Source organism: Lactuca sativa, chromosome 5 (assembly GCF_002870075.4).
Source record: "Lactuca sativa cultivar Salinas chromosome 5, Lsat_Salinas_v11, whole genome shotgun sequence".
Classification (NCBI taxonomy): Eukaryota; Viridiplantae; Streptophyta; class Magnoliopsida; order Asterales; family Asteraceae; genus Lactuca; species Lactuca sativa.
Window position 1 is genome coordinate 186720121 of NC_056627.2, and position 72089 is coordinate 186792209.

The 72089-nt window shown below is 35.6% G+C and overlaps 2 protein-coding genes across 6 annotated transcripts; one reads left to right on the forward strand and one right to left on the reverse strand.

Moving 5' to 3' along the window:
- The first annotated feature begins 21583 nt into the window (after positions 1-21583).
- Positions 21584-52213, forward strand: LOC111897285 (COP1-interacting protein 7). 3 transcript variants are annotated; one of them, XM_023893249.3, is made up of 12 exons: positions 21584-21930; positions 22289-22468; positions 22597-22708; positions 22791-22889; positions 22980-23029; positions 23150-23302; positions 23392-23603; positions 23687-24915; positions 25013-25870; positions 25959-26286; positions 26386-26442; positions 52027-52213. In XM_023893249.3, the coding sequence occupies exons 1-12, from the start codon at positions 21872-21874 to the stop codon at positions 52083-52085; spliced, it is 3396 nt and encodes a 1131-aa protein (XP_023749017.1). In that variant the 5' UTR covers positions 21584-21871; the 3' UTR covers positions 52086-52213. The 3 variants fall into 3 exon arrangements, with proteins under 3 accessions (XP_023749017.1, XP_023749018.1, XP_023749015.1); XM_023893250.3 differs by lacking the exon at positions 52027-52213 and adding an exon at positions 26775-26961 and having other exon boundaries at positions 23711-24915; XM_023893247.3 differs by lacking the exon at positions 52027-52213 and adding an exon at positions 26775-26961 and having other exon boundaries at positions 21585-21930.
- Positions 52214-59714: 7501 nt separating this feature from the next.
- Positions 59715-63819, reverse strand: LOC111897279 (uncharacterized). 3 transcript variants are annotated; one of them, XM_052764396.1, is made up of 11 exons: positions 63600-63783; positions 63212-63273; positions 63010-63075; positions 62753-62854; positions 62562-62638; positions 62343-62466; positions 62177-62241; positions 61987-62056; positions 61780-61855; positions 61605-61701; positions 59715-60089 (listed from the first exon to the last, which is right to left on the reverse strand). In XM_052764396.1, the coding sequence occupies exons 2-11, from the start codon at positions 63261-63263 to the stop codon at positions 59973-59975; spliced, it is 846 nt and encodes a 281-aa protein (XP_052620356.1). In that variant the 5' UTR covers positions 63264-63273; positions 63600-63783; the 3' UTR covers positions 59715-59972. The 3 variants fall into 3 exon arrangements, with proteins under 3 accessions (XP_052620356.1, XP_023749010.1, XP_023749011.1); XM_023893242.3 differs by lacking the exon at positions 59715-60089 and adding an exon at positions 61142-61481 and having other exon boundaries at positions 63600-63819; XM_023893243.3 differs by lacking the exon at positions 59715-60089 and adding an exon at positions 61142-61481 and having other exon boundaries at positions 63212-63279; positions 63600-63780.
- Positions 63820-72089: the final 8270 nt, after the last annotated feature.

Here is a 72089-nt window from a genome sequence, read left to right on the forward strand (position 1 = left end):
CAATACCATTAATACTGAAACATATCCACATACTTTATTTTTATCTAGTACATGATGGGTATTTAACAAAATACCACTAACACCTAACCATACATATAAACTTGTTCATAAGATTATAATACATATAATCATACTATTTATATATTTATTTTTAGAATTACGGAGTCCGAGATGCGCGAGCAGTACCTAGAGTTATTTCTGGAGCATGACTTCGAGGGCGAAGTCTGATTCTAGTGGGGCATCAACTCGTCGAGTAGAGATAGATTTGACCACGTGGGTTTTACTACCCACTCTACAAGTTGGAGAGACTGACTCGGCGAGTTGGCAATGTGTGAGGAAACCCTAATTCTCCATGGTTTGTGTCCTATTTAAAGTACCTTAAGCCCTCATTTCTACCTCACCACCCACCCAACTCCCCTATGTGAAACCCTAATCGATCATATTGATTTGGGAGAGAGAGAGAGAGAGAGGTTAAATTTAGTGGTTTTGTGCATCTTTGGAAGGAGATTTGGAGAGCTTGGTGTGTTTGATCAAGGAGGGGCGATAGATCCAGAGTTCTTCAGTGATTAGCTTCATTGAAAAGGTAAAAAGCTTCTACCTTGACCTTTCCTTTGTGAGATCTTAGTTTAGGGAGGTTTTTAGGGTTTTCTCCCATCCATCTTTTGACAATGAGTTGTTTGAGCATATCATGAGGTTGAAACCTTAGATATGGACTGTAGGAGGATTTAGGAGCCCAAAGATTCGAGCTTTATTGAGCTAGAGACAAGCTCTTATGCATCTAACCCTTGTTGGAGTTTGTATTGGCATTACCAGCCTAATATGCCATGCATGAACGTAGAAGTTTACAACTTTACGTGACATTCGAGCCTTGGGAGGCTAGATCTAGAGTTTAGAGTGGTAGATCTACCTTAAAACGTCTGAATAAGAATATAGAATGAATGGACTCGCCGAGTCAATGAGCTGACTCGACGAGTTAGCTAGGTTTTTCCCCGATGAGTCTGGACATATGTAACCCGGCGAGTTAATGAGACAACTTGACAAGTTAAGTTAGATTTTCGCGACATTTCAGAGGAAACGAGGGGACTCGATGAGTCACATAGATGTACTCGGCGAGTCGAGTCAACATGGACCATTGACTCGAATGTTGACTTCTGTTGACTTTAAGGTTTGGTCAAGACAGGGAATATGGGGACCATAGAGGGTAAAATGGTCTTTTACCCATTCCAAGAATTGAGAGAGAATTAACTTAGTTTATTTAGAGTCGAGATTTAAGTGTTAATTAGAGATAATTATCCTATGTGTTAGGCGAAGGTTAGTTCGGAGATTCGTGTATGAGGCTTATTCGCTTGCTAGCTTACGAGGTGAGTCTTCTCACTATACTTACCTAGAGTGGTAATTTTTGTGTGTGACCGAAGGGTCTTATGTGCTTATATTGAGTATTGTGATATCCTGCATTATGTCTTTGTGATTTATGTTGTGTATTATACTCAGCTTACTGAGTTAGGACCAGAGGGTCCACCTGAGTTGTGGGACCGGAGGGTTCCACTGAGACACATTATTGGAGGGTCTTATTCAAGTATAGCCATGAGAGGTTAAGAATATGTGTGTGGTATTTTGGGGAACTCACTAAGCTTCGTGCTTAACGTGTTATGTGCTTTGTGCTTCAGGTACTTCTCAAGATCACGGAAAGGCGCCGACTTGATTGTACACACGAGTTGGAGATATGTTTTGGAGAATCTTGGATTGTGTTTTAAACAATTTATGAACATGTGTTTTTGATAATTCGATATTCATGGGATTTCGTGATGGTGTTAATGTAGCACCTGGTTCCTGGTATGTAAGATTTATCTGAGTATTTTGTATTATTGGCCTTGGACTCGGCGAGTTGGAGGCCCGACTCGCCGAGTAGAGACGAGACTTGGGATGCGGTTAAGTTGGCGACTCGGCGAGTCCGCGCTGTCTGATGAAACCCTAATTTCCAAGGGTTTGCATCCTATTTAAATGACCATTTGCGCCCCAACTCCGCCCCCTTCACCCTCAGAAGCTCTCCATACATTCTAGCCCTTGTTCTTGTGAGTTTGAGGCTTTTTAGTGTGTATCCTTGAAGATTTTGAGAAGGAAGAGGAGTATATCAAGAGGAAGGGAAGGAAGCCAAGCATCTTCGTGTTCTCTCAGTAATTTCTTTGAGGTATAACTCGTTTTCCCTCTGTTTCTATGCTTATTGTTCCATTAATGTCCTTCTTGAACCATGTACCAAGCTTGGTTGTGCATTGTTGGTTGATTCAAGTTGTTAGCCTTTAGATATAGACCTTATTCAGTCCCTGGAGCTTGGATCTACTGCCTTTATGGAGTCATATTGCACACAAGCCCTAGATCTACCCCTTTTGGTGCACTTTGAGCCTTAGAACCTTTATTGGTGATGATCTACACGTAAAGTTGGAAACTTTACGTGTAAACCAGGCCCTAGGAGCCCAGATCTATGAATGGCATGGACTGGATTCGAGCAAAATCACGTATATGGCTTTTGCATGAAGCAGACTCAGCGAGTCTGGTCGCGAGTCTCCGAGTTTGTCCCCTTTTCGTTGTGACGAGTTGAGTAGTGAGTCCTGGGTGGACTCTGTGAGTTGGTAGCCAAACTCACCCATGAAGGAACTCGAAGAGTCAACGCCCTGACTCGGTGAGTTCAAGGCAATCTTCTTAGATTAAGAGCAGATTCGGCGAGCTGTTCATACAACTCGACGAGTCACAGCATAAATTGTTCATCGGATGAAGATGAACTCGGCGAGTTGTTCATACAACTCGGCGAGTAGGATGAAGGACTTGGATATCAGTTTAGAAGGAGAACTCGTCGAGTCAACGCCCAACTTGACGAGTAGAGACGGGTTGCAGGACAATTGATTGGATAAGGAATCGGCGAGTTGGGGAGCCAACTAGGCGAGTCGGGTCAACTGAAAGATGACTCTGCCTTTGACTTTTAACCTGATCAATGGTAAAATGGTCAATTTACCCGAGGGTCAGTTAGTGGTTTTTGATTGAGTGTTTTGTGGGAATTATAGCCGGAGGATTTCCGGAGCAGCAGTAGCAGCAGACAGTCAATTCCCACACAGACCAGCAGCTATTTCGAGGTGAGTTTCCTTCCAGTAGGAACGGGTCTAAGGCACCAAGGCCGACCCGTGTAGACGAGATGTTAGCACTAGAGTGTGGGCCGAGCCCGTATCTCTTGGTTTAGTTAATTGTGATATATGTGTCGGTATGATAGAGTTGTCTATACTTGTTGTCTGTGTGATACTTGTATATTATGAGTTAGCGGTTGAGTGTGGGCAAAGCCCATATCTTCCCGAGAGTGGAGTGTGGGCTAGGCCCGTATCTCCCAAATAGTAGAGTGTGGGCGAGGCCCGTATCTCCCGGCTAGCGAAGTGTGGGCAGGGCCCCTATCTTCACAAGTGTGGGCGAGGCCCGTATCTCCCGGCCAGCGAAGTGTGGGCAGGGCCCGTATCTTCACGAGTGTGGGCGAGGCCCGTAACTCCTAGCTAAATGTTGTATGTTATATGCTTGCATGGTATGAGGTATTATGGGGGAACTCACTAAGCTTTGTGCTTACAGTTTACAGTTTTGGTTTCAGGTACCTCTTCATCAAAGGGGAAGGAGTTGGCACGGTAGCGGCACATCATACACACACACTGGTTTCCGCACTTACGAGATTCCTTTTGGATTTATACTCTGATATTTCGATTGGCTGTATGATTTGGCTTTTAGACATGGTTTACGTTGTGATGTGGTTTGATCAAACAATGTTTTTAATTATTAATGTTTTCTAAAGTAATGTTTTAAAAACGAAATTTTTGGTCGAGAAAATTGGGTCGTCACAAGTTGGTATCAGAGCCCTGGTTTGAGGGATTCGGACACACCTTCGGGGGTATCTGAACTCAAATCGAGGGGTCAAAAGATTCTGAAAAAGAAAATGTTTTCTAAAAGGTTAAGTAAAGTATTTTAAGAAGAAACGAAGTGTGTGATGTGTGCAACTGGCCAAGCTCAAGTAAGTATTCCCCAAAGTACCCATACAAGCTTATGTTGTGTTTATCAGTTTCAGTAGAACAACATGCTAGAATAGGAATAAGGATCTAGTAGTGATGCCTTATGTGCCTGCTTTATGTGCTTCAGTGTATGAAAATTGCATGCTAGAATCGAGTAGACAGCAGTAGGATAGCATGTTAGGTTATGCCAGATAGTATGAGTTTAGCTCTGTATGCTAGATCAGTTTCTCTCTATGAGAGCGGATTTGCTTCAGATTGTTCCCTTAGTTCGAATGTTGCTTGCTTTGTGCTTTATGGGACTCCTAGTGGTGGGAGTTAGCCATTAGGTGAATACGTCACGTCACATGTGATCAGGATTGAATAATCTTAGAGTGTTGGATTTGGCCTTATTGCGCAACTCTTGTTTGAGTCTAACCATTGTAGGGACGAGTCTGTTACTCGAAGGATTATCCGAGCCTCACCCCACGTGATGGTATTCAGGTAATGGTTAATTGGCATTACTAGAAGGCCTTCAGCAGCTGAGGACCTGGTAGGGTGGAGCCTGAGATTTCCTAGGGCAATCCTAGGATGAGTACAGCGGTAATCAGCAGTAGTGGAAGGAATCTTGTGGAGTCGAGGCAGTCCTTGAAGAAGGTATGGATAGATGTGGAAGGTAGTATGGGCCCATACTACTGAAAGTAGAGGATCCGTACCCGAACCAAGGAATGCCAAGATAAGACCAGGGAACTTGTAAGTAGTTGTGATCCCTCAAGAAGTATCAGTATCACTAATGATTGTTATTATGTATTGCAGAATGGTGGTACTACGATCGAGGCCGATAGATGGCGGTTCAGGAGAGGGGTCAGGTTCAGGATCAGGTTCCAAGCTAGTAGATGAGGGACTACGCGAGTTCATCGCGTCAGAGATCACCAGGGGTATCCTTGAGTCGACCCCCATTATCGTCGGGTCGATCAAAGAGGGGATCATCGAGTTGATGGAAGATCGCCTTCGGGCATTCAGGAGCGACATGGCATCTGGCCAGTCAGGATCTTGCACACCGTCCTTTAAGGACTTCAGGGGCAGTGGTGCGCCGGATTTCCATGGGGTGAAAGACCCCATTGCCGTCAGACGATGGATTGCAGACATCGAGTCTGCACAGTTGACTAGCTTCTACCCCGAGGGGTCGAAGGTGAGGTATGCAGCAGGGTGTTTACGAGACCGAGCTCAAGACTGGTGGGAGTCAGTGGGTGACTCGTTGGGAGCCTCAGCGATCGAGGCTATGACTTGGTCGGATTTTGTGACCAGATTCAGGGCAGAGTTTGCACCGGCTGTCGAGCTTCAGCAGCTGGCCAGGGAGTTTTTGGACATGAGGCAGACGACGAAGACTGTGGCGTAGATCACCGCCAAGTTCCAGGAGAGGGCGTTGTTGGTGCCCTAGTATGCGGGTGATGAGGATATAAGGACGACCCGTTATCATGACATGCTACGGACTGACATCCGGGAGCATGTTAGCTTTTCAGCTTGCCCTACCGTGGAGTCCAAGATTGCCAGGGAAAGGGAAAGGGAGATTGATTTAGAGCACATACGGAAGAGGAAAGCAGAGGCAGGGCAGGTGTTTGGGGCTTCAGGGAAGAAGCCCAGGGGATCAGATGGGAGGCCGAAACGCCAAGGGGGACCTGGCCGCTGCGGGAAATGCGGCAGGACGCATGAGGGAGCATGTAGGATGGGATCAGCAGGCTACTACAAGTGCGGCAAGGCAGGGCACTTTAGCAGGGATTGTACTACTCCAGTTTCGGCTATTCAGACATCGGAGTTGTTGTGTTTTCACTGCAACCAGAGGGGCCACAAGAAGGCCAATTGCCCCCAGTTGACAGCATCGGCGCCAGTAAAGGCGCCAGCTCCAGCGACCTTGCGGATCACTAATGGCCGGCAAGGCAAGGCAGAGGCTCCGGTGGTGAGGAGCCGGGCATTTCAGCTGACTACCGAGGAGGCACGCGCCGCACCCGACGTGGTGACGGGTATGATTCTTTCCCTCTACTTTATTTTATGATGTGATGATATCGATATGTGCTCTGTGTGTATATGTATGCATTAGGATCGTTCCATGTGAACGGCATCCCAGTTCAAGTGTTGTTCGACTCGGGTGCCTCCCAATCATTTGTTTCCCTTGCGCTTAGCGAGAAGTTTCCTGAGTCTTCAGGCATATTGGATTGCCCTTTAGAGGTAGAGATTGTTGATGATCGATCGGTGTGAGCATCGATGGTGTTTCGGGATTGCGTATTGCGTTTGTTTGAGGAGCGCTATTTAGTAGACTTGGTTCCCATTCCGTTGCGCGGGAACAAGGTGATTATAGGCATGGATTATTTGAGCCCTAATGGGGCGGTGATAGACTGCGCACAGCAACTAATGCGAGTCAGGACCCCAGGTGGGGGAGAGTTAGTGATTCATGGTGAGAGGCCACATTGCGGACCCACTGTATGTTCAGCAGCGAGGGCTAGACGCTATCTTCAGCAGGGATGCGTAGGATATGTCACCTATGTGATGGATACCCGAGAGGCGGGTAAGGCGACAGTGAGCGAGGTTCCGGTGGTTCGAGATTTCGCGGATGTTTACCCAGAGGAGCTTCCTGGGATACCTCCGGAGCGACAGGTGGAGTTCAGGATTAACCTCATTCCTGGTGCGGCTCTGATAGCCAAGGCACCGTATCGGTTGGCTCCTCCTGAGATGCAGGAGTTGTCTACGTAGCTGCAGGAGCTGCTAGACAAGGGATTTATTCGTCCGAGCAGTTCACCCTGGGGAGCCCCAATCCTGTTTGTGAAGAAGAAGGATGGGTCGCACCGGATGTGCGTAGACTATCGGGAGCTGAATAAGGTAACGGTGAAGAACCGTTACCCACTCCCGAGGATTGATGATCTCTTTGACCAGCTTCAGGGAGCGTCTTGGTTTTCCAAGATCGATTTGCGTTCGGGATACCATCATATGAGGGTCAGAGAGGAGGATGTGCAGAACACCACGTTTCGGACGCGCTATGGCCACTACGAGTTCGTGGTGATGCCGTTTGGGCTCACCAATGCTCCTGCCGCGTTCATGGACCTCATGAACCGCGTGTGCAGGCCGATGTTGGATCGGTCTGTGATAGTTTTCATTGACGACATCTTGGTTTATTCCAAGACATAGGAGGAGCATAAAGAGCATATGAGAGAAGTTTTGGAGACCCTGAGGAGGGAGAGCTTGTATGCCAAGTTCTCCAAGTGCGAGTTTTGGTTGTGGGAGGTGCAATTTCTTGGACACCTTGTCAACCAGAACGGGATTCTGGTCGATCCGGCCAAGGTCGAGTCCGTGATGAGATGGGAGGTTCCGAAGTCTCCATCTGAGATTCAGAGTTTCCTGGGATTAGCAGGCTATTATCGGAGATTCATTCAGGACTTCTCCAAGATAGCCATACCCCAGACACGGCTGGCGAAGAAAGCCGTAGTCTTTCGGTGGGGACCCGAGCAGCAGGCTGTGTTTGAGACGCTGAGATAGAGATTGTGCGAGGCGCCAATCTTAGCCCTGCCAGAGGGCGTAGAGGATTTTGTGGTTTACTGTGACGCGTCCATTTCAGGGTTGGGTGCGGTACTGATGCAGAGGGGGCATGTCATTGTCTACGCTTCGAGGCAGCTCAAGCCTCACGAAGTGAACTACCCGACGCATGATTTGGAGTTGGGGGCGGTGGTTTTTGCCCTCAAGATTTGGCGGCATTACCTCTACGGGGTTCGATGTACCATCTACACGGACCACAAGAGTTTGAGGTACCTCATGGATCAGCCGAATCTGAACATGAGGCAGCGTCGGTGGTTGGACGTGGTGAAGGATTATGATTGTGAGATCCTTTACCACCCAGGTAAGGCCAATGTGGTGGCCGATGCGCTTAGCCGCAAGGCGGTGCCGATCAGGGATATTTGTATGAAGATGATTGTGGTGACTCCCCTGTTGGAGCAGATCCGGGAGGCTCAACAGGAGGCTATGAAGGAGGAGCATCGGAAGAGTGAGCGAATAGTGGGTCAAGTCATCTCTTTCGATTATGATAGCCGGGGTTGTTGACACTACACCATAAGGTGTGGGTGCCATATCATGGAGGCGCGCGCCAGATCTTGATGGAAGAGGCGCACAAATCCCGATTCTTCATTCATCCAGGGGCGACGAAGATGTACCGGGATCTTCACCTAGACTATTGATGGCCCTGCATAAAGCGGGATGTGGCGTGGTACGTCGAGCGGTGCTTGACCTGCAGGAAGGTCAAGGCCGAACATCAGAGGTCGCATGGTAAGATGCAGCCGTTGGATATTCCACTGTAGAAATGGGAAGATATCACGATGGATTTTATCACGAAGCTTCCCAGGACTGGGCGTGGAGTAGATTCGATTTGGGTCTTTGTGGATCGATTGACCAAGAGCACACATTTTATTCCGATCCAGGAGAGCATCGCGGCCAAAAAGCTGGACGATATCTACATCAGGGAGATAGTAGCGCGGCACGGGGTGCCAGTGTCAGTGATATCAGATCGAGATGTGTGGTTCACTTCCAGGTTTTGGAAGAGGTTTCATGAGGAGTTGGGCACTCGTCTGCATTTTAGCACCGCCTTTCACCCGCAGATGGATGGTCAGAGCGAGCGGAGCATCCAAACTTTGGACGATATGTTGCGGGCATGCGTGCTAGATTTCGGTGGTAGTTGGGATACCTATCTTCCCTTGGCAGAGTTCTCATACAACAACAGCTACCACGCGAGTATTGACCGCCCTCCATTCGAGTTGTTGTAAGGTCGGAGGTGCAGGACCCCGATATGCTGGGGGGAGGTTGGCCAGAGGGTCATGGGGAGCACCGAGGTGGTGCTCAAGACGACCGAGAGGATCCAGCAGGTTCGGAGTAGGCTTCAGACTGCTCAGAGTCGACAGAAAAGTTACGCCGACAAGCATCAATCCGACTTGGAGTTCCAAGTCGGGGATATGGTTCTCCTGAAGGTGTCGCCTTGGAAAGGCGTCATTCGATTCAGGAAGCGGGGCAAGTTGGGCCCCAGATTCATCGGACCGTTCAGGGTTGTAGCCCGGGTGGGCAAGGTGGCTTATAGGCTGGATCTGCCAGTCGAGCTCAGCCAGATCCATAGCACTTTCCATGTTTCTCAGCTACGGAAGTGCCTAGTGGACGATTCAGCAGTTGTGCCGATAGAGGATATACAGGTTGATGACAGCCTGAATTACTTTGAGCGCCCAGTCGCAATCCTCGACAGGAAGTCGAAGGATTTGAGGAACAAGCGAGTGGAACTCGTGAAGGTGCAATGGCAGCACCGGAAGGGATTGGAGTGGACTTGGGAGCCGATGGAAGAGATCATGGAGCATTACCCCGAGCTGTTTCAGGATCGAGCAGCAGACTTCGAGGACGAAGTCTAAAATAAGTGGGGGAGATTTGTAGCACCTGGTTCCTGGTATGTAAGATTTATCTGAGTATTTTGTATTATTGGCCTTGGACTCGGCGAGTTGGAGGCCCGACTCGCCAAGTAGAGACGAGACTTGGGACGCGGTTAAGTTGGCGACTCGGCGAGTCCGCTGTTTGATGAAACCCTAATTTCCAAGGGTTTGCACCCTATTTAAACGACCCTTGGCGCCCCAACTCCGCCCCCTTCACCCTCAGAAGCTCTCCATACATTCTAGCCCTTGTTTTTGTGAGTTTGAGGCTTTTTAGTGTGTTTCCTTGAAGATTTTGAGAAGGAAGAGGAGTAGATCAAGAGGAAGGGAAGGAAGCCAAGCATCTTCGTGTTCTCTCAGTAATTTCTTTAAGGTATAACTCGTTTTCCCTCTGTTTCTATGCTTATTACTCCATTAAAGTCCTTCTTGAACCATGTCCCAAGCTTGGTTGTTCATTATTGGTTGATTCAAGTTGTTATCCTTTAGATCTAGACCCTATTCAGTCCCTGGAGCTTGGGTCTACTGCCTTTATGGAGTCATATTGCACACAAGCCCTAGATCTACCCCTTTTGGTGCACTTTGAGCCTTAGAATCTTTATTGGTGATGATCTACACGTAAAGTTGGAAACTTTACGTGTAAACCAGGCCCTAGGAGCCCAGATCTATGAATGGCATGGACTGGATTCGAGCAAAATCGCGTATATGGCTTTTGCATGAAGCAGACTCGGCGAGTCTGGTCGCGAGTCTCCGAGTTTGTCCCCTTTTCGTTGTGTCGAGTTGAGTAGTGAGTCCTGGGTGGACTCGGTGAGTTGGTAGCTGAACTCACCCATGAAGGAACTCGGCGAGTCAACGCCCTGACTCGGCGAGTTCAAGGCAATCTTCTTAGATCAAGAACAGACTCGACGAGCTGTTCATACAACTTGGCGAGTCACAGCATAAATTGTTCATCGGATGAAGATGAACTCGGCGAGTTGTTCATACAACTCGGCGAGTAGGATGAAGGACTTGGATATCAGTTTAGAAGGAGAACTCGTCGATTCAACGCCCAACTCGACGAGTAGAGATGGGTTGCAGGACAATTGATTGGATAAGGACTCGGCGAGTCGGGTCAACTGAAAGATGACTATGGCTTTGACTTTTAACCTGATCAAGGGTAAAATGGTCAATTTACCCGAGGGTCAGTTAGTGGTATTTGATTGAGTGTTTTGTGGGAATTATAGCCGGAGGATTTCCGGAGCAGCAGCAGCAGTAGACAATCAATTCCCACACAGACCAGCAGCTATTTCGAGGTGAGTTTCTTTCCAGTAGGAACGGGTCTAAGGCACCAAGGCCGACCCGTGTAGACGAGATGTTAGCACTAGAGTGTGGGCCAAGCCCGTATCTCTTGGTTTAGTTAATTATGATATATGTGTCGGTATGATAGAGTTGTCTATACTTGTTGTTTGTGTGATACTTGTATATTATGAGTTAGCGGTTGAGTGTGGGCAAGGCCCGTATCTCTCCGAGAGTGGAGTGTGGGCTAGGCCCGTTTCTCCCAAATAGTAGAGTGTGGGCGAGGCCCGTATCTCCCGGCTAGCGAAGTGTGGGCAGGGCCCGTATCTTCACGAGTGTGGGCGAGGCCCGTATCTCCCAGCTAGCGAAGTGTGGGCAGGGCCCGTATCTTCACGAATGTGGGCGAGGCCCGTAACTCCTAGCTGAATGTTGTATGTTATATGCTTGCATGGTATGAGGTATTATGGGGGAACTCACTAAGCTTTGTGCTTACAGTTTACAGTTTTGGTTTCAGGTACCTCTTCATCGAAGGGGAAGGAGCTGGCGCGGTAGCGGCACATCATACACACACATTGGTTTCCGCACTTATGAGATTCCTCTTTGATTTATACTCTGATATTTCGATTGGTTGTATGATTTGGCTTTTAGACATGGTTTACGTTGTGATGTGGTTTGATCAAACAATGTTTTTAATTATTAATGTTTTCTAAAGTAATGTTTTAAAAACGAAATTTTTGGACGAGAAAATTGGGTCGTTACAGTTACTGAGATAAATGAGATTTTTAAATGAAAATTTGCGCTGTTACACTGTATCTTCATCTATTAGTTTATAAATATTTTATGATGGGTTTAGAGCCTAGTCAAATACCAAAACAATGGGTAACAGAAATAAAAATTCTGATATAATAGACTCAAAAATAATAGATCTAACTCAACAATCTATGCAACTCATTAGGACATAATGAAGAGAAAATATTCCTAGGATTTCTTTGTGGCTTTCTTCTTTTAACAAGCCAGTTTATTGGACTAGAGAACCTAACAGAGAGTTACTCTTCGGTAATCACACCCAAGAAACCAAATAGAAGCAAATCTAAGCAATCCTCGAAATGTGACATGCAAACCAAATTGAAATCTCAATTATGCGACTGACCACGATGTGGCGATCAAGGTGCAACGTCGTGGGAACTGCACTTCGAGATTCTTTAGGATTTTGAGGGTTCCAAACTTTTGTAGTTGAAAGGTATTTTCACAAGTGTCAAAACCTTATTTGGAGCCCTCTTTATATAGGTGGTGATTTTTGTTTTGTTCGAATTTTTGTTTAAAGCCTCAGAAAAACTCAAAAAACCAAAAATATTGTGTTTTAGTTTGCTCTTAGAGGTTTTGGGAGTCAAAATTTTGAAGTCCTAACTATCGAAAATATGAAGTCTTGGGGGTCTAAACTTTGAAGACGTGATGTCAAAAGTACTATTTTTTTTATGAAGTGTCAAAACTTTAAAGCCTAGATAACAATTCATTTTTTGACACCAGATAGTGAAAGTTCATTTTCGACACCTCATGGCGAAAGTTCAGATTTTCGACACTTCATAACAAACTTTCGCTACTTAACCATTAAGGAGTTACTATTCATATTCAGCGTTCGAATGCATTCGCATTCGAATCTCCTATGGACCATTAAGAGAATCGGCACTTTCAGATCTAAGAAAACTTTGATAATGAAAGTTCAAAGATTTGTTGGTTGGTTCTACTAGAAGACCATTGAAGATTCGAAGATTTGTTGGTTGGTTCTACATTTGTCACGTTTGAGTTCTCGTTCGCTTGTTGCTCATTTTTGGAGATTGAAGTTGGGTCATCGATTCAAAGCTTTGAGGGGGAGAATCTTAGGGTGCAAAGTTGTTCATTGGATGGTGTCTTGGCTCACCCCTAGTGGTATGGGTTTTTGGATTGAGCTAGCCTGTAAATACAAGTCTTAGTATCATTATATAGGTTGAGAGAGATCTCATTGTATAGATATCTAGAGAGTGGTTCTAGAGAGAGAGAGAGAATAATGTAGTAAGCAACCACATGTTTCTATAATTTTTGTACTTTCCTGATTATCTATACAAACTATGCTTAAACTTTAAATCGGGTCTTATCGATTATGCATTGATTCTTCAATTCCGTGTTTGTCATCTATATTGGGATCCTTCTGAAACCCTAAAGATAATTATAAAATACCATAATAAATATCTATGGAATTTCAATCATTCTAGAATATTCCACATTCCTTTATTTTCTAATTAATTAATTAAACTATTAATTAATTAACAAAACAAGTCCCTCGTATAAATATCTTTTCAATTCTACTTTATTTTGTTCTTGCGTGTAACCCAAAAGGACATTGTTATTTATAGTAATATTAATGGGATTGTTATGGATATAGGCACCAATCTACATCATCTCCCACTTGCACTTAGACATCAACAATTGACCGAACTAATACTTACTAAAGACAATAGTGAGTGGCAGTCCAATGCAACTAGAATTATAACAACTTTGCTATAAACAACCCTAAGATTGATAACTTCAAATTCCTTTAATCTTCATGATATCCTAATATGAACTAGAGACATAGATATATGGTCAATCTCATGGTTTAAGATTATGTTTCTAGATACTGACTTGTGGTGACCTTCAGACTGACTATCAAATAAAATAAACTCAGTCTTAGCTTGGCCAAGCATTTGTTGTCAACACCAAATCATCGAGGGGCCCAAAGATATTCACTTCCTTATTTCAGGAAAAAGGATCAACTAAAATTTGACTACATAGGTTAGTGTTATTCCTCATGTGATATCTAGTCAAACCATGTATGGCTGCAAGTTATGGACTACGTTTGGAAAAAACCAAGACACGACAGATTGTAGAACAAAACCTCAAGTGTCTCCATTTGAAGAATAAGACATTTATTCATCATAATTTACTTATGTAATGATCCATGAAGTAATATTTAAGTGTGGTTAATCCAATACTTAAAATCTTCATTTTCAAGTACTAATCGGTATTAACCGCGGGGCTTTGCAATGTTCATCCCTATGAACTATCTACCAATACTACATGACAATCTTAATTCACTACTATCTCCCAAGAGTAGGACTGATTGTGGAAGTTTGAAGAATTAAATATTATTCAAAAAATGGTTCTAAACATGCAAAAGAAGGAACGTAGATAATATGAATAAACATAACAACTTATTATTAATAATCACCAAATAAAAAATATCTAAAATGTTTCAAATGATCAAACTACAACGTAGTATGGAAAAGGTGCTAAAACATTTTAGTATGGAAAGCTCCAAGAAAGGAGAACTGCCTATCCAAAGTAATACCAAACCGAGTAAGAATCAGAGTCTGAGTACTGGTGTAGAGATAGCAGAAATGAGTAGAGTTCCATACGCTTTTGCCGTTGGGTCTATCATGTATGTTATGTCATGTACTCGTCCTGATGTGTCCTTTGCTTTGAGCATGGCCAGTCGTTATCAGGGAAATCCATGTAAAGCTCATTGCATAGCAGTTAAGAATATTCTCAAGTATCTACAAAGGACTAAGGACTGGTTCTTAGTACTTGGTGGCAGTGATACATTGAGAGTAACTAGGTATGGTGACAACAACTTTCAAATAGAAAAAGACAACTTTCGTTCTCAATCTGGTTGGGTTTTTACCTTAAATGGAGGAGTGATTACTTAGAAGAGTTCCAATCAAGAGATAGTGGTTGATTCTACATGTGAATCGGAGTGCATATCTTCAAGCAAAGCATCAAAGGAGACAACTTGGTTAAAGAACTTCATTGGGGATCTTGGAGTTGTGCCAACCATCAAAAAGCCAATGGAAATTTTATGTGATAATGAAGGAGCGGTTGGCTTGACAAAGGAACCAATAGATCATGGAAGATCGAGACACATCGACATAAAATACCATTTTATCAGTCATAGAGCAAAAGAAGGTCGCCTCACAGTGAATAGGGTATCATCTGAAGAGAATCCTTCATATCCACTCACAAAGGGTCTGAGTAGGGAAAAACACATTCAACATGTCAGGAGCAATGGTCTGAAAGATGATATTATTCTTAGTAGTTAGATAGTTATTTTGAAACTTGTAACAAAGTAAATGTAATTGACTTTTGGTGATTAAATAATAGAGAATTATTTATGAGTTTGTTTACTACCTTTTGTCAATTGTTTGTCCTTATGTTTCATGTTTGCATGTTTTACTTCCTGAATAATTTGATTATTCAAACTCCACAGTCGTTCGCAATCTTGGAAGTAAGTAGTGAATTAAGACCATCATGAATTGATTTGTATATTGTCTAAAGAGTTTTAGACATAACGATAGTATTGCTATAATGTTCATGAGTACATAGAAATTGAGATTTAAGTATTGGATTAACGTACGCTCATAGAATACTTCATGGAGTTTATCATGAGTAATTATGAGAGGATAATATCTTATAATCTTTAAACGGAGATATATGAGTTGTGGTTTAAAAGTTAGTTATGCATTGATGATAAGTAAATGCATTAGTAACTTGATGTTATAAAAAGTATTGTTGTGTATGATTTGATGAATAAATGATGCAAGCATATAAGTCAAAGTTTATTCGTTGCTTTTTCCCTAACAGGAAAAGTGATATCTTTGGGCCCCTCGGTGATTTGGTATTGACTTATAGTGTCGGGACCGGTCAGGACTAAATTGATATGTTCGATTAGAAGTTCCATGTCATTACAAATCAACATCGGGAAACAAAGTATTGGACAATGAGATTGATTATGTTCCATGTCTCATGTGCGAATGATATCTTGCAGAATGGAGGATTATATGATCACTTATCTTAGGACACATAACTGACTAGGTCAAAGTTCGACAACGGCTTTTGGAAGCTATAATTTGCTGATCATTTTAGAAGTTATACTAACAATTATAGTTATAGACTTATCCAAGTGGGATACTAGTGGATTAGGTTTCTTAGCCCATAACTATAACTGGTATAAATTTGAATTGATAGTAGCACAATCCTTTTGGGTTTCCCTCAAACCTAACATTTTGACAGAATGGTTTTTGGAGAGAGAGAGATTGATTTATTATTTGATTAATAAATTAAAATGAATAATTTATTAATATATTATGTGAATAATATATAAATTAGAAATAGTAATATTTAATTAATAATTAATCAGATTTTAATTGAAATTAATTTTGGGATTAATGGAATTAATTAAAAGTACAAGGTCTAAAGTGAAATTGTTCAATAGTTGAGAAAAAGGCTCCAGAACCTTCCACACATGGGGTGGACGGTTTCTAGAGGCCTTTAGGGTTTCTGGAATTATCCTTAGAGGATAGTTAGGAAGCTGAAAAAATACCAATTCAAAATAATATTATTATATTGGTTTTGGGCTTATCTAGGGTTTCCAAGTTGCACTATATAAGGAACCTAACCCCTAGAAATTTTGTCCAATCATATACCTTTAGAGAGTTAGGCTGAAATTATTCCCTCCTCCCTCTTCTCTCCATAATCTCCTTCTTGCTTGTGTTGGGTGTGAACCATTAGAGGCACGATGCTTATGGTGCTTGCTTCCAAAAGATTAACAAAAGGATTTCTGGTTGTTTACTATAACAACTAAAAGTTATGTAACCCTAAACCTTATTCTTTATTAATTTTGAAAATTACCTAGGGTTCCTAAGGTTCTTATTTTGATGTTCATAGTTATAGGTTCAATAGTGAAAACATAGATATTGTTTTAGGTTGCACGTACACTTAAGAGTTTTAAGTTATTTTTGTTATGCCTAAAACCCATCAATAACTCCTCTTTTATATCTTTAATCCCAAAAGTTAGAGATCATATCAACTTGAAGGATTATAGGTCGATAAATCTTGTGGGATGTCTCTATAAAGTGATTTCTAAAGATTTGGCGAACCGGCTTAAAGGTGTGATCGACAAAATTATCAATTCAGAGCAATCTATATATGTAGGGGTCGGGATATTTTGGATGGTCCACTCTTGCTAAATGAAGTCTACACTTGGTCGAAAAAAGTGAAGAATAAAACCTTGATTTTTTAAGGTTGATTTTGACAAAGCTTTTGACTCTTTGAGTTGGGAATTTTTGGATTCTGTTATGGATCAGATGGGGTTTAGATGGAAATGGAGAAGATGGATTATGGGTGGTCTTTCTTTGGGAAGGGATTCCGTTTTGATCAATGGTTCTCCTACTATGGAGTTTGATATTAGAAGAGGTGTTAGGCAAGGTGATCCTTTGTCCCATTTTCTCTTTATAATCGTGATGGAGGGCCTTCAAGTGTCTATGGAAGCAGCTTGCGATCTTCATTACTTTCGGGGTATTATACTACCGAATGGGGGTACCTCTCTTTCTCATCTCATGTATGTGGATGATGTTACTTTCATAGGAGATTGGATTGAAATAAAATTTATTAACCTCAACAGGTTACTTCGTTGCTTCTTCCTCTCGTCCGACTTAAAGGTGAATTTACATGAAATTAAGGTGTATGGTACCGTATTGTTGTTGATAACATTGAGGTTGAAAGACTTGCTAAAATTTTAAAATGCGAACCCGCCTCCTATCCTTTTACTTATCTTTTGCTCCCGGTTGGAACCAATATGAAGCTAGCAAAAAATTAGGGTCCTATTGTTGATACATTGAAGGATAGGCTTTCTAAATGAAAAGCAAAATCCTTGTTATTTAGCGGTCGACTTACACTTGTTGATTTAGTGCTCAATAGCCTTCCCTTATATTACTTTTCACTTTTTAAAGCTCCAAAAAATGTTTTAAGTATCCTTTAAGGGATTAGAAGGAGGTTTTTTATGGGGAGACGATGAAGATAAAAATAAGATAAATTAGGTTGCGTGGGATATTGTCACTAAGCCAAAAAATGAAGGTGGTCTAGGAGTTGGTTCTCTCGACTCGGCTAATTTGGCTCTACTTGCTAGATGGTGGTGGCGCTTGAAAAAAGGGTACGATTCCTTTTAATTTTCATGTATTAAAAGCATTCACAACATCGAACTTATAGATGGTAAACCTTTGGCAAAAAATCCTTAAATGGTGTGTGGTTAAGTATATTTTAACTACATATAGATCTCGGTGATAACGGTGTTAATTTAAATGATCTTTTTAAAATAGTAGTTGGTATTGGTGACAAAACTTTCTTTTGGAAGGATACATGGTGTGGGGATGTGGCTTTGAAAGATCTTTGTCCTAATTTATATATGTTGGAGACAAATAACGATTATAAGGTTGTTGATAGAGTGAAAAGGGGGGCTAATATGGAGACTTAGTGGAATTGGAGTTGGTCGAGAATGTTAAGAAGCAAAGGGAGAGAAGCTGATCAATTGTCTGTGTTATCTAATTTGTTAAATTCTTTCGGTTCTCAATGGGATGTGATAAATGGCATTGGGCTGGTGGTGGAGGAAATTCCTTTTCGATAAAGGTTATTCGATTAGTTATTGATGCTTCGAGGGGTAGTATGGTTACGCCCGTCATTGGAGTGAACTGGATCCCGCTAAAAGTCACCTGTTTTGCTTGGAAGATGCTTAAAAATAGAATTCCCACCTTAATCAATCTTTCCAAGAGGGGGGGGTACCGTTTCTTCAACTCTCTATCATTTTATCACTCGATGGATGAAGATTTAGACCATGTTTTTTTCTCCTGTCATGCTGCATCGTAAGTTTGGAGTTGGTTGGCCAATTGGTCTTCCATACTTCTTAATATACTCCTGAATTGCTTGGAGTTGTTGGAGATGATAAACTCGACTACTGGAAGTAAAAAGATGAAAAAATTGTGGCTCTCTCTTGTTTACACTACCTTATGGACTATCTAGAAGACCTAGAATGCCATTATTTTTCGTAACAAACGGCGAACTATCATGATCATGGCGGACGACATTAGTGCTCTTACTTTTAACTGAATTAATAATATATCTGGGTTGTGTTTGACGTGCTACAACTAGCTTATTTTTCGAGCTTTTTTAAGTTGTCATGTTTGGCAAACCAAAAAGTAGTTTATAAGTTAGTTTTTTAAAAAGCTACTTAGACTAGCTTTTTAGGAGTTTTTTTATTTTAATTTCCAAATATAACCCTTAATTAGTTATAAAAATACAATTTTTTAATGTCATTTTATGTCATTTCATATTTTTCAGTTGACTTTTCAACTAGTTTTATCAGACGTTATTTTTTATCTGCTACTTTTCAGCTATCAACTAGTTTTTTATTTAACAACTAGTTTTTTAGTTAATACGTCAAAAATAAACTAATCTTTATAAAATAGATTGGGCTAGCTGGAGCATGTCTCCCATCTCAGAGTGTTTTTTTTGTAACATGGTTCGAGCTTCTCATTTAGCCGTCTTTTCTTTTTAATAATATTATTTGTCGTTCAAGGAAAAAAACTTAACTTTTCATCTTAATCGAATTCGCGTTTAATGATCAGTAAACATTTGAAATATTTATATTTGTAGGATTTTCTTTAAAGATTATAGTCAACTTTTATAATTAAAAAGAAAACAATATTTGAAAAAGGAAAAATATTGTTTTTTTGTGAGACCGAGATGCATGTAGGAATTCAATTTGACCGTTGGGTAGATTTTGTCTCGACAAATACCCCAGCTGTCATGTTTTTTTGTGGCCCAAGCACACAAAATTCGGCCCCGGCGCAGTTTAGCACCAACCGACTGACATTCATGTACTTCACATTTTTTTTATATAAATTAAGCATTATCTGATTTTATTTGCCATATTTTATTAAAAAATCACAGCAATATTCAAATATAAACTTTGTTTCGTAAAATATAAATTTAAGAAGTTCATCTAATTTGTGAAAGTATTTTTACGGGAGGAAATTCCTCCCCTTAATAATTTGACAAATTGTATAATTTGAATACATTTTAGATTATATCCAAAAAAAAAATTCCCAATTTGTTCTTTTAAAGAACATCTTATGCAAATTTATTTTCACATTTTTAATAAAATCTCTTAATTATGCTTATTAAATATAACTACAATTTATATAAATTATTCATAATACCACATTTGTTAAAAACAAGTCTCTTTGTAGCCACAACCTGGTGGGTGAGGTTGGTGCTTCATAAAAATTATGTTCATTAGCAAACCGACATTTTATTATAAAATAGTTTTTTTTTATTCACTTGTAGTACGATCAACCATTTTAGTTTTTATTAATTTATTATCAATCCGAAATAATCCAATTTTTAACAACGAATAGTTTTATGAGTTATATAATGTTAAATTCTATTTGAAGAAAACATAATCAGAAATTTGGGGTATTATTATTATTATTATTATTAATAAGATAACAAGATATCATTTTTGTTTTATTGAAAATGGTTAAAACTTACAAAAAAAAAACTAAATTTCCTATAATAATAAAATAATAATTATTAGTATCTTTGTCAGTTTTTCGTGATATACATTTTTTTTTCAAATGCTCTATAAAATAATACTTCATATTTTTCCATCATTTTTTAGTTTTTAAAATATATTGATATTGATAATAAGTTAGACAATTATTTATTTGATTTCTAATTTTTAAAAGAAATTTAAATTCGTATATAATAAGTTTCGTTTATAATTGTCGATAATTAATTATATTTCTATATTAAAAATTCAATAAAATCATGTTTAATTAATAATTTATTTAAAATAATTAATTAATAATTATAAATTTTACTACAAAATTTAATTATTTTTATAATTATAGTTTCCATGTAATATAAACTGATCATGTAATTGACCATTATTTTCTAATTTTTCTTTTGTTATATATGTACACTACGGATTACTAATGCACATAGCAGTATAGTTTTTTGTCGCATTAGAAAAAATAACATAAAATCTTTTAATGTAAAATTAGAGATTCTTATTATCATCTTTTTGTTAAAAGGATTTGTGCAGTAAAACCCAAAACTCTTCTGATATCACAACTTCCCATAAAAAAGTTTGGCGCATAATGTCAACCACGTGTCGGCTTCTGTAATTTTATATCCTGCTCCCTTTTCTTTGTTTGTTCACCACCGTTGCCCCCTTTACTTTTAGTCAAATGTCATAAAAGTCCCCCGTCCATTATAGTCAATCAATCTTTCTAGAAATCATTTTGGTTTAAAATTTAAATTAGATTTAAAAATTATCTAATTTAAACCAAATCGTTGGGCTGTTCATTTTTTTATGATGTAATAAGTTGACGTATATTATTATTATTATTCTTTTGCTAATATAATAGAAAAAGTTATGTATTGTGTTTTACAATGTATTTTTCATTTTCTTTTGAAAAAATCTTAATATTTTATTTTTATTTTTTCGATAAAACCTTCCACTTTTTATTTTTTTCTGAAAAATTCAAAACTTTTTGTTTAAAAATCCTCATATTAAACAGGCTTTTTTGAAGGAAAAAAAAACTAAAATGATCAAATAAAAAAAATTAAAAAACACAATTCTGATATTAGTCTTTTAACTTTTCTGGTAATTTATACTCTTTCCGTCCCAAATTAATTGACTATTTTTATTTTTGAAATATTTTTCTTTAACTTTGATCTTAAATATTTTTATTTGTGTTAAATAGTATTTGATGAAACTTATAACAATAAAAAAAATTTAAAATACAATTCATTCATATATTTTGCATCAAGTATTATATATCAAAAAGAAAAATATTTGAGATTAAAGTTAAAAAATAAATACTTTGAAAAGTCAAATATAGATAATTAATTTGGGAGTATTTTTTAATATTCAGTCAAATTTGATATATTGAGGGTTCTTACTGGAGAATACGCCAACATATAGGGGGGTGTAGGTATAACGTTTTGCAGGAAGCAGTCGAGAGAGAAAAAAAAAAAAGGCACTTTGGATGCTCTCCGGTCTCTCTCTCTCTTTCTTTCTCAATGCAGCAGCCATTAAAGGATCTTTTAAGTTTCTGCTTTAGCTCTGCAACAGTAGCTCGCTCATCAAACTTCAATTCGACTTTCTGCTTCTTTTTTCTTATCAGATTTGTCCAAATGTTGATTTGAATGTCTCAAAATATTGACAATTACAAGGTCCAGAAAAGATCGATGTCTACAGCTTTTCTTTCTATCTGATCGGATTTTCAAGCAAAAATGAAGTCGAAGACTCGTTTGGACTCCGCCGTATTTCAACTCACGCCAACAAGAACAAGGTAAGTTTGTACGCGTTTTTTGGTTATTGTATGTGCTAAGCTCCGAACTGCACTTTGTCCTGTGGCTGTACTTCATATATGTTAACATTTAATTCCGTGATGTTCGAGTGTTACTTCTGTTAGAACTTATTCCACAGGCATTTGACCTACTATGAATGTGGACAAATTTGTGTGATGTATGCTCGATTTATCATTGTTATTTATTTCGTCACTGTTGAAGCATTTAAAACCTAGAAAACAAATAAGCAGATACCATCATCCAATGCAATAGAAGGATAGTTTAGCATGAGTATCAAAAGGATTGAGAAATGCTCGCATTGAAATTTGAATTTAAACGTTACTCCTGCAAAACTACCAGGTGTGATTTATACATCATCGCAAATGATAAGAAAGAGAAGATCGCTTCTGGTTTGCTGAACCCTTTTATTGCGCACCTAAAGACAGCTCAGGATCAGATTGCAGAAGGTGGTTATTCAGTTTTGCTTCAACCAGAATCTGGCAGTAATGCAACATGGTTTACAAAGTGTACAGTTGAAAGGTCTGTATTATTTATTCTTGGTTCTTTAATGTTTTTTGCATTAGTCATTTTGGTAAAAACCTATTAAAACTAGTAGAGAAGATTGAAGAAAAGGAAAAAAGATAACCTAATATCTTTGTTGATTATAGTTTTGTTCGCTTTGTGAGCACCCCGGAGATTCTTGAACGTGTCTACACTATAGAATCTGAAATCCTACAGATAGAAGAAGCAATTGCCATTCAAGGAAACAATGATATTATGGTGAGCCTTATGACCATATATACATTTAACTATATCATATTTCGGAATTATTTGTTCTTAATTCAAGCTTTCATCATTGCAGATAGAAGACCAACATGTAAAGCCTCTAGCAATGTCAGTCAATGAAGGTAACAAACCTGGACATGATACTGATGAGGATAAGGCAATTGTCCTTTATAAGGTAACAAACAAATCACCAATGTACTCATTTTCTCATGTATCTTATCATTTTTTTTATTAACTACCTTTTTCCTTTTTCCCCTTTTGGCAGCCTGGTGTTCAGGAGACTAGCAGTTCCAGTGGCAAGGAGGGAAATTCAAAGTATTGGTGCTTCCTTTCTTGAATTGATTCAGTGTGAAAACCGAATACTTCCCAATTTATATATAAAAACAGGATTATATGTAAAACTACTAAATTCTTATTCACATGTATAACATTCAGAGTCCAGCTCTTAAATGTTCTTGAGACACGCAAAACAGTGCTGAAGAAAGAACAAGGCATGGCTTTTGCACGTGCTGTAGCTGCTGGATTTGAAATTGACCATGTGGCAAATTTGTTATCTTTTGCTGAATGTTTCGGTGCATCACGTCTAATGTAAGTAGATTATATTTTTAACATTTTTTTTTTAAAAAATTGACAACCTGGCAGATTCTTTTGACTTTTTTTTGGTTCATATACAATAGGAGTGCTTGTTTGAGGTACATGGATTTATGGAAGCAGAAACATGATTCAGGACAATGGGTTGAAATAGAACCAGAAGATGCAATTTCCACCAGATCAGATTATTCTGCCATAAATGCATCTGGAATTGTGCTTTCAAGTCATAATAATGAACTCAGAAGTGAGGCTACAACTCCAGAAACTAAAGAAAAAACATCCAGTGATCCAAATGCAGGTAAGGATTTATAAACCAATTGATCTTTATCATTTTGATGTTAATATTCTATACTTTTTTGTGATATGGTTGACCAAATCCAGCTGGTCAACAACAATATCATACAGGACAATTTCCCCATCCAGCTTTTCCTCCATGGTCAATGCATTCTTCCCCTGGTTATCAAGCATATCATATGCAAGGAATGCCCTACTATCAACATTATCCAGGAAATGGTCCATTTTACCCTCCACCTTACCCTCCAATGGAGGATCCCCATAGAATTGAACAAAAGAGGCAATCCATGGATAACTTTGATTCTGAAGAAAGTTCAGAACAACATAAAAATACAGGAAAAATGAAATCAGGGAAGGTGGTTATTCGTAATATTAACTTCATCAACTCAAAAAGACAAGATTCCTCAGAAGATGATGAGTCAGCTTCTGACACTGATCCCAAGAGTAATGCAATTGCAAATAAGAAAACCTTAAGATCTCCAAAGAGAAAAGGTAAAAAAGAAACCGAATCTGATAATGGCCATTGGGATGCATTTCAAAGTTTTATACTCAAAGGAGCTGCAGAAGATGGAAAGGAATCCAATGAAGATATGTTTTCCATGGAAAGGAATCGGAATCAGAATCCCCAAAAAAGACAACAAAAAACCATGTCTGGTGATGATCCATTAGTTCATGGAGGACATGCTGACAATATCCAAGGGGACAAAATTGATATGCAATCATATGAAAGAAATGGAAGAAAGATTATTTACAGGAATGGAAATGATGATGATTTCATGGTAGGTGGAAGAGCACAAGCAAATGTAAGGAATTCGTTAGATCCATTGGCTGATTCCAGGTTTCAGGATCGGAATGGAATTGACTTACGTGGGAATACCGATGAAGCATTAATGGTTTCCATCCGATCATCTTCTGGTGTAAATGACAATAGAATTACTACCATCAACATGGATTATGACCTCTCATCAAGAAGTCAAAATCCAGAAAACAAAGTCAACTATGAGCCACATGACTTAAGCTTGATGCCTGAACGAGGTGTTGAAGATAGGTCAATAGGGTATGATCCTGCTCTAGACTACGAAATGCAATTAACTGAAGATGAGAAAAGGAGAAAAGAGAGTTTGATTGATGTCAAGAAAGGATCCAAAAGTGCAGAAAAGATCCAAAGGTCAAAAGTTAATGGGGATAAGAAGCTTGTGGGACCCATAAGGAAGGGTAAACCATCAAAGGTGAATAGTACTTTAGAGGATGCAAAGGCACGTGCTGAGAAACTAAGATCTTTCAAAGCTGATCTCCAGAAAATGAAGAAAGAACAGGTATTGTTGTTGTTGATTATCTTAAAGATGATGTGGTAAATTCTGATGTCATTTTGTATAAAATTGCCATATGCTTAAATCTAGTTTCCTTTTTCAGCAAGATGCAGAACTTAAAAGACTCGAAGGTCTAAAGATAGAAAGGCAAAAGAGAATTGCTGCACGAGCCAATTCCAATTCCAATTCCAATTCCCATTCCCATTCCAATTCCAATTCCATTTCCACGAGAAAATCATTACCATCAAAACTTTCCCCTATGTCCCACAAATCATCAAAGTTCACAGATTCAGAACCCGGATCATCATCTCCTCTACAAAGATCCAAAATAAGATCAATAGGATCAACAAATTCAAAGAAACCCTCAACAAACAGCAAATTAACTGAAGGGAGTAGTAGTAACAGGATGACTAAATCCATGTCATCAATGTCTGACACAAAGAAAGAAGTCAACTCCATTGTTACTCCTGATTCAAAAGCTTCCATTACACGTATTAGAAGGCTATCAGACCCTAAAAAGATCAACAACAACAACACTCATCCTACAACTACAACTTTATTGAAGACACGGAGTGCAGAAATTGTTTCTAAAACAAAATTATCAAATGGGCCTGAAATTAAAAAGATTTCTGCTATTATGAGCCTTGATCAAAGTAAGGCAGCGAGTTTACCAGAGCTGAAGATCAAAACATCTAAAGTGTCTTCGAATTTAAGTGAAAAGTTTTCGAAAATGAATGAGGAGAAAGACAAAGTTTCTGGAGTTGCTAAAGTGAATTTGAATGAAAAATTGTTGATTGATGAGAATCCTATGATTGATAAGAGTGTTGTAATGCTTGAACATAAGCAGCCTTCTCCAGTAACTTGTAGGGTAAGTAAAAAGTTTGAGGAAGATTGTGTAGGCATTCAAAAGGTGGAAGTTGTTGATAAGGAGACCATTTCAATCCAACCGAGTTCTTGTGAGGTAAGAAAGTTGTTTTTGGGTTAAATGCATTTAGAATTTTAGATTATAAGTTGTATTTTTAGTTATATTATCTATCTTGTTTGTTTAGGTGAGGAAAAATTCAGAAATGGTGGAAAGTTCAGGGGAAAAAAGCTACCAAGCACCTGTTGCACGTGTGTCATCTTTTGAAGATCCATCAACTAGAAACTCAGAATATGCAAAAGCACCTCAGCCTCAGACAAATTTTGTGGGTGGGGGAACTGAAAAAGCATATATATCTGATTTTAACAACTTAAAATTGGAAAAGATCCCTGAAGTCCTTGAAAAGCCTCAGGTCAAAGAAGTGAAAGGATTCAGACGACTTTTGAAACTTGGAAAGAAAAGCCATACCCATTCAGATACTGCAAGTGGGAATGATGTTGCTTCTTCAGGTGGAGGTAAGTGGTAACCCCTAATTTGTATATTATTATTAGGGCTGAATGCAAAAAAAAAACACAACTTTACTTTCATCTGATGTTGATGTTTTTGTTGTGAAGTTCATACATTGAAGACCTTAATTGCTGAAGATCGAGCTCCCACTCATGGTCAAAAGTGTGAGTGTTCTTTTAGTCAACTATTCTTTCAAAAATAGTAATATGGTTTTTCTAGTGTTGGCTTTTGAGTATAATAATAATAATAATACATCTTGCAAGAAATAGCAACATACTTTCATTTCTTTGTTTATTTTATTTTTTTTTAATGTTTTTTTTTCTATTTCAACGTTGTACTTTGAAAAATAGAGAGAAATAAATCAATGAAAGTAGGTTGCTATTTCTTGCATTAAGCTGAATATAATAGTAGTAGAAGAGGGAGGGGGTAAACAAATATAAAATATTTGTTGGTGTATTGAATATGTGATCCCATGGCATGGCATTACAATTGACAGCTTCAAGACACTTCTCGTTGTTATCATCCTTCCGTGGGGAAAAGAAGCCAACACCATGAACATGTTCATGAGCATGAAACTATGTAATATTTTTAGTCAAAAGTTTTGGATCATGTATATTTAAATCCTTTTAGATTCAACAAAATATTATATTTGTGTCTATAATGTATGGGTTTTCATTGTAACATTTTTTTTTGGTCCCTAGGCATTTATATTATTACAGCTTTTAACTAAAACAACAATAACAATATCCAAATCTCATGAAAATGGAGTAAGACAAATACGTGTCTAGTCGTGCCTTCACCAAAGGTAGAGACTAGAGAGATTGCTTCCAGTAATACCCTCTAACATAAGAAACAAAAGTATGGGGTTACAAAAAAATAATAATAATAAAATTAAATTAGGACAAAAAGTAAAGGGGAAAACATAAGGTAATTACATTATGAAAAAAAAAAACTGCAATATTCCTTCCCTCGGTTTTTGGTAATCGGCATCCCTCCCAACACAATATTAAATATTGATTGTCATGTCTTTGTCAATTGTCATGTAGTAACAATGTTCAACCATATATTATCATCCCCATTTGTACAACTTCCATCTTCTCATGTGACTTCTTAATTGTGATCCTGATCCATGCAACATATTTGGCATAATTGTCACTATATAAAAATAGGGCACGACTGAAGACTCCTTTGAGTATCCTCTACTTTAATCATCCCGTTTTTACACATCATCCTCAACACCATTTCCAGATTTCCTTATGGATTATAGACTGTAAAAACTTAGAAATTATCTTTCTAATGCCGGTTAGAATAACTATAATATGTAATAAACCCAGACCCAAATTATTTTCAAATGTCGAAGCAATTTCTGGCTTCGGGTCATGTTATCAAAATGCAAGACTTTATATAATATATAAATCCATTTTCATCATGCCTAAACTTTTTAAATGTTTATAAATGGTCTCCACTTAATTTATATATTTATTTAATCTTTTAAAAAAAAATCACAAGATAAACAAAGGGGGATTTTAAATACACCTGGAATAGAAGTCAAAACCACTAGTTGAAAACTATTAATGGTAAAGTTAATTAAAAAAATATTAAATATGTAATAATGGTTTTATTGAATGAGAGATTACGGATTTCAAAATTATTTTAATATATTTGTTTAGAGTAAATTACAGAAATGGTCCTTGTGTTTTTGTTTTATTTTCAGTTTTGTTTCCTAATTTAAAAATTAATAGGTTGTATCTCTATAATTTATGAATATTACACTTTTAGTCCTTGTTTCAAATAAAATCACTAACTTATTCTTCCGTTTCCTTTGTTATTTTCTTTTAACAATTTATTATTATTATTATTACTATTATTATTATTATTATTATTATTATTATATAACAATTTTATTTTTTCTTTATTTTAATAGAGTTTGTATAGATTTCATATATTTTCTTTATATATATATATATATATATATATATATATATATATATATATATATATATATATATATATATATATATATCAAAATTACAAAATGGTCAATATGGTTTGCCAAAAGTCACAAAGTCAGTCCCTGATAATTTTTTTTTTTTATGAATATGGTATTTGTGGTTTCCAAAACTTGCATGAATGACCTTTTTTGCTAACGTCGTATTATACATAATTTGATTTTTATTAATAATTTTCATTCGTTAACCTAAAAAAACTATTTTTACGTGTTTATTTTTATATATTTGTCGGTATAATTCAAGGTGGTTAACCTTTTCTTTTGTTTATTTTTTTAAATTACATGGTTTTTTTATAAACTTTTCGGTTTAAATTCGAGTTTGTTTACGTTTCGAACAATAAAAAATAACGATCACAAACAATTAAACGAACAATAAAAAAATATAATATGATATTTTTTCACAACTATAACAAATAAAATTATCATTTTCATTTACTACCGTTTCGTCAAACAATATCATATTTTAATTTTATTAATTATCAGAGACATTAACTACATGAATATTACAATTATTACGTGGTGCATTCGGTGGAATATATGCATTAAGTCGAGCATTATACAATATTTCCCATCTAGCTGCACGTTCTGATCTGTGGTGACGCCGAAGTGACAAAACTGTAGGCATTAGATGTAATTCTTGTAAATCAATTTTTACGTAATGGCCATTATAAACAAAGACAATAACAATAAATCTATGATGTGAAATATCTTGCAGACCATGCCAAAGTGAAAAACAGGTCGACAAAAAAAAAAAATTCAGTTGACAATTTCTAAGGCATTGATGAGATACTTTTAATGACGTAATTTGTTAAAAGCTATATTTTAATGACTTACTTTTGTAACGGCTACTTTTATGGTTAAAAAATATATATATAGTTATGGGCCAAAGCAGCCAAAAAAACATCACGATCTCTCCACTTCCAAGACCAAATATGCTCAATGAATCCATTAATTTTATATTCAATCATTAAATACCCTTGTGTATTTTATTTAAAAACGAAAATAATAATAATACTTAACCTTGGTACCAGTATAAATATTATTGAGATAGTGTAATTTAGTATCAGAAGATTATAAATAAATAAAGTTAATAGATTGAAATGAATAAGATTTTAAAATAAAAATTATAGAAAAAGGGGAATATGTAGAACATTTAATGTAAAGTGAAGGGTATAAATAACGTTTTTAATGGATTTCGGTGTGAGAGTGAGTGGTAATAAAAAGATATAGGCCGAGTTTCTAAAACCTAATAAATATAAATGTTTTTTTTATTTGTAAATCATAGAACTTTGATAAAAAGGAATATACTTTTTTTTTGTGTGTGTGTGTTAAAACTAAGGTAATGGATTGGAAATGATTTAGTGTTTATATTATTTTTTAAACTGTATTTATAAGTTTATATTATTTTTAAACTACATTTATACTATCTTTTAAATTGTTAAATTGTATTTAAAAATGATACTAAGAATTGGAGATGATCTATAAATAAAAATCCTTTGAATTTTACAACAAAAATAATACATTCATACACAAGATATAATCAATTCAAAGATAATTGAAGATTAAAAAGGAAGGTTTGCAACCACACACAATGAAATCCACTTAGATCATCCGATATGCATACAAGGGATGGCCTCGTGGTCGACGTGGCAACGAACCATGATCACGAACACCCGGATATCCGTGGTGGCTCGTGGTCTGAAACATCCCAAAAATAATACCCAAAAATTTCATATTTAAATTAATAAAAATAGTATCCCAAAACACCATCATAAATCCCGAGTGGAACAAATGTATCAATACATCATGGAATATCAAAGTAAGTCACAAAATACAGAATAAAGTCGTTGTGTGCTTTACAATCATCCCCAACTCTTCCTTTCGAACCAGAAGCACCTGAAACATAAACTGAAAATCGTAAGCACAAAGTTTGGTGAGTTCCCTAAAATTACCACATACCAACACATACAAGTGTCATGGGCTACCCCTATGGTCTTTCCTTACAATGCCAATGGCCAAATCCCGGTCTTACATACAAGTGTCATGGGCTACCCTCATGATCTTTCATACAATTATCAGGAGCCAGACGCTGGTCTTTTATGCAAGCATCACAGAGACAACCAGTATTCCACATAACAAGTAATGGGTCAGCATTGGTGCCTTCGACCCATGGATATAGTGAGAAAACTCACATCTGGATCTGAACAATAGCTGATGAGGTCCTGACTCCGAATCTCAACTCTAACTGAGGTCTAACCATCAAAAGACCAATTCTCAAACATAATCCAGAATACCCAAAAAAAAACCATGGGTCAAACTAGGTCAAACGGTCAGAAGTCAAAAAGAGTCAACTCAGCTGACCGTCATGTTGTGGTAGCCCTTTACCACGTTATGGCGTCGAATGCGACAAAAAAGTCGCGACCAGCTCTGTCACCAAATCGTGGTAACTGGATTTTCAACAGCTTAACGTATTCAACCATTTCCTTTAATCCAAAAAGGGTCTCTAACTCAGATTTTGTCCATAATAGGGTCTAGATGGATAAAGTTTCCAACTTTTCTCAATATAACCCTCCAAAGTGCATAGATCTCAACTTTAAGGTCCAAATCATCACATAACTTAAGCAATATTCACTCAATCCTTAAGATTACTTGCTTAAAGGCTCCATAAGAGTTTCTAACACCAAACACATCATAAAAAGCGGTGCTTTTTCAGACATGCATGTCCAATGCACGTCTTGAATTATTATTAAGTCAAATTAGGTCAAAAGGGCCAAGTTTCCATGCATGGCCTCTGTGACATCCTCAATTTAACGGCCAGAAAGGACCGATTTGTTTATGCTTTGTTTTTAAAATCAGAGGAATCTTTTACAGAAAACAGTTGCAGAATTTGTTCCCAAAACAAAATATGATAAGAACTTTTCAAAGCATTTCTTTAAAGAAGTGTATTTTCATTATATAACAAAATCTCGGGATGTCATGTTTAATACAGACAAAAGCATAATCAAAACAAAACAGACCTTACAACAGTTATTCATAACTACTGGCCTATAATCCAAAATCTCCCGTTGTGTCAGCCAACTTATGTTCACGTGCCATAACCTGTAATACAAAGAAAACTAAGAGGGTCAGGCTTGGGAGTCTGGTGAGCATATAGGGTTTTCGACCCACAATAATATAATTATTATATTCAACCATCAAACAATCAACCCAATTACCCATCCCCATTATCTTCTTTATTTCTCAGGGTTTTACCCTAAGAATTCAACTATCCTTCATTCATTCATTCCTGAGGATTGACCTAAGGAATTGGCACAAAATCCATTGCTACATAAGGCGCATATACCAACATCATCCTTTAAACGCCTCTGCTAGGATTACGTCATACACTATGAGGCGTGGCTACCAAGTTTGTGACATTCTCTTTTAGGCGCATCTGCCGACATTATCCTATAAGCGTATCTGCCACGATTATCCTATAAGCGCATCTGCTAGTATTATGACATTCTCTATTGGTGCATCTACCAATATTATTCTTAAGCATCTTACATACCTCATCATTTTATCACATACCATCTATCTCATCTACCCATGTTCTACCCAACATATTAGTAGATATAAAATACATATACAGTTTAACTCATTTAAAAAACATATAAAACATCAATTCCACACTTATCTCAAATAAACAACAGTATATAAACACATAGCATGTATTTCATAGCAAATACTTCATATTTATGTGTTAGAAGAAAGTAACCACACACTCACTTGATTAGAAGATGATCGGACAGCACTACGGCTCTTAAAATAATCTTTTGCGACGAAACCGGGATGTTTTCTCCAAAACCGGGTTTCTCGCGGGCAGAGCTTCGGCTCGAAAACTATTTTTCTCGGGATCATCGGGCTTCGGGACTTGCTTCGGGTCTCGGGATTAATACCGGGGCTTCAGGATATTTCTTGCATGCAAAACGATGCAAAAACAAGAGAGAAAGAAGAGAAAAGGAGCCAAGAACTCGGCAGCCTCGACTTCCTTTTATAGGGTCTGGATTCTCGATTTACGCTGGGTGTAACCCGGATAAGCCCGATGACTCCCCCCCCCCCCCCTTTGGATAATATCAGATTTTATAATTAAATTTAATATTTTAATTATTTAATAAACTTCAAAAATTCATATCTTCCTCATACAAACTCCGTTTTCGACGTTCTTTATATCCACGCGTAGATGAGCCTACGCTCTACAACTTTTGTTTAGGCTCCGTCAGCTAATTTTGAATTTATTTTTATTATATTATTTTAGTATGCCGGGACAGGAAAACTCCGTTATAAATTCATAACTTCTTCATCCTGATGGGTTTTAGTCATAAGACATCCTATGTGCTCATACAAACCCTAATGCTTGGATCTAGGTTTCTCTATTGTACATGCAAGTTATCCATGGCTATAAACCCTAATTCTAGCATATGGAAATCAATATTAACATATAATTAGGTTTATGATATTACCTTGATTGTTATGTAGCAATAACAATCCCAATTCCTCCTTGAATTGACTTTGGAATGCTTAGAGTCACAAGTGTCACTCCTCTAATGGCTTACAAACACCAAGAGCAAATGGAGAAGGTATAAAGAGAGAGGAGAGAGGTAGGAATTCATCCTTAGGACTTCTTGGGAAGGCTTAGACGAATTCATGAGCCTTAGGGGGTTTATATAGGTGTAAAGATTAGGGTTTTAGTCCTTATCCTTATCTAGTTGCTTGCCCACCAAGCAACTATAAGATAAGTCTTAGAAACCCTTATCCTAGTCGAATTCTAAGGCATTATCTCCTTAAATTCGTTCACCCTATATTTAAGATAATCCTTACCTTATTTTGTAACTATCACATAATTACAATTCAGCCCCTCTAGTTTAATTAATTACACTTGATCACAAAATTAATTCTTAATTAATTATTGACCAATATTAATTAAACAAATATGATTTCTCCTTTAATATATTATTCTTATAACATATTAATAAATCATAATAACCTCTCTCTCTATTTATTTCTCCAATCAAGTTGCTTTGGTGAAGGCAACCCAAAAGGACCATGCACCATCGGGTCAAGTACATACCAAAATAGTTATGGACTTAGACACTAATCCAATAGTCTCCCACTTGGATAAGTCTAATAACTATTCTGCGTATGACTTCAGATCCTGATCTGCAATCGTAGCTTTTCAAAGCCGTTGTCAACTCTGATCATATCAGATACGCGTGTCCTTAGATAAGGGATCATATATTCCTCCATTATAGATATCATATGAGATATGATTTCAAATCATTCTCTTTGTACTATATCTCGATTCCCGATTTATGACGACTGACTAATTGAACAAATCAAATTAGCCCTAGCCCGGCCGAGCATTTACGTTTGTCATCACTAAATCATCGAGGGGCCCAAAGATATCGCTTTTATCCTACTTTGAATAAAAGGAATAGATAAACTTTAACACAATGCTTTCTTGCACTCACTCACCGAATCACACACAACAATATGTTTTATAACAGCAAGTTACTGGTGCGTTTTCATATTATCAATGTGCAACCGATTTGCAAGATACAACTCACACATCTCAGTTTCAAGAATATAAGATGTTATCGTCTCACCAATCACTCGTGAAACAATCCATGGAGTGATCCAAGTGAGCGTGGGTTTAATCCAATGCTCAAATCATATTCATAAGCACTCATGAACGTTGCAGCAAACATTTGCTTATGTCTAATACTCTTTTAGACAATCCACACACCAATTCACGACAGTCTTTATTCATATCTACTTCCAACATATGAACGACTGTGGCCCGTTTGAATAATTCGATTATTCTTAATAAACTCAATTATTCTGGAAGTCAAAACATGCAAATGTGAAACACAAGAATAATACTAATCCCATATGGCCTCAACCCTTTGAGCATAAATAAAACACCTTTTATTTATCACCATATCGATTACTCATTATTTGTTGTTTCGGTTAATCAACTTCTTACTTGAATTACAACACTTGTCCCATGCTCCTAGCATGCACACAATGTTTACCTATGGTTCTTTCTTTTGTGAAATAGATCAATTTGAACACATTTCCAATCATTCTCATTTCACAACTCCAAATCCTTTTTCATAAGTGTGAGAATATCAAATCTTGTTACTTATAAAATATGCTAGATTCTAACATTCTATGCAATGATCCTTTCGTAATGTCACTGCACCAAAGTCACAAAGACTATTGCCAATGATATTACAAAGTCCTCTATCGGACATTGTTACAAGACAATTCCTTAGATATGATGTCTCTCACTCAAAGTACATTCCTTTGAACATCCTTTTGCATAAAAGTTTCTAATCTAGACATAGATTTTCAATATTCAATTCCTAATATGGACACGCTTCCATATTTTCCATATGACGACTCATTCTTAATAGAATCTTATCTATTCGTAATGATGTCGATATGGTCCATCCAATATGGAAACATTTCCATAATTTCCATATGACAACTCATTCTTAATAGAATCTTTTCTATTCATAATAATGTCGATATGGTCCATCCAATACCATGCTTCCAACTACTCACAAGCGACCAATCCTTGTCGAACTTTGGATTTTCCTTTGATAGTTGTTTAATTATTTTAGCCAAAACCAATTCTTGTCCTTTTTCCTTCTAAATGCGCTAGACATTTGGAAAATTTTAGAATGGTCAAACATTAAAGCATTTGCAATCGATCCTATACTCGAAGCGTATGGGACACGACGCATAATGTTTTATTTACTATGTTCTCAAAATTCGAATTGTGAAGAGGAATGCCGTAATCATAATCGAAATTTTAAGAACACACTGTGTACCTTTGACTAAATTTATTAACATTTCTCAACCTAAGCCTTTAGATTTGAAATGAAGCATAATATTATCTCCCTTAATTATAGCAAAACAACTATTCCATCCTTACAACTTTGCAAAGAATGACTCTTGTTTTCTATAATTAATATTGCCAACTTGCAATACTTTCCTTAATAATCATACAATCATAACTTTTATGCTCCCACTATCATGATGATTATTATAAAACATAACACTTATGCTCCCACTAGCTTCGACATGTACTCATAAACATCTTAACTTTTAGAAAAACAATACCTATTGAATTTCTTAAGTCCATGTTTCTAATACTTAATGCTTTGATAATCTTTTATCAAGGTTTCTTGAACTTATACACCTTTGCATTGAATAGTTCATATGTGTGTCTAAACACTTAAGACTAATTGCCAATCCTCACAATTCAAATCATGGAAAGGGATACCGTAACCATAATTGAATTCGAGAATGCAATTTTACAATCACTATCTTCTTAAAATCTTTCTTAGTGAAAGCATTTCCTCACAATCATTTTCATGAAGGAGGAAATCTTATGACACTTAGATTTAAACGGTGTATTTGTTCCTATCCATGTGAATTTGTTAAAACCAAAGTTTACGACAAATTCAAACTCATATGGATCAAACTTTCTTGATCTCGATTTCTTGCCCTTTTGGTAGCACAGCTGCCCACCATGTCTTCCAAGTAGTTAAGCAGCTCACATTTTCTTATCAATGTACTTTCCATTGATCAAGGTCCTTGCCTTTTATGCATTCAAAATGAGAACTCATAGAACTCACATGCATAATTAACTCAAGTGGAATGGCACAAAAACAAAATAATGTCATCACGATAGGTTATAAACCTCAACTCGTGTGCTAATGATGATCAATAAGGTTTATTTGATTTGTTCTTGAAACCTTTCAAGACCATTAAGACTCCCACTGACTCCTTGACATATAAGATTCTCTTATCAATAATCATTTCTTGACAAACAAATATTCAAGAGTTAGTGTAGCTTTTATTAAAACATTTCATAAATTGGTCCTAGTTGGTCTTTGTCTTATCCAATACATCACAACTTACCACATTTAATGAATGTTATAAACCTTCTTAATACTTATCACTCATTGTCACAATCTTAACTCTAAGACTTGTTTTGGAACGCAGTATGATTGACTTCTTGATTTAACCATTTCTTCAATTCTTGATTTCTCTTCTTAAACATAGAATTGTACTAAGACTCATTTAGAGGATCAATTGAGATATGGTTCTTAATCATTAAGACCTATCATAAAGCATAAAAGCTACTCTCCCTTCTTCTTAGAATGGAGAAACTTTTATCTTTCTGTCTATCTGATTCTTGTTATTCGTTCTACTATTGATTTAAACTTTTTCAATTAATTCAGAATTACACTTAATCTTATAAGTATAATCATATTTACTAAACCTTTAGTAAATCATGACGAATATCTTGTTACTCTTATGGTGGACTTTGATCAACACACAACCTTGTGTACTCGATCTCCAAGTCCTTCACTTGACACTTTGTCAATGAATTAGTCTAATTTCCAAATATGAAATTTCTCATTCATCGTGCAACCAAGTTGCATGATTCCAAATTTTTGTCCAATTGAAACTTGGGCAATGAGAAACTCTCCCTATTTGGTAAATTCTCGACTTTGCCATAAACACCATAAATAAGAATCATATCCATTTGTTGTAGAAATACGCAAACACCAATTTTCATAACGATTTCATTGCAAGGAAATAAACAAATAAATAAATAAGTCAAACGAAAATTTATTTTATTTATAAAAGCAGCGGAGAAACAATTGTCCTTACAATGCAAAATCCATTGAAAACTATGTATTTCAAACGAAAAAATTTCTAACAACTCTATCATAACTATCTAAGCTCAAAATCTAATCTTCAAGTCCATGCGATCAAGATCCATTCCTTGTGATTAGATTCATCTTGCTCTTTCACCAAGCTTCCTTTCTTTTCACCGATCCTGTAAAACATTCAAATGCAATCTTATTACATTGTGTATTAAGAATTAATGAATAGGAACTTAAGATAGTGGATTTTACCTGAAGCGCAGCCATACTCTTTGACTCTCCCATCTTCTGGACTCTTCAGGCTCTTTGGGCAGACTTGTATCCAACGCCCTTTCTTTTGGCAGTAAACGCATGTCGGTTCTTCTAGAACGTCCTCGGAAGCATGGTCGGTTGACTTTTCCAACAAATACGCTCCATTGCTTCGCCAAATCATTTCTGATTCAGCAGCAATGAGCATGTAAGTTAGGTCAATGAGGTTGTCGTCATGATTCATCATATAATACTTTCTTTTGAACTCATTATATGATTCAGGAAGTGACTGCAAGACCCAATTCACAGCCAACTCATCTGGGAATGACACACCCAACATTATCAACCTATCAATGTGTGATTTCATTCCTAGAACGTGGGCACACACGGGTTTACCATCTTCATGTTTCATTTCCAATAGGGCTTTAGTGATATTGAACCTTTCAATTCTTCGATCTTGTGGGTTGGGGAGAATAATAGGAGGAGGAGGAAGTGAAGCATGATTTCTCGTTCCTCGATTGAATCGTGGAATACCATCTTCATGTGGAATGCTTGTTCCACGGGATTTGGGAAGACCATAGTTGTCGAACTTTGACATCTACAAAACGGGAGAAAAACAAATTCAAGTTAGTTGATTGATTGAGTCCTTAGTAAATCACCCAAATGAGATACTAAGGTTAGGACCCAACACAATATTCTACAACTCGGGAGAGGGATGCCGTAACCCTAATTGAAGAATATTTGAAGGTAAGTGAATGACGATTCACTAATTTCCACCACGAAAAACGAAAAAAATTTAAGTTTTAAATCTATGAAAACTCCTAGATCCTTTGAGATTCATTGAACTTTCAATGGCATGTTTAAATCTCGATATGCCCCTCTTGTTTGTGACTGGGATGCCGAGGATCACAAAGCGGGTGTGAATAACCATGCAAACTTACATGGTGCCCTCACATGTTACAGTCACCTATTCGATGTGCCGGTAAACCACACACGCTCCACCGAACTATGATAAACATTGAGTCACCCTTTGCTACCTTTGCTTAGAACCATTTAGTGTACCGGTAAACCACACACGTTCCACTAACTTCTTCACAAGGGAACAAAGTGTAATTTCATGGAATTGCATCAATTCACTTTTGCTAAGTAACTAAGATTGGGAATTTTATAAAACATTTAGTTACTTTAATAATTCATTATACTTATAATGGAAGGTTTCGTCCTATCCTACCCGTTCGGCTAACGACCCTCCACTAGTCAAGAGTGCGGTGGGTAAGAGTGGATACCCATTCAATCGCCATTTTATAGGCAATTTCCTTAAACACCCCTTATAGACCAGCTTCGTGAATGAGGCCTACTAATGGTAAGACTGACTTTTACTCATACATATATATAATGTTAGACTTTTAATGTTATATATATAGTATAGGGTGTATTTTATACTTTCAAAATACTAGGTGGTCTAATTTAACAATTATACTTTTAATTCAATTAAATTGTAAACCTAAACTTTTATGGATTTATTAAACCTCTTTTAATTATACACCTTAATTAATTAATAAAACCATAAGGATGTGATTTAAACTTTTTCAAAACTATACTAGAGTTTTAGAATTTAACATTCCTAATTAAACTTTTAATCAACTTTTAAATTACAAAACTTGAGGGCAAGTTTTGAAACATTTCAACACATTTGGGTTTAGAATTTAAATATACATCAAAATTAAACCATTTAATCAAAATTCAAATTCCAAAACTTGAGGGCAAGTTTTGAAACCTTTTTCAAAACATTAGGGTTTTAACTATTTAAATTTCAAAATAACAAAATTTTTGGGTTCAAATTTAAACTATAAAACCTTAAGGGCAAAATATGAAACCTTTCATAACAACAAGGATCAAATAACAAATAATTCAAATTAACATTTAATCACATAATTATCCATATTTGATTTATTTAATGATTTCTTGCAAAACAATTTATCAATTTAATCAAAATAATTTAAACAATTATCACATAAGGAAACAATTATCTTATTAATTGATAAATATCTTCAATTAGATCAAAAATATAGTCAAATATATCATATAATCGGATTAATATTGATCTAACATGATAAGGTAACCATCCATAATCAAAAACAGCAAGAAATCCCGAATATACCTCTGTCTGACGCACCGACTCGCCGAGTCACCCTTTGGAACTCGCCGAGTAGGGGCAACTCGCCGAGTCCACAGTGGGACTCGCCGAGTCCATCAAGCAGAACACCAAAAATCGAATTTTTTCAAACATCTCAAGCATCAATACAATAGAAACCAATCAAGGCTCTGATACCACTGATGGGTTTTAGTCATAAGACATCCTATGTGCTCATACAAACCCTAATGCTTGGATCTAGGTTTCTCTATTGTACATGCAAGTTATCCAAGGCTATAAACCCTAATTCTAGCATATGGAAATCAATATTAACATATAATTAGGTTTATGATATTACCTTGATTGTTATGTAGCAATAACAATCCCAATTCCTCCTTGAATTGACTTTGGAATGCTTAGAGTCACAAGTGTCACTCCTCTAATGGCTTACAAACACCAAGAGCAAATGGAGAAGGTATAAAGAGAGAGGAGAGAGGTAGGAATTCGTCCTTAGGACCATGCACCATCGGGTCAAGTACATACCAAAATAATTATGGACTTAGACACTAATCCAACACATCCGACGTCCGTTTTCATCTGTCTTTTTACCGTTGCACTACTATCAATGGGATATTCAATTCTCGTTTAGATTGTTTCGACCAACAATCACTCGATCTCGAATTCGAGTTTCGGGCTGCATACTGCTATGCTGAAACTTAGAAAAATCATAACTTCCTCATACGAAGTCAGATTTGGGCATTCTTTTTATGCACGCTCTCGGTTTAACGAACTCTACGACTTTCGTTTAGATTACTAAGCTAAATATCACTCTAACGTAAATTCAATTTTTACGTCATACAGCGTCGTGTCTGTTCTGTCGCGAAACTTCGACAGATCATAACTTCTTCGTTATAAATCGGGTTTCGACGTTCTTTATATGTATGGAATACTTGTATCATATACTAAACTTAGTTAATATTATTCATTCTAAATAATCTTCTATCAAAAAGTTACTTTTGGACGCTTATCGTCTCTAAATTGACTAGCCCTGATCTACGGGCGTTACAATTATCTCCCCGTTAGGATGATTACGTCCCGGAATCATCAACGAAATAGGACTTGCATAATGATTCCACACGTTATTTCTTCATTCTAGGTAATAACCATAACTTCTATGTTTCCTCGAATGAGTATTTAACTCTATGGATTTCTTGACCGAAGACGATGCCCAATCTTGCATCTGCTTATCGTACTATGTTGTACTTTCAATCGTAACCTTCGAGTTAACAAATAAGTCCTTATAGTGGACTCATTCTTTTTCTTAGGATAAATACTTCTCCTTATCTATTGTAACGGATCGATGGGTCATGTTCTAATGACCTCTCATCGTATGATGCAACGCTTTGACTCAAGTCTCTTAGAGTCAAATTCCAAAATGGAATATACCTTCCTTCATATTCTAATGTGATATAATCACATTTCAGCATGTAGCATTCCTATCTGCAAACTTCTTTTAACAACGAGCGCGATACTATCGATCGCATTAATTTAAACCTTCTGACTTACGTCAGATGTTACTTCGAACTTGGTTCTCCGAACCATGTAACATACTTATCGTAGTCGGACCCCCATTAGACATGACCACTAGGGTCGGAATAACAACCATTTCACTAGTCATTACCGAAACAATGGTAATGACATACCAGAATAAAATGGAATCAATTACCAGCTTCTTGGTAACTTTGTGACTTTCCTTGATCCAAGTGCGAGTCCTGTGCTTCTGGTAGTATATGCATCTACTACCTTTCACACCTACTCATACTCGTCCCAAGTATTGTCTCGCAGTCGAACAAGTCACCATACAAGAAAATCATACAATCATTCAACACACCAGATAACAAAACTAGGGTTTATATTACTTTCTTGAAACTATTACACAAAAGTTCAAGTTCACCCTATACTATGCCTCTAATAGGCTATACCATAAGTTACTATTCACACTACTACTTCATAACTTGATCTTTGGATATAAAATCATCATTCCTAATTCCTTGCATTGCCATCTGCTTCATCAAGGATCGTTTGAAATGCTCTTGCCTTTGGCTTTGGTGGTGCCTCTAGCCTTGCTGCTTGATTTTTCCTTGGGCAGTCTTGCTTGAAGTGCCCATCTTCGTTACATTTGTAACACACCTTTTTGTTGAATATACATTCATCAGCGTAGTGCCCATGCTTTCCACACTTGAAACATGTCACCTTCGCGCCACATTTTCCCGAGTGCTTCTTCTTGCACTTATCGCACCACCTTGCCTCATCCCTTCCTCCTCCTCCAGACTTCGAGAATTTTCTTTTCTCATTAGAACTTGAAGTTCCTTCCAACTTTCTGTTCTCGCCAACTTCAACCTTGCTGTCGGTCCTCCCCTCGATCATATTCTCAACAGACTTGGCAACCCAAATAGCTGCCTCTAGAGTAAGTGCCTGACGCACTGGCACCGCATACTCCCAAGGGAGTCCCTTTGCATACCGGTCAACTTTTGCGAGCTCGCCTGGGACGATGCGCAAAGCAAACTCCATCTTGTCTGTGAAGGCATTAGTGTACTCATCCACTGACATGCTGTCTTTCTTCAATATCAAAAATTTGTTCTCCAACTCTAGCAGGTTTTGGGCTGAGCAGAACTTGCGCGTGATTGCACCAAGAACTCTGCCCAAGACAGTTGCAATGGCTCGTTAGGGATTAGGGTCTCCCCCAGAGTGTTCCACTAGCGAACAACGCCACCTCTGAACTGACGTACTACAAATATGGCTTGTAACTTGCCCTTGCAACCACATATCATAAAGGCTAATTCCATTTCCGAAATCCAATCCATGACTCCAATCGGATCCTCCTTCCCAGTGAAGGTCGATGGTTTGCAAGTCAAAAAGTCTTTGTACTTGCATCCAAGTCCATCAATTCCTCCCTCCTAATGGTTTTGTCTAACTAACGGTGGGTTGGCTTGACCAATAGTCCCACTAAAGTTACCTCCCTCCGAATGCCCTCTATTCACTTCGGGCTCTTCCACTTGAATTGACAGTTCTTCACGATTCTGCCTAAGAAGACGTCTCGTTTCTTCCATCTAATGATCCAACATTGTTTGAATCATCATTTCTACATCGGCCATTGTTATTGGCTCAGGTGTTGCTGCTACAACAGCCACTCGCTCAATCACAGGTGGTTGATTCTGGTTTTCATTTGCGTTTCCAGCTCCACTTCTGGTTCTTGCCATTTTTTATCTATACCCCGAATAAGGTGAATTTAGATCCTCATTCACGGTAGATATTTAAATCATCCTAATCACCCTGAAACATTTACATGCTAGTTCTAATATCGTAATCATACGCTTAGAATCCTATACACATAAGGTTTCTAGATCCGATCGGCAACAGACCATAGATCCGAACAAATAATATCATATATGGCAAACATATAACATTTAGCACATAAAAAGCATTTTAGGCATCATTCCTAAAATATACTAGTTCTTGTGTCAATTAAGGTGTACTACCTAACATATTTTAGACACACCCCTCACGATCGTTACTTAGCATTTTAAGTTTAAGTCTAGAAATTTCCTACAAATTCCTAGTTCACTTAAACTAACACTCTGATGCCAATTGTGACATCCCCAATATAACGGCCAGAAAATACCGATTTGTTTATGCTTTGTTTTTAAAATCAGAGGAATCTTTTACAGAAAACAGTTGCGGAATTTGTTCCCAAAAAAAAATATGATAAGAACTTTTCAAAGCATTTCTTTAAAGAAGTGTATTTTCATTATATAACAAAATCTCGGGATGTCATATTCAATACAGACAAAAGCATAATCAAAATAAAACAGACCTTACAACAATTATTCATAACTACTGGCCTATAATCCAAAATCTCCCGTTGTGTCAGCCATCTTATGTTCACGTGCCATAACCTGTAATACAAAGAAAACTGAGAGGGGCAGGCTTGGGAGTCTGGTGAGCATATAGGGTTTTCGACCCACAATAATATAATTATTATATTCAACCATCAAACAATCAACCCAATTACCCATCCCCATTATCTTCTTTATTTCTCAAGGTTTTACCCTAAGAATTCAACTATCCTTCATTCATTCATTCCTGAGGATTGACCTAAGGAATTGGCACAAAATCCATTGCTACATAAGGCGCATATACCAACATCATCCTTTAAGCGCCTCTGCCAGGATTACGTCATACACTATGAGGCGTGGCTACCAGGTTTATGACAGTCTCTTTTAGGCGCATCTGCCGACATTATCCTATAAGCGCATCTGTCACGATTATCCTATAAGCGCATCTGCTAGTATTATGACATTCTCTATTGGTGCATCTACCAATATTATTCTTAAGCATCTTACATACCTCATCATTTTATCACATACCATCTATCTCATCTACCCATGTTGTACCCAACATATTAGTAGATATAAAATACATATACAGTTTAACTCATTTAAAAAACATATAAAACATCAATTCCACACTTATCTCAAATAAACAACAGTATATAAACACATAGCATGTATTTCATAGCAAATACTTCATATTTATGTGTTAGAAGAAAGTAACCACACACTCACTTGATTAGAAGATGATCGGACAGCACTACGGCTCTTAAAATAATCTTTTGCGACGAAACCGGGATGTTTTCTCCAAAACCGGGTTTCTCGCGGGCAGAGCTTCGGCTCGAAAACTATTTTTCTCGGGATCATCGGGCTTCGGGACTTGCTTCGGGTCTCGGGATTAATACCGGGGCTTCAGGATATTTCTTGCATGCAAAACGATGCAAAAACAAGAGAGAAAGAAGAGAAAAGGAGCCAAGAACTCGGCAGCCTCGACTTCCTTTTATAGGGTCTGGATTCTCGATTTACGCTGGACGTAACCCAGATAAGCCCGGTGACTCCCCCCCCCCCCCCCCTTTGGATAATATCGGATTTTATAATTAAATTTAATATTTTAATTATTTAATAAACTTCAAAAATTCATATCTTCCTCATACGAACTCCGTTTTCGACGTTCTTTATATCCACGCGTAGATGAGACTACGCTCTACAACTTTTGTTTAGACTCCGTCGGCTAATTTTGAATTTATTTTTATTATATTATTTTAGTATGCCGGGACAGGAAAATTCCGTTATAAATTCATAACTTCTTCATCCGACGTCCGTTTTCGTCTGTCTTTTTACCGTTGCACTACTATCAATGGGATATTCAATTCTCGTTTAGATTGTTTCGACCAATAATCACTCGATCTCCAATTCGAGTTTCGGGCTGCATATTGCTAAGCTGAAACTTAGAAAAAGCATAACTTCCTCATACAAAGTCAGATTTGGGCATTCTTTTTATGCACGCTCTCGGTTTAACGAAATACACGACTTTCATTTAGATTACTAAGGCTAAATATCGTTCTAACGTAAATTTACTTTTTACGTCATTCGGTGTCGTATCGGTTCTGTCGCGAAACTTCGACAGATCATAACAGAGGATTTTAAACACACCCGATAAAAAGTCAAGACAACCTACACAAAACCAAATTCAATTAAAGTACAAAACCAAATTCAATTAAAGTAATATTAAAAATGTAATCCTATTCAAAACTATTTTCACGTAAATTAGAGAAGTGGTCCTTGTGTTTTGATCTGATTTATAGTTTTGGTTCCTAAATTTACAAATAAATATGTTATATCCCTGTAGTTTCTAAATATTATGGTTTTAGTCCTTTGTTTCATAAAAAAAAGAATAACTTATTATTTCTTTTTTTTTTCTTTTTTCTTTTAACAATTTATTATTATTATTATTATTATTATTATTATTATTATTATTATTATTATTATATAACATATTTTTTTATAAAATTATTTTTATTTTTTTTAATTAATTATATAAATTACATATATCATATAGTTATTTATTCATATTTGTTTGTGTAGTTTAAAAATCTTTTAATATTTTTGGCGTCTTAATAGAATATACGATTTAATATTTTTTTTACGTCTTGTTCGGTCACAATATACAATGTTTTTTTTTTGTTTTTTTATCTTTTCCTCGAATAAACAAATTAAAATAGAATTCTGGATAACTATTAAACATCAAATATAATTATTTAATGTTATTTTTTGTGTTTTCCGTTTACATCATTTGTTTTTATTCTTTACTTTTTTTATTCAGCTTTAAGAGATTTTATTGTTACTTTTTAAACGAATAATTTTAAATATAAGAAAAAACAACTATTATACCATCATAACAACTACTTTTAATATCGTCTATTAAATTAAAAAAAAATAAAATTGTAATAATAATAATAATAAATAAATAAATAAATAAATAAAATAAAAAGAATGATAAGTTAGTCTTTTTATCATATTAATATTTTGTTTTAAAAAAAAAAAATTAATATTTCCGTTCTAAAAAGAAATTTAATATTTTCGTTCTAAAAAAGACTTAAAACTATTTAATAAGTTATTTTTTATATACTTATTTAAAACTAATTACAAAAAATACCATATTTCATTTCTTTATACTCAAAAAAATAAAAATTAAATAAGATATAAAATAAAAAAATTATATATATATATATATATATATATATATATATATAAAAGAAAAAAGAAAACGTGATAAAAGATTTTGTATACAAATAATATATAAAATAAAGTTTAGTATTATAATATTGTTTAAATGTCATTTCAATTTGGGTTTCAAATAGAATGGTTGTATTGACTTTTTAGAACAGTGATGTTGACCCAATATTTAGGTGCCAATAACAACACCCGTATTTGACAAGTCGCCGATTATAAACGAAGATAATAACAACACCCGTATGACCATTATAAACGAAGACGAAAATGTTGAAGGTCGTTGAAATGAAAATATATTATGTCTGTCTGATTTCTGGTTTAAATCAAACTGATTAGACCCATTTTAATCTGACATAGACGTCACACATGGTAACCCGTGACTAGTATGCAGTTGACATCTACAAATTTGATTTGATTGTAGTGATATTTTATTTAGACAACACTAAAATAAAGATAGGACATTTATTTTAAATGTAGGGTAAGTTAAAAGACCATAAATGTAAATATAGTTATATTATTTTGCATTTTTTGGGTTTGATTATATATATATATATATATATATATATATATATATATATATATATATATATATATATAGTTATATTTTATTTTATTATAAATATGCTTATATATAAAAAGAATAAAAACCTTTTAATAAGTTATTTTGTATACTTATTTAAAACTCAACGGTTTTGCTTAGTATAGTTACGTAGTATTGAAAAATACTTTTGAAAAAATAAAAATTAAAGAAAAAAGATAAAGAAAACTTTTATATATATATATATATATATATATATATATATATATATATATATATATATATATATATATATATATATATATATATATATATATAAAACTAAAGTAATAAGGACTGAAAATAAGTTTTTAAAATACAAAAGGATATAAGTTGAAACTAGGTTTTAAATAGAAGGGGCAAAGTTCTAAAATTGTTTAATGTTTGATTAAATGAATGTTTGATGGGATCTCGATTATACAATTCAAATAATAACAAGTGTCCTTTCAATTTGGGTTTGTAACCGAAGGAGTGGTTTTGACTTTTATAGTCGGTGGTTTTGACGTTTGTAACCGAAGGAGTGGTTTTGACTTTTATAATTGGTGGTTTTGACTCGAATTCTAGGTGCGAATAGCAACACCCGGTCATAACTTCTTTATTATAACTCAGATTTCGACGTTCTTTATATGTACGGAATCCTTGTAACATATACTACAATTTAGTTAAGATTAGTCATTCTAAATAATCTTCTATCAAGAAGTCACTTTTGGACGCTTATCGTCTCTAAATTAACTAACTCTGATCTACGGGCGTTACAATCTCAAAACTCAAATCTAAATCAGATCCCAAGATCCAAATGCTCTAAATGGCCTGGAGATTCATAAAGTTGCAAGATTTATGAGATTCAACTTCCAAAGTAACAAGGCATAGAGAAAAAAGGAAAAAAATCCATAGATCTATCAACTAACTTATCAAGATGAAGACTTTATACCTCATTGAGATGCTTGAGGAAGATAAACTCTTGGATTTATGTTGATTTGGACTCCCAATATGATCTTCCACCACATTCTTCCTTTACAAGCACTAAACACACACGCTTTGAGGCTAAAAACTCACACAAGGGATTTAGGGTTTGCAAGGGGCGATTTGGAGAGATAGAGGCTGATAGGAGGGATGTTATGAGAGGATAAGGAGTTTAAATAGGGGCTCAACCCTTAAACTTTAGGGTTTTCTCCAACATCCGCCACCACGTCGTGGTGGGTCTTTAAACTCCCACGGCCCAAAAGCTTATCACCACGTCATGGTGAGGCTTCACCACGTCGTGGCCTTCAAAAGAAATCATCATACACACAAAAATAATTTCATACCTGGAATCGATTGTTACAAATCTCCCCCACTTGAATCAGACTTCGTCCTCGAAGTCTACTGCTCCTTCATCTCACCTTCCGGTTCCTACGTCCATTCAGAACCCTTGTGATGCTTCCACTGGACTTTCACCAAATCAACAACCATGTTCCTCAAGGTTTCCGTCTTCCAGTTAAGAATCGCCACCAGTCTCAATATAATTCAGGTGGTCGTCCACACGAATATCCTCTAATGGAACAACTACGGAATTATCAACTAAACACTTCTGTAGCCTAGAGGCATGGAACATGGTATGGATCTGACTTAGCTCATTTGGAAGATCCAAGCAATATGCAACCCGGGCCACCTAGGCCAAACCTTGAAAAGACTGAGTAAGAAACCCCGAGCATACAACAATCTTCCAAAAATGCAACCGAACCCAGCTTTATCAGGGCTCCCAAATTCTGACAATGAACGGATCCTTACACGACTTAAATTAACCCCTAAAGAATAATCATTTCTACTCTGCCAAAAATCTGAAATCTTAAAACTTGCATGACTCTCTGACCGACATCCCATATTGAACCCATGCTAATTCAACTCCATTTTGTATTCCAAACTGATCATCCAACTTATGATTACCTTGTCGTTTCCCTTGGAAAACAGAATCACCGACCATTCGTTGCTGCCGGAAACCTTTCACCTGATAAAAGGGATTAGATAATTCTTTGAGTAAAAGACTCATCCTGAAGTTAACGAATCCATGAACATAATGAGCAACAAGAGCCAACCTGGGAGTTAAACTTTCTAGTGTTGAACAAATCATTGATTCCATAACTGCCAAACCAATACGCTACTGCTATAATTCTGAAGCCTCATAACGTGCCACACCTACACACAGGTAGAACCATTCCAAAGCACAATCACAAGGGCCTTTTCCACCATCAGATCTTGCACATATACACTCACGATTCCCCATGCAAGTCTCAAACAAAATCCAACTCGGTACATAACTCATAACCTACCATCCAAGGATTTACACTTGTATTTCACCCGAAATCTTCTGATTCACGGCAACCATTCACTAAACCGGGATATAAAAATCCCCAATACACCGCTAAGACTGCCAGACTCGCACCTGATCCATTCACCAGGTTCCTGAGAATCAAACTGATAAGGTTACCCTATCATATGCATCACTCTATGCCACTTACCGACCACATAATCATTCCACTAAAACCATAATCCAAAATTCTGACCTAATCGGTCTCTACCAGTTCTCACCTACATTGCCATAATCATGCGAGCCTTGCCCACGTGTCTCACCCAGTTTATACCAATGAACGAGCCATGCCTACGGGTCTCACCCCATCGAAAGCTACACAGGTCTAACCTCGCCTCAGACCCCAATAGTCCTCCTATTATAGAGAAATGCTCTCCAACAATATTGTCTTCCCTGCCCAAGGCACGAACTGATCCTCCTTCATAGCAACGACCACCCCAACAATGTTCTATCTCAATCTGGTGAGTAATACGATCCCATCACAGACCTACAACATTTCCACAACTGTCTAATATCCCGGTGAATGCTACGTCTACCTTGTAGTCTTACGACACCTCAATTCTGCCATTTGTCCCTATAGTTGTGCAACGAAATCCGATTATCCTTCCTTGTGCAATCCTTAAACCAACGATTCTCCCCCACTTGGGCTAGACTGGGTCCTTCCAATCCATAAGATTAGATGGATTTCCAATCCATCTCACAATCTTGTGATTCAAACTGTCGACATCCTAAGCTTACACATGTCAGCGTTCCATTTCTAGCCAATCTTAATGATCGTATAACTCTTAAATTCCAAATGAATACTCGCAGAAATCTCAGTGAGCCCGATAATCCCAATCACTTCCCATGATACATCATCAATTCCTTAAGTCCTTTATGCTGGTGACAAAGACTATAACCTCTGACTAAAATTGGCGAATCTTCACTCCAACTTCTTGTTCCCAGAAGGATCTCTGCATTCTAACCATCTTTAACCTTCGCGATTTATGAAATTCCCTTGGCACATCTAATGACCAAACAACCCATGCGACTGCCACCTTCATCTTCATGTTACCGCTCCTTCCCTAGCAACGGTAGTGATTTGGAACCAAAGGTCCTTCCATTGACGGCTGCCAATCCTATCGGGACAAATGCTGAAACTCTTGAACTCTGACTCCACTGGTGAACTACTCCTATTGATTCAACCATAGCTCTTCCAGACAATACTCCTAAATTGACCCCATTAAGGAACAGGAACAACAACCGAACAAACGAATCCCATTTAGCAAGATACGATCTTCTAATAATTCTTGGCATGCAAAAAAAATGACATATAACAATTCCTTATGACATAACTCAGGCGATAACAGAGAACTGAAACAAAGATAATGCTTACCCATACCAATACAATATTCCAAGGAAAAAATAACTACTGATAACAAACATGAAGAAAACTAAAGATAACATATCCGCAATAGCATCTGATGAAACTCTGGCATCTACTGACTGACACTGCAATACTCGGCTCTTCGCTGCTAGAGCTCCTAAGCGGAATACTCAAGCCTCTTCTAAACGCGGTCCACAGTATGAAAAATGGCATATGACAACTCTTTGAACGATGACTCGGTCAATAATAGAGGAGCTCTAAACCCTAGCTGGGGTAATTGGAAACTTTCTGATGTCACAACTCCAAACCTAGCAAGAGCGATCTACACCCTCTGAAATATGAAACGTACTGAGGATTGAACTCTCATTTGTTGAAATTGTAGAAATTATGATATGGTGCTAACAGTCCTACCATACAAAAGGTTTTTGATCTGACGATACAACACTGGCCAAGAATATATTTATTATAGATATTAATATTATTACAGAATTGGGGTTCAGAATACATACCAGTGATTTCTTGCAGCTCAATCTTGACCTCCTGAGGGACAATGAGTATTAGGACCTGAACTTCTTCCGTCACTCAGGCAGGATAGCTGGACTTGAAATGACCTGGCTGGTGACAATGAAAGCATATCTGATCCTTCTTACAATCTCGATGCACATGCCCTCTTTCCCCACACTTAAAACACCTGAGCTTGTGACAAGCAAACATGTGTGTTCCCCCACACTTGCCACACATCTCATAGTTCTCTTGACTTCCACCACCCAGGTCAGTTGTATCGAACTCTCCACCACCTTCCAGTAACTTCGAGTTATGTTTCCGCCTTCTTTTTCCTAGCCATGCCTCCACACCCAAATTTCCTTCGCTAACAGCCTCTCCAGCTTCTCTTGCAGCACGAGAGATTATGGCCCGCTCCTCAAATCTGATAATCATTCTGTCAGTGATCTGACCAATGATACCGGGAAACTCCTCTAGTAAGATCTGTGAAACCTCAGTGGCAATCCAATCACGAAGTCCTGCATTGTCTGCACCCATCTCTAAGGACTCTTATTCTCTTCTAGGCATCAACATCCTGTACATCAAGACCAAATTGTCATCTCATAATCACAAGCTTATTGGTTTCATTGCAGCTCTCATTGACTCGAGTACGTATCATTTGCTTCCAGTAGTACGGGCCCATAATACCTTCTACATCTATTCGTACTTTCCTCAAGAATTGTTTTGATTCTTCCAAGTCACTCTTTACCCACACAATAATCCCACAAAGACAAGGCTCCCAACACTGATTCTCTTCTTAGGTTTTCCTAGGGCAACCATTGCACTACTCTCTACCATCAGTTGAAGAAGGAAAATATTAATATGGCTTCTCAATTGTTGACTTTTAATAATAATAATAATAATAATAATAATAATAATAATAATAATAATAATACATCTTGCAAGAAATAGCAACATTCTTTTATTTGTATGTTTATTTTATTTATTTTTTTATGTTTTTTTTTATTTCAGTATTGTACTTTGAAAAATCTACCCGGTTATAGATTGTCTAAAGTATAATGCTATAATATAGAAATGAATCAATGAAAGTAGGTTGCTATTTCTTGCATTAAGCTGAATATAATAGTAGTAGAAGAGGGAGGGGGTAAACAAATATAAAATATTTGTTGGTGTATTGAATATGTGATCCCATGGCATGGCATTACAATTGACAGCTTCAAGACACTTCTCGTTGTTATCATCCTTCCGTGGGGAAAAGAAGGCAACACCATGAACATGTTCATGAGCATGAAACTATGTAATATTTTTAGTCAAAAGTTTTGGATCATGTATATTTAAATCCTTTTAGATTCAACAAAATATTATATTTGTGTTTATACTGTATGTGTTTTCATTGTAACATTTTTTTTAACTAAAACAACAACAATAACAATATTCAAATCTCATTGTAAGATTTTTTTTTTTAACTAGACGTGCCCTTCGCCAAAGGTAGAGACTAGAGAGACTGTTTCCATTAATATCCTCTAACATAAGAATCACGAGCCCACTTTAAGGACAAAAGTATGGGGTTACAAAAAAAATTAGGACAAAAAGTAAAGGGGAAAACATAAGAAATGTATGAAAAGTATCCTAACGCCTAAAAACATAAGAAGGTAATTATATTATCAAAAAAAAAAAAAAAAAAACTGATAAAATTGCAAAATTGATGCAATGGTTTTTCATTTTATGTGGCTAAGGTCCAAACGTTTAAAAAGTTGTAGATTTTGTCATTTTCAACATATTTTATTGTGGTTTTGATGCTCTTGTTAATTTTAACATTTTGGTTGTTAACTTTTTTTTAAAATGACTACTTTACTATCATTTCTGCAACCAAACTACGAGGATTGTTTTTACATATTTTTTTTATTTAAATTATTATATATTTATAAATATTGTCTTTAATATATATTATTTATATATTAATAAATACTAGTATTTTATTAGATTATTAATTTCTTTTAATTATTTTTTTTTAAATTTGTTTGTTATCGGATATTTTAATTGGATTATTATACATGAATAAATATTATTTTTAATATATAATATTTATATATTAATAAATATTATTATATTGGATTATTACTTTATTTTAGTTATTTTTGTTTATTGGAGTAATTCTTTATTGGATTATTATATATTAATAAATATTATTTTTAATTTATAATATTCATATCCTAATAAATATTATAAATTTATTTTAGTTCAATTTTTTAATTTTTTTTTTGGATTAATTCTTTTTTATTAGAATATTACTTTTAATTTATTATTTTCTTTATATAATAAATATTATTTAATATATTATTAATTTATTTTTATTGGATGATATTAATTCTTTTTAATTTTATTAGTTCCACCACAAATTTGTCGGAATACACAAAAAAGCCGCCTCTCATCAACAAAAATCATCGGGATCAAAGTCAAACACCTTTATCGGAGGTTCAACGTAAACCCTAACAACTTTTTCCGCCCAACATCACTGGTAGCCACCTGCGACAACCTTTTCACAATCTGTTGGAATTATCTATATCTCACACAATGTGCAACAAACTCCTATAAACATTAAAAGTGTTGGTGGTGATCGGGTGATGGTAATGGTGTTATTATAGATGACTATCATCATCGTTGGTTGGAAAAGGTTGGTGGGTTTCTGTCCGACCTCCGATGAAGATATTTTGTGTTCCCGACGATTTTTGATGATGAGAGGCAACGTTTTCTTGTATTATGACGACTTTGTGGTGGAATTAATAAAATTAAAAAGAATTAATAGTATACATTAAAAATAAACTAATAATCTAATAATCCATCAAAATAGTATTTATTATATAAAGAAAATAATAAATTAAAAGTAATAATCGAATAAAAATAATTGTCACACCCCAAAACCACGAACGGCGGAAACGTTCAGGGGTGGAGGACGTCATGTACAGTATCACAATAGTGTAATATAATAAACAAGCAACAACATCATCCATTGCATTATAAGTAGAGTTTTAATACATGTGTGTTCTTCCATAATGTACAACAATAAAATGAATAATCAAAATAAGGCGAGTCTTGTCTGTGCTCCATCTTCTCAAAAACCTGACCATCGCACCTGTCTAACTGATGACCTGAGAATACAAGTTATTTTGAAAGAGAGTATCAGCTTTAAAGCTGGTGAATTCATAAGTAATTAATTTTCTTTGTCTTGCTTATGAAAATCTATTATGAAAGCCATGTAAAACTTTAAATGAAAATGTTGATGTAAGTATGAAAAACCCTAAAAAATCCCTTATTTTCTATTAGTCTTCTACCAAGACCCAAATGTTTAGTTATGACAATGTAGTCTTCTACCAAGACCCGAATGTTTAGTTATGACAATGTAGTCTTCTACCAAGACCCGAATGTTTTGTTATGATAATGTAGTCTTCTACCAAGACTTAAATGTTCTGTAAGTAAAATGATAGATTTTCCATTCTATTGACTAGTACTAAATGTGCTTAGTCTAACTCATCGTTTATGTAAATATATCACAAAATAAAGTAAAATAGGAAAACGTTATGATAGTCTTCTACCAAGACTTAAATGTTCTGTAAGTAAAATGATAGATTTTCCATTCTATTGACTAGTACCAAATGTGCTTAGTCTAACTCATCGTTTATGTGAATATATCACAAAATAAAGTAAAATAGGAAAACGTTATGATAGTCTTCTACCAAGACTTAAATGTTCTGTAAGTAAAATGATAGATTTTCCATTCTATTGACTAGTACTAAATGTGCTTAGTCTAACTCATCGTTTATGTGAATATATCACAAAATAAAGTAAGACAGGAAAAATATAATCATGTAAGTGTTATTATCTTGGGTTACCAGGACAAACACGACATCGCAGTAAGCGATATGTATAACCTAATGAACCTCCGAAAATGGTCTAATTGTCCTCTATAGCAGCAGCAGGTTGGAGGAAGGGTTAGTCCCGTAAAGGTACTCCTAGTATAAGTAATAACCGTAGGCATCCGTAGATGTTCATCGACCACTGGTGCTAATCAGTTGGGATTCTGAATGGTTAGTCCCGTCTAAATATCTCGAGGTACTGGGGATAGGGTCCCGTCTAAATATCCCGAGGTACTGGGGGATAGGGTCCCGTCTAAATATCCCGAGGTACTGGGGGATAGGGTCCCGTCTAAATATCCCGAGGTACTGGGGGATAAGGAGGATAAGTTACACAGAAGGTACTAATAATCATCCTCGCAATTCGAGATACAAGTATTCATGTAAGTAATACACAGGTAAATGTATCTACGTAAAGGTACTCATGTAAGGTATTCATGTATCATGTAAGCATATGTAAATGTACTCATGTATCAGGTAATGTACTAGTAAAGACTCATGAATGAACTGACTCTTGTGTGATTCCTTGTAATAGGAATAATGTTTGATATCTTCAAATCATCCCTATGATAATTTACTGAAAGGTAATTAGTTGTTCAAGTAGGTTTATACAATCTTAATACTCAAGGGTGTGGGAAACTAAATGAAAGATGTAAACCATAATCTCTAACATATATATGAACATATGCGTATAAGTATAGTTTGGTTCAAGAAGGTAAAATTAATGGTTTTGTAAGATATCTAAGAGTTTTGAACAATAATTAAGAGTGACTTGATGTCATTTTAATAAACATTTCAAAACTAATACTTTTGTTATCAAGGTATTTTAAGATAGAAAACCATTTCATGTGTCACCTTTTGAAATATGTGAAATCTACTGAGTGAAAACACAGTTATAAAATACATAAGATTGATTTAATAACATATTGTTTTCTACTTGTATTCCCCTCCCCCCCCCCCCCCCCATTAAAGCATTTAAAATCATTTAAAACATTGATTAAGGGGTATGAACTGACCTGTTGTTGGTAGTTTAGATGAACTAGACGGTGTAGGATTGTTAGGCGTCAAGTGAGGGCTTGTACACACACTACGATCCTAATGAACATATAATCACACATATGTGCACTCAATTAGTCTCAAATCACTAATTGATAATGTTAAGACATCATAGACATAATAAACACTTTATATAAGTGTTTTAAGCCCTAAGGATTGCATCTAAGCTATTGTGGGACAAGGCACTTGTGTTTAGGGTTCCAAAGGACCCCGTATATGAGTTTACTCCCCATATACCATCACACATGGAGTTTACGGTTGTAAACTCTTGAGTTTACGGCCGTAAACTCCCAACCATGGGGGTATTGTGTGTTTTGAAGTCCCAAATGATTCCTAGAATTATTCCAACTTGGTGGTTCAATTCTTGAAAGGGTTTAAGGCCTAGAAACACTCCCTAGAGGAGTTTACGGCCCCAAGGCCATTTCCTTTGGATTTTACAGCCGTTAACTCCCTTGGAATGGTGTTTTTGTTGTTTTCAAGTCTCTTGCATATGAAGGATAGGTTCTAGACTTTTACCTAAAGCATATGAAGGCATTAGGCACACTTTGGTGCCCCTTTAATGAGTTTACGGCTCATGAACCATGTCATGGCCGTAAACTCACTTTGCAAGGTGATTCTTATGTGTTTAATGCCCTTGATTTATTGGGAACAAGTCTAGGTAAAAGTCCAAGGCTTTAGGTGCCATAAAAGCACCATTTGAGCTTGAATTTGGAGTTTACAGCCTAAGAAACTCTTGGGCCGTGAACTCCCAAACTTGGGTGGTTCTTGCTTGATTTCATGTCCCTAACATACATATAAATGAGTCTAAGGCAGTAGCATAACACAAGGGTCGGTCTCGGCTTTGTTTCGGGAGTTTACCGCCCAAGAACACCTTGGGGAGTAAACTCCTAAATCTAGTGATTTAGCCTTCTAAATCATGTTATTAACACATATAAAGCTTTCTAACACTACTAGAAAGAGGTACTCACATTTTGGTATAAAAACCTGAAGATCCGTGAGAGAGAAAATGGCTTTTCTCTAGCTGGAAATGTGAATAATGAATGAATTTGGTTCAGAATTCTATTTATAGTCCTGAGATATTTCTGGCAGAAAATATTTTTATTCCTGAAATGATTTCTCATATAACAGAGTGTCGGAATAACAGTGTTGCACAAAACCCTAGTGCAACCACTCTCCTAATATCTCCTTAAGGGTAAATCCTGAAGAACTGCCAAACTTCTACCCGAAGTCTGAAATTTCACTGAAACTGTTCTAACCTCTATTGGCTTGATATGGCTTGTTCAGAATGGAAATTTCGGGTTGTCACAATAATTATTCCAAAAAAGAAATTAAAAAAACTTAGCAAAAGAAATTAATAATCCAATAATGTAATATTTATTAGAATATAAATAATATGTATTTAAAACACTATTTTTTTAATATATAATAATCTAATAAAAAAGAATTACTCCATAAAAAATTATCTAAAATAAATTAAAAATCCAAAAAAATAATATTTATCAATATATAAATATTATACATTAAAAATTATATTATTCATATATAATAATCAAATAAGAAAGGAATTAAAAATATATATAATTAAAAGAAATTAATAATCTTATAAAATAATATTTATTGATATATAAATATTATATATTAAAATAACATTTATTAATATATATATAACTCAAGAAAATTAAAAAGAAGATATGTGAAAATGGTCCTTGTAGTTTCGTTGTAGAAATGGTTCCTGAGAGTAAATCGGTAAAACAGTCATTTTAAAAAAAGTTAACAAACAAGTTGTTAAAGTTAACGGAAGAAAGACCAAAATCACAACAAAACTTATTGAAAATGACCAAATCTACAACTTTTCAAAAATTTAGACCTTTGCCACATAAATGAAAAACCACAATGACCATTTTTGCAATTTTATCAAAAAAAAAAAAAACTGTAATATTCCTTCCCTTGGTTTTCGGGCAATCGACATCATTCCCAACACAATATTGAATATTGATTGTCATATATGTGCGATGTACTAACAATGTTCAACCACATATCATCCCCATTTGTACAACTTCCATCTTCTCATGTGACTTCTTAATTGTGATCCAGGCAACAAATTCGGCATAATTGTCACCATATAAAATAGGACAAGACTCAAGACTGCTTTGAGTATCCTCTACTTTAATCATCCCGTTTTTACACATCATCCTCAACACCATTTCCAGATTTCCTTATGGATTATAGACTGTAAAAACTTAGAAATTATCTTTCTAATGCCGGTTAGAATAACTATAATATGTAATAAACCCAGACCCAAATTATTTTCAAATGTCAAAGAAATTGTGGCTTCGGGTCATGTTATCAAAACATAAGACTTTATATAATATATAAATCCATTTTCATCATGCCTAAACTTTTTAAATGTTTATAAATGGTCTCCACTTAATTTATATATTTATTTAATCTTTTAAAAAAAATCATAAGACAAACAAAACATTCAGTTGACAATTTCAAAGGCATTGATGAGATACTTTTAATGATGCAATTTTTTGAAAGCTATATTTTAACGACTTACTTGTGTAACGTCTATTTTTATAGTTAATATATATATATATATATATATATATATATATATATATATATATATATATATATATATATATATATATATATATATATGGGCCAAAGCATCCAAAAAAACACATCACGATCTCTCCATTTCCAAGGCCGAAGCAAATATGCTCTATGAATCCATTAATTTTATATTCAATCATTAAATATCCTTGTGTATTTTCTTTAAAGAAAAAGAAAAACGATAATAATAATACTTAACCATGGTACCAATATAAATAATATTGAGATATTGTAATTTTAATTTAGTATCAAATTATAAATAAATAAAGTTAATAGATTGAAATGAATAACATTTTAAAATAAAAATTGTAGAAACAAGGGGCATATGTAGAACATTTAATGTAAAGTGAAGAGTATAAATAATTTTTTAATGGATTTTGGTGTGAGTGAGAGGTAATAAAAAGATGTAGGTTGAGTTTGTAAAAACCTAATAAATATAAATGTTGTTTTTTTGTAAAATTTTAAATCTTTGATAAAAAAAGAATATACATAGAATATTTTTGGGTGTTATATATAATGTAATGAATTTGAAACGATTTAGTGCTTACAATATCTTTTAAACTGTATTTAAAAGTTATATAAAAAATGTAAGAAATTTAGGGTTTGTGGTAGAGATCTGAATACAAACTTGGATCATGAGTACATTTTTCAAACTGATATTTATATCTTATGTCTGGGTTACAAAAAATTCAGTCTAGAATAATCCAAGTGGACACTTACGATTCTAGGCACAGAAACCGTAAGTCAATTTGCTAGAGAGATTCTGTGAGAGTTTGATGAAAATGAGAGCTAAAAATTTGTACCCTCTTTTGAGAAGGAAGAGTCGTTTATATATTAAACAACATTAGGGTTTTATTAGGGTTGGGCGGTCATTAGTTGCTTTGGAAGTAAGTCAAGATAATCCGGATTTAATGAGGATTTAGGGTTATCAAAACTAACGAGTTTTGTTAGTGTTATCATAATCGTCCTCAAGAAATTGAATTTTCCACTATGTCCCCATATGTAAAATTCAGCGGGACCCCAACCAGGGGCTCTGCCCCTTGGACCCCGCTAGGGGCGCTACCCCTAGATCCCGCCAAAGGGGCGTTGCCCCCAGACCCCCGACTAGTCGTCGAACCGGCTTCTAATTCGATCTTATACATGCGTGCACTCCGCATAACGCCATACATATATTATAATACAAATTATAAAGCCCTTTAGCTCACATGTTAGTTCCAGTTACTTAAAATAACATGGTGACACTAAAAACACCAACAAAAAATAATGTTAAAGGTTGGAAATGGCCTTATGGTACTAAATAAGAATCGTTGAATTTTAATTCATACATAAGCTGGAATCGATTCAAAGATAATTTATACACAAGATAGAATCAATTCAATATTTAACTAAAGCTTAAGAAAGAAGGATTGCAACCACACACAATGAAATCTACTTAAAGTTTGGTTGGGTTAAATTGTGTTTCAAACTATTTATTAAAAAAAAGTTGAAAATCTAAGCCTAACCTAGCAACCCAGCATGTTTACCTTAGACCTGGCAATGGGGCGGGTTTGGAGCGAATCGACCTTAATCCAAACCTATTCAACAAATTTCAAAATCCGATCCAAACCCGCTCCGTAACCCGCAGGGTTTTGAATAATCATACTCATACTCTTATCCACCGAATCAGCAAATATCCAAACCCGCCCCGTAACCTGTAGGTTTTTTGAATAATCAAACACATTTTACTTAAATCATAAAACCACATTTATTAAATAAAATTAAGTTTTGATTTAGAAAACACAGTATGTACTCGAGGACTTTCTATTGGAATTAAAATCATTATTTTAGTTACTTCCGATTGGTTTTTGACCGTCGATTGCATTGATAGAGAATAGCAATTACAAACTTTCTTCCGGTTGATAAATGACCTTATTGATTTATAAATGAAATTGGTGATTACATGTTGAAATATAAATGAAATGAAATCATGACTCTTGTGAGAAGACTGGAAGTCTAGAAGTTGAGTCCTCGAGTCTTATGTAAAAACAATATAGTCTTTGGCCTTTTCTCTTTGGACTTCTAATTGGAATTTAATGTAAACTTTAGGCAATATAAAATATAAATTTATATTTCTAAAACTTATATAGGGCGGATTATAAACGGAGCGGATCGGTGATGATCCATACCCGAACATTTTAATAAAAGGGTTAGCGGATACGGTCATTAACAGGTAAACAGATCAAAAACTATGCTCCAAACCCGTATAATTGTTAAGGGTTTGGATCGGATCAACGTCAAAACCCGTTCGATTGTCTGGCCTAGTTTAACTAAAAGAGTTTGAGATTTTACAACTCAACTCAACTTGTTAAAAAAATGGATTGAGTTTCATTAACTTAGTTTATTTTTTTCTCCAACCCAACATGTTTAATAAATATGCTGCACTTGGGTTCACCTTTTTAATTTTAATATTTAAAATCAAAAAAAAAATTTACACATATTTTAATAAGTTACAAACTTCGATAATTACTCAAATGTTTGAAGAAAATACAACCACAAACAAACTGATTTTCATTTTCACCAACTTGACTTTAATTTTCGGGATGACTTTCATCTTAATCGTATATCTTTTGTCATGATGACTCCACATAGTTCAAACAAAGTGAGAATGTAAAATTGAATGGTTTCTGTTCTTTCTGTTAGCATGCTTTTTATATTTATCAAATCAAAAACAATTAAAAATAAAAATATTTATATTAATTAAACATAAAATAAAAATAATTATTATATTTAAATAGGTTGCCAGGTCAAAATCACATTAAGTTTCAAACTGTAACTCAACTCAAGTAATTAAACAGATTAAATTGGTTGACTCATTTAACTTAAAATCTTGAACATGTTATTTTTACCAACTCTAATCACTACTTGATGTCACACAACACAAAACCCTAGAAATTGGTGTTATTAGAGACATATTCTTGAAGTCATTTCCCCTTTTTTGGAGCCCTTGTAAACATATCTTTAATGTTATGTGAATTCGTCTCTATTTTTACCTTTTTATTTCGGGTTACTCTCTTGTCGCTCCCTACCTGTTCCTGATTTTTTTTCTTTTTTGATATAATCAAAAATGTGAAATAAGTCACAACAGAAAATGTTTATAACAGGAAAAAACTTAATAAATAAATAAGTAAAAACAGGGATTTAATATGGTGTTTACACAAACACAATACCTGTGTGGGTTTAAATGAAAAATCAGAAGTTGGTGAAGGAGAAGAGATGATTTCTGTTTTTGGTGGCTTAATTTGAACTGCCTCATCAATATTTAGCCTGAAAATTTTCTTTGAATTTGTCATCCGAATAAAAAAAAAAAAATAAATAAATAAACAGAATTGTTACAATTAGTACCTAAGATTGTTGCGTAGAAGCTTCAACCATGGCTCATCTTCCATGTATTCACCCAAAATCATGACTGCATCAATCACTACACAAAAAAAATAATAAATAAATAAATAAAATAAATGGTTGTTATGGATTTATTCAGTTGGCTTTTTTGTATTATTGAAAGCAAGATAATTAAATTTATTCCATAAATAATAAAAACATACAACATACATGTTTCCTTTTCAGTTTGAGCAGCATAGTTTTTATCCAGTTTGAGAAGGGTCTGCTTTAGTTGTTGTACCTACCAATCATCAATTAAAAAGTCAAACGGTCAAACCTCAAGACTGACATACAAAAAGTCAAACAAATTTTATTTTAGTTACTTTACATAAAAATTATTCAAGAAGAAATGAAAAGCTACCTTAAAATACATCCAAGATAAAACCTTTGAGTCATTGAGTCTAAAAAACTTTATGGATCCAATCTCTGATACATAATTCAAAGATAAAATAATATCAACAAATGAAAATATAGTATATAAAAAATAAAATATCTTTGAAAAACAAAAGTAAAACTACAAAATTTACCTTTACAATCACAAACAACTTCCATTGACTTTTCAGCAATTGATGATAAATGATGATAACCAGGATAATTTTGAATGTAAATAATCTCATCAAGTTGCCTAAACTTCCCTAAATCATTTCCATTCTGCAGTATAAAAATATCAAGACTTGATTCAATAATATAACAATTAACTTAATCCAATATATTTTTAAGAATATTATTTTACAAATTGTTAGTACCTTCATTCGTGCTTTATCAAATATTGGCAAAAGAATGAAAACAGGGTCAACAGGAGTAGCAGCATACAATCTACCATCTGTGAACATATAAACAACATTAAAAAAACTTCTTGGAAAAATCAAAAATGTAAATAAAAAGGATCTATAAAGTGATAATGGCATAATGTTGTTATGTGATTAAGTAAGTTTACCTTCAGTAATATAATCTCCCATGAACCAAGACCCATGAGATTGTTTAAACCAGTTGAGTTCTTGAAGGCATCCATTCATCATCAGGTAACTGGCAGTTTCTCCTGTTATTCATATGCAAAATTGCAGCTGTAAATGAAAGGTTGATTTTTGAAGATTTGGAATGCATAATGATACATAGAGTGTTCAAAATATACTGATAGTTGCGTTGTTTAACAAATAAAGGTGATCAATGTAGCAAGTAAAACACTAAAACTACCAGTTTTTGGATGGCGAAGTTCCAGAAAGTGTCCCATGTCGTCTCCAGTAGCAGAAGGATCTCCTTCTGCAGTAATCATATTAGGACATCGTTAATAATCATGTATTTGGTGGATTCACAGAAGACGCTGAAAGGAGTTGTAATTAAAATTAAAGGATAAAGAAACGAGAAATGCGATGAACATGAAAGGGTTGACGGATACCTGATGAAGAAACAAGAAGACGAGTGTCCTCCACACCTTCAAACCAATCCATTGCCTGTAGCCTGTAACTTGAGGAGATGGGGAAATGAGGAATTAGGTTTAACATGTTGATTTAATGTCTAGAATCCTACAATCATATAACAGAAATGAAAGATAAACAACTTTCGCATCTGGCATCTAGCTACTATCACATACACAGGAAAAAAAAAAAACGAGATAGTGAATGTTTCTAATTTAAAGCTCTTATGCATCAATGGATAAATTCAGTGAACCAACAAATTATTCTAACAGAAGCCAGGGAAAAAAAAAAAAGAAGAATAAAGCTTGGGAAAAAAATCGACAGCAGGAAAAAAAACAAGATAGCAGGAAAAATTGACCAAAAACGAACCTAGCAGTGGGGTCTCCGGCCACCGGTGTTGCTGTGGTGGTGTGACGGTCTCCGGCCGGTGGCTTCACGGGGGAGAAGGTGGCGAGCTTGGAGGAAACGATCGACAAGAAGAATGGATGGAGGCGTCTCTGATTTGTGTAGATGTATATTGTTTATTAGGTTAAGGGATATTTGCTCTAAGTTACTACGCGCCAAAAAGTTAAACCCCGCCCTTTCCTATATTCTATAGACGCACACAAAAAAAAAATATATATATATATATATATATATATATATATATATATATATATATATATATATATATATATATATATATATATATATATATATAAATAATAATAATAATAATAAGGGATAATGACTTTAAAGGGTAACGAACTTTCGACTTTTGTCACATTTAGTCACTAAACTTTTTTTCGTTATCTATTTGCCATTGAACTATTGAAACTGTTCATATTTTACCCTTATGACCGGCAATATTGCCGGTCATAAGGGTAAAATATGAACAGTTTCAATAGTTCAATAGCTAGATAACGAAAAAAAGTTTAGTGACTAAATATGAGCAAAATCGAAAGTTCGTTTCTCTCTAAAAAGTTCAATGACTAAATGTGAACAAGCTTTCTCTTGTATTATGTTTTAGCAAATTATTTATTTTTGTTAAATTGTAGTAACATTTGTTGATGAAGAAATCTATGAAATAAAAAAAAAAAACAAAACCCTGAAAATATATTTAAAAAAAAAACACAAAAAACCAAAACCGAAATAAAAAACCAATGGTTTGACATTTTCCAAAATAAAAAATCAAAATTTCCAATCTGATTTTGGTTTTACAAAAAAATGAACCATTCTCACTGATGTGAATTATGACCATTGGTTTGGTATGCAGAATTTGTGACATCCCATGAATATGTAGTTACAACATCGTCTGAACTCGTAATTCATAATAAGGGTTAGAGTATCATCGCATGAATACGTAGTTACAACATTGCCTGAACTCGTAATTCATCACCTACAGGTTATGGGCCTGCTGGTGTTTCCACTAGGTTGTCTAGAATAGTCCGTGGTCGCCATCTATACTCTGGTAGATGACTATATCGCCACATTGCCGGTTAAGGTTATGGTATCTCCTTTCATCCTACATCACATATTCATCATCATCTATTTACCTAATTATCATCACCTTTCTATCATCACCTATCTCTCATCATATTATTTCATCACACACCAACTATTTCATCTACCCATGTTTCATCCGCAACATATTTGTAGATATAAAATAAATATACCATTTAAATCTTTTAAAACATGTATAAAATCGTTCATCCAGCATAGACAACAAGTATTCAAATAATATGCACACATAACACGTAATTTATATAAAATACTTCATATCTACGTGTAAAATGAAAATAACTATATATACCATAAAAATCCCATAAATGCTTCCTAACTTCGAACCCCAAGGTTTACTCTACTAAAGCTTCATATTCTCGACTCTCTGGACCTAGAAGGGTCCAGATCTATCACACCAAAAAGCTCAAGATAGGTCTTCCTCTCACTCTACACACTCAAGCTCGCTAGGGTTCTCACTTATGGGAAAGGTAGTCGCAATTGAAGCCATAAGTGCCTTTAAATATGGCTCGGGCCCAAAGATTTAGGGTTTCTGCCAACAGCGCGGACTCGTTGAGTCGCCTCACCGACTCGTCGAGTCCATTCATTAATCTGAGTCATCAGTCGCGACCTTACTCGACGAGTTGAGGCGTCAACTCGTCGAGTCTCTATTCTTAAATCAAAAGAAAAATACTTAAATTATGACACCTGGAAATCCGGATGTTACATTTTGTTTTTTTATTTCATAGATTTCTTCATCAACAAATGTTGCTACAATTAAACAAAAATAAATAATTTGCTAAAACATAATACAATAGGAAGTTTGTTCACATTTAGTCATTGGACTTTTTAGAGGGAAACGGACTTTCGATTTTGTTCACATTTAGTCACTAAACTTTTTTTCGTTATCTATTTGCCACTAAACTATTGAAACTGTTCACATTTTACCCTTATGATCGGTAACAGCCGGTCATAAGGGTAAAATATGAACAGTTTCAATAGTTCAATGGCAAATAGATAACGAAAAAAAGTTTAGTGACTAAATATGACAAAAGTCGAAAGTTCGTTACCCTTTCAAGTCATTATCCCTAATAATAATAATAAAACAAAGTCGAAGTTGGTTAACCTCTTGAATTATTTTTCCTTTATTCATTTACAGGAGATCTCTGATATTTATTATTGTTTCTCTTTAAAACATAACGCACGAAAGAAAATTATTCGTACATGTATAATTTTGTAAAGCATTTGAATATTTATAAGGGGAATCTTAATTAAGCAGGTGCATTTCAAGACTAAATTTACATTTCCAATCAAATGATTTATCGTATTATGGATTATGGACAAGTCTACAAACGAGTGGAATCACAAGTGCTGTGATTTTTAAGTTACTTGGCTTTAAGATCGAATTCAGGGGATAAAATACAACATTAATAGTATAAGATCATGTAGCTTTTACAGACACGTCACCATAATATACATTGAGATAAACGTTTATGTTGATAAAGATAATTTGCAGAGAGTTGTTGATAACTAATCACAGTAAAAATAAAATGGACCATGTTTTAACGAAGTTACTCATTCGAAACGCTCTTCATATACGTTATAGTCTAAGAAGGTTACGGTATTTGATACTTTTGCAGCTTTAATTTCATTTAACTTTTTGAGGGAAATAACTGAAGAGGGTAACCCGTTGTTAAGTTTGTTCTCATTTGGTCCCTTTACTTTTTTTTGTATCCAATATATCATCGAACTTGTTGTTTGTGTTCATCATAACCCTTTCACCGGCTATCATAGGTCAAAAGGGTTATGGTGAACACAAACAACAAGTTCGATGGTATATTGAGTACAAAAAAAAATGGACAAAATGAGAATAAACTCAACAGTTAGTTACCCTCTATAGTCATTTTCCCTTCTCCATTTGACTACCACACCATACTATATTATTATCGTCTTCATTTTTCCTTTTGGGGTCGTATAATAATTTTATTACGTATTTTTTTAATAAAATGTAATTTAATAAAATTAATAAAAGGAAAAACACTTCACTAATTTAATTAAAACAATTACATAGCTAAAAAACGACAATTAATTAAAAACACTATATATAAAACGAAAAATTTAAAATAAAAATACTACTTGCAATATTTTTTTATGATGTCCGCTCTAGCCTTAAAACCATATCGAACTCATTTTCAATTAGATTATCGAAGGGTTTTGGTAAAAAATTACATATCCCGACTTCTTTGTTTCTCCTCTCGAACTCTTTGCTTCTCCTCTCTACCTTTCTTTTTCTCCTCCAACTTCTCATTTTCAAAATTCAGATAAATCTCAAAATTCAAATTATAAAATTTCAAATACCTAGTAGCTCTGTGAATGTCATCTCATTTTCCCGTTCCCGATGTATTCGATGAAGAGCCTTTCTTTTTCATCTTATCTCGACCCATCGGTCGAACTACCTCTTCAAGATCAAGCTCATCCATTTTGTTCAAATCAACCCCAAAATATGCATCCGATGAAATAGTGTAACTTGTATCAAAAACTTTGGTTCTTTTTGAATCGCCTTTTTCTCTACCAAAATCTTTTATCCATTTTCGGTAGTTGGATAAAAACCTCCAAATATCGAGAAACTTGAACTTGTCTCATATAGTAGACATATGAAGGCATCCCTCCTAACATTCCATCATGTAAATCCTAACCGGATCCTTAAACCTAACTAGCATGCGATTCACAGATTCACAAATCAAAGTATATCATAAAACATGTATGGGTATTTTGGAAAAAACTTACTTGAGCTTTGTCGATTGCATGCACCACACATTTCTCTTTTGTTAGAAACCATTTTTAGAAAACATTTCTTTTTGAAAAATTATACCAAACCCTCAGTCTCAGTTCAGACACACCCGGGAGTATGTCCAAATCCCTCAAACTAAGGCTTTGATACCAACTCGTAATGTCCCAAAATTATGACAAAATAATTTTGATTTTAAATTAATAAAACTATTATCCAAAACATCATCATAAAACCATGATGGAACAAAGTGTATCAATTACATCATAAAACATCAGAGTAATCATAAAATGTTGAACGAGGTGGTGTGTGCATTGCAATCATCTCGATCTCTTCCCTTTTGAACCAGAAGTACCTGAAATCATAAACTGAATCCCGTAATCACAAAACTTAGTGAGTTTTCCAAAATACCACACCATATACATAATAAATTCATAATGGGCCCCACCTGTCATCGGTCCCTACCCGACATTGAGCCCCGCTCGGTATACAAATCTGTCATTTATCAGGCCCCGCTCGACATCGGGCTCCCCGACATACATATAAACATATAACAGATAAACACATAGTACATGCAATAATCACAAAAATAAAAAGCATAAATAATGGTCATGGGGCCCCACCCGGTAAGCATACAAGCACATAACACATGCAAAAGTCACGCAGACATCTAGCATCCTAACATAACAAACCATATGCCAACAATGGTGCTTTTGACCCGCTAAAATACAGTGAGGAAACTCACCTCTAGCTGTTGAAATACGCAAAAGAATCTTTGCTTGATGGTCAGGAAAAATCCTCGCGCTATCATCATCAAATCATATCCAATTATTAATTGGATCTCGACCCAGCCAGTAATTTAAGCTACTTAGCCCATAACCAGGATAAAGGACCATTTTTACCCTTTTTATTACTTGACCCAAAACCAAGTCCCAACCCAACTACTAAAAAGACCCAAATCCTAAATGCCAACCTAAGGCCCACTTATGGCCCAATTGCAACGTTCCAAAAATAAGACCCAAAACTTTAATTTTTAATTTAATAAAATCAATATTCTAAAACATCATCAATACAATCCAGATAAAATAAGTGTTTCAAGCATCATCACAAATCAGAGTAAATCACAAAATGCGGAACAAAGTGGTGTTTGCTCTGTAATCATCCCAAGTTCTTCCCCTTTGGAACCAGAGGTACCTGGAACATAAATTGAAAATGATAAGCACAAATCTTAGTGAGTTCCCCAAGATACCATATACCATACATATATAGCATATAACGGGCCCCGCCCAATGAGTATAATGGGCCTTGTCCTAATTCGCATAACGAGCCCCACCCTAACTCGAATAACGGGCCCCATTCTAACTCGCATAATGGGCCCCGTCCACATACAATTCATATAAGCATAAAAGGTAATAGCATACAGAATAACCATCGGGCCCCGCCCAGTAACCATACAACACATACACACACAAAGTGACACACAGACAACAAGTAAACTAACATAACAAGTCATGGGTCGACATTAGTGCCTTCGACCTGCTAATCACAGTGAGGAAACTCACCTCGAATTGTTGAATCACACTGAAAGATCCATGACTGTTGGTCCGAAAAATCCCCAAGCTATCAATACCAATTAACATCCAACTAGAATTAAATTCCAATCCATAACCATCAGATGTTACTTAGGGTAAAAGGACCATTTTACCCCTTACCTAGTTTGGTCCAAGACTAAGGCCCAAACCTGCAATCCAAAAATGCTCAAATCCTAATTAATCTTGCGGAAGGCATTTTCGAAAATTCTAGGGTTAGCAAACCCTAAAATTTGAAATCATAAGGGTCAAAGGAAAGGGATTAAAAAACCCTAACAAAGTTTCGAAACTAGGGTTTAGAAACCCTGATTTCAAAAAAATCTAAGCCCTAGGGTATAAAAGCCATAAACCCTAATTTTGTCAAGTTCAATCTATTGTATCAAATCTAATAGAAAACAAAAACTAAAAGCTCAGATACCACTAGTGGGTTTTATACAAACAATTTGTGACAACTCGAAATTTCTAGCTTGTACAAACCATTCACTTCAATCAAAGTCAGACTTGTTTCATCTAACTTTTAGCACTATTTAGAGTCTGTTTGAGCATTCTGAGCTTAGTACACCATAGGAGTGAGTGAAAGGAAATGCCAATTGAGGTTGTAACCAATCAAACTAGCCATAAACCCTCAAATGAGGAGTTTACGACCAAGGACCATTAGTTTACGGCCGTAAACTCATGGAGGCCGTAAACTCCATGCTATATATACAAACCTTGGCCATTTTCAATCACTTTTTACCACTTCCATGCCTAGAACTCGATTTCTCTCCCAAGGATCTTAAGGTCTTGCTTCCAAACTTCAATAATGTAAGTGATTCCTTCCTTTTGTGAGTTAATACATCTCTTCTTCTTTATTCACTCTTGAATTCATCCACAAATTCATCTTTTGGGTCTAGATCTTCAAGATCCTCAAGAACATCAAGAACATTTAAGTGTTTTAGGCCGAAAACACCCTCATTTGCCTTCAAAACGTAAGTACACTACCCTTATCTTGTTGTATACTAGAATCACATGTTCAACATTAAGAAATCATGATCAAAAGGGTGTTTACGGTCAAGGCAATCTCCCTTGGCCGTCAACCCTAATTTGTGGTGCAAAGTTGCCTCAACACCTTCCTAAACCTTGAAACTAAGCCTAGAGCCCTTACAAGATGATTATAGGACCTTAACACACAAAATGGTACAAGATACCATGAGTTTACGACCGTAAAATCATTGGACCGTAAACCCACGGGCCGTAAACTCATGGGGGTTTACCCTTGGGCCGTAAACTCCAATATGAGGCCCTACAACCCTTAGATGCAACCCTTTGTACTTCTAGCACTTGAATCAAAGTGTTTTCCATGTCCTAGGGTGTCCTTACTTGCTTAATTAGTTGTTAAATCACTAATTAGATACATATATGTGTCATTATATGTTAAATAGGATCCGTGTGTGTTAAAGTCTTCACTTGAGACTTTGCATCCTATCCAGCACTTCCATCCAAACCACTCACCACAGGTGAGTTCATACCCCTTAATCAACTTTTTAAACGATTTAAAATGCTTTTATGGGGGGGGGAGGGGGGGAATACAAGTTGAAACATTATAGTTATTATATCAATCACATGTGATTAATAACTATCAAACAAATGGATTTACTATGCTTTTAACTGTTTTATCAAGCAAGCTACTTCAAACGGGTTATCAAACTCTTTTAGATGTTAAGTACTTTACCAAACCTTTTATTTTAAATCTTTCAAACTTATATGTTGTCAAAACCATGTCTAATGCATATATAGTTATATAAGTAATGTTTTAAGGACTTAGGACTGATAACTCACTTTATTTCCTGTTCCTTGTTTGGTTGTGGACTTAGAGTACCCTGTTGTTTGTCCGAGTGTCGTTTGATCATTAGTTATATATATATATATATATATATATATAGAGAGAGAGAGAGACATAAAAACTTTTATCTCAGTTCAATACACTCAGTTATACAAACAAATCTACTAGTAAACTATAATAGGTATTGTTTAGTAAGTCAATATTCACTATTTTTAGTACAATGAAACATATAAAGAGTCGGTTCATACATGAGTCAATACTTACTATAAAGAGAAACATATAGAAAACACTATAACGAGAAACATTACTTACTATAAAGAGAAACAAATAGAGAATACTATAACGAGAAACAATACATACACTACACTATACATGAGAACATACTACATACTAGATAGAGAGAAAATACACTACACTAGTACATACAATGCATATACAAGAATACTTTAACATAAATGTGAGTCACTACTTCGGGTCATGGCATCACTGTTATGGCTCGTTTTGTAACCAGAGTCTCCTGGAGGGAGAGCATGAATTTGTGTATAGATCTATACGGGACTGACCATCCTACACCTTGCTACTAGCTATAGTGGGACCTGCACGTCTACGGGTGACGAATGTCATACCATTTCGACATCTTCGAGCGTCGTTTTCATTAGTCAATCAAGTACGGTTATAATCAAATCACATTGTACCTTAATTAACAATTGGCTTAAGGTAGTAAGTACAACAGTAGTTACTATAATACAACACTACAATACTTTATTATTTTCCCATTGCATTCATATTGTGATCTTCTCACATAAATGGTAATTTAAAAAAAAAAAAACTGTATTTTGATAATGATAGTCACACTTGGGAAAAATACACACTTTTATAAGAAACAAACATACGGAACATTTGATGCCTTGGTAGAAGGCTACTTTTAGTAGAAAATATAGGATTTTCTAGGACATACAAACATTTACTACAAACTTATACATCAAACACTTACAAACATTTTTCCATACAAATAATGACACTAAAATACTTATAAACTCACCAACTTTAAAGCTGATAAACTCTTTCAAAATAACTTGTATTCTCAGGTCATCGGTAGACAGGTACCGATGCCAATGTTTGAGAAGATGGAGCACATTCAAGACTCATCTCTTATTTTGATTTATGTTTTTGGTGTCTTA

Excerpts from the sequence above, each read along its gene's own strand:
- LOC111897285 (XM_023893249.3), top strand. The coding sequence starts at position 21,872 with ATGAAGTCGAAGACTCGTTTGGACTCCGCCGTATTTCAACTCACGCCA. Across the intron at positions 22,469-22,596 it reads ACAAAGTGTACAGTTGAAAG|TTTTGTTCGCTTTGTGAGCA; the intron begins GTCTGTATTATT and ends TGTTGATTATAG. Across the intron at positions 23,604-23,686 it reads ATCCAGTGATCCAAATGCAG|CTGGTCAACAACAATATCAT; the intron begins GTAAGGATTTAT and ends GACCAAATCCAG.
- LOC111897279 (XM_023893242.3), bottom strand. The coding sequence starts at position 63,263 with ATGGATTGGTTTGAAGGTGTGGAGGACACTCGTCTTCTTGTTTCTTCA. Across the intron at positions 63,076-63,211 it reads TCTTCTTGTTTCTTCATCAG|AAGGAGATCCTTCTGCTACT; the intron begins GTATCCGTCAAC and ends TGATTACTGCAG. Across the intron at positions 62,242-62,342 it reads AGTTGTTTGTGATTGTAAAG|AGATTGGATCCATAAAGTTT; the intron begins GTAAATTTTGTA and ends ATTATGTATCAG.